Source organism: Salvia miltiorrhiza, chromosome 2 (genome assembly GCF_028751815.1).
Source record: "Salvia miltiorrhiza cultivar Shanhuang (shh) chromosome 2, IMPLAD_Smil_shh, whole genome shotgun sequence".
Taxonomy (NCBI): Eukaryota; Viridiplantae; Streptophyta; class Magnoliopsida; order Lamiales; family Lamiaceae; genus Salvia; species Salvia miltiorrhiza.
In genome coordinates, this window is record NC_080388.1 from 50,198,167 (window position 1) to 50,270,255 (window position 72,089).

General features: G+C 35.8%; 5 protein-coding genes and 1 long non-coding RNA gene across 11 annotated transcripts in view; 2 read left to right on the forward strand and 4 right to left on the reverse strand.

The window, feature by feature from the left end:
* Positions 1 to 1,150: 1,150 nt before the first annotated feature.
* LOC131011978 (uncharacterized) lies at positions 1,151 to 3,334 on the reverse strand. Its single transcript, XM_057939883.1, has 4 exons — positions 3,199 to 3,334; positions 1,714 to 1,817; positions 1,491 to 1,638; positions 1,151 to 1,396 (listed from the first exon to the last, which is right to left on the reverse strand). Exons 1-4 carry the CDS (start codon positions 3,215 to 3,217, stop codon positions 1,359 to 1,361), a joined length of 309 nt encoding a protein of 102 aa, XP_057795866.1. The 5' UTR covers positions 3,218 to 3,334; the 3' UTR covers positions 1,151 to 1,358.
* Positions 3,335 to 9,846: 6,512 nt separating this feature from the next.
* On the reverse strand, positions 9,847 to 11,854 carry LOC131011980 (uncharacterized). Of its 2 annotated transcripts, none has more exons than XR_009097156.1 (3): positions 10,903 to 11,854; positions 10,443 to 10,536; positions 9,847 to 10,295 (listed from the first exon to the last, which is right to left on the reverse strand). It is a non-coding gene; the product is annotated as an uncharacterized LOC131011980 (long non-coding RNA). The 2 variants fall into 2 exon arrangements; XR_009097155.1 differs by having other exon boundaries at positions 9,847 to 10,062; positions 10,165 to 10,295; positions 10,443 to 11,854.
* A 2,489-nt stretch (positions 11,855 to 14,343) lies between these two features.
* On the reverse strand, positions 14,344 to 18,458 carry LOC131011981 (DExH-box ATP-dependent RNA helicase DExH15 chloroplastic-like). 4 transcript variants are annotated; one of them, XM_057939886.1, is made up of 8 exons: positions 17,981 to 18,458; positions 17,344 to 17,452; positions 17,184 to 17,270; positions 16,602 to 16,720; positions 15,577 to 15,694; positions 15,019 to 15,116; positions 14,839 to 14,863; positions 14,344 to 14,558 (listed from the first exon to the last, which is right to left on the reverse strand). In XM_057939886.1, exons 2-7 carry the CDS (start codon positions 17,425 to 17,427, stop codon positions 14,860 to 14,862), a joined length of 510 nt encoding a protein of 169 aa, XP_057795869.1. In that variant the 5' UTR covers positions 17,428 to 17,452; positions 17,981 to 18,458; the 3' UTR covers positions 14,344 to 14,558; positions 14,839 to 14,859. The 4 variants fall into 4 exon arrangements, with proteins under 4 accessions (XP_057795869.1, XP_057795871.1, XP_057795867.1 ...); XM_057939888.1 differs by having other exon boundaries at positions 14,344 to 14,592; XM_057939884.1 differs by lacking the exon at positions 14,839 to 14,863.
* A 13,549-nt stretch (positions 18,459 to 32,007) lies between these two features.
* Positions 32,008 to 32,946, forward strand: LOC131011982 (probable glutathione S-transferase). Its single transcript, XM_057939889.1, has 2 exons — positions 32,008 to 32,341; positions 32,418 to 32,946. Exons 1-2 carry the CDS (start codon positions 32,033 to 32,035, stop codon positions 32,766 to 32,768), a joined length of 660 nt encoding a protein of 219 aa, XP_057795872.1. The 5' UTR covers positions 32,008 to 32,032; the 3' UTR covers positions 32,769 to 32,946.
* Positions 32,947 to 67,139: 34,193 nt separating this feature from the next.
* LOC131011983 (uncharacterized) lies at positions 67,140 to 69,458 on the forward strand. Of its 2 annotated transcripts, none has more exons than XM_057939890.1 (7): positions 67,140 to 67,339; positions 67,423 to 67,564; positions 68,038 to 68,139; positions 68,223 to 68,347; positions 68,464 to 68,738; positions 68,815 to 68,905; positions 68,991 to 69,458. In XM_057939890.1, the coding sequence occupies exons 1-7, from the start codon at positions 67,226 to 67,228 to the stop codon at positions 69,351 to 69,353; spliced, it is 1,212 nt and encodes a 403-aa protein (XP_057795873.1). In that variant the 5' UTR covers positions 67,140 to 67,225; the 3' UTR covers positions 69,354 to 69,458. The 2 variants fall into 2 exon arrangements, with proteins under 2 accessions (XP_057795873.1, XP_057795874.1); XM_057939891.1 differs by having other exon boundaries at positions 68,464 to 68,662; positions 68,820 to 68,905.
* Positions 69,421 to 72,089, reverse strand: part of LOC131011984 (protein GET1-like) — a 3,173-nt gene continuing 504 nt past the window's right edge. Inside the window, exons 3-7 of the mRNA XM_057939892.1 lie at positions 71,382 to 71,452; positions 70,465 to 70,532; positions 70,302 to 70,383; positions 70,120 to 70,169; positions 69,421 to 69,796 (exon numbers count right to left, since the gene is read on the reverse strand). Of these exons, the coding sequence (XP_057795875.1) occupies positions 69,725 to 69,796; positions 70,120 to 70,169; positions 70,302 to 70,383; positions 70,465 to 70,532; positions 71,382 to 71,452 (343 nt within the window). The 3' untranslated portion in view covers positions 69,421 to 69,724. The remainder of the gene's footprint in view (positions 69,797 to 70,119; positions 70,170 to 70,301; positions 70,384 to 70,464; positions 70,533 to 71,381; positions 71,453 to 72,089) is intronic.

Here is a 72,089-nt window from a genome sequence, read left to right on the forward strand (position 1 = left end):
GAAGTGGGATTCTTGTGCGTACGTAAGACCCTGTTTGGTAGGCCTGATAAGGCTAGATAGCAAATTTATCTGGCCTTATTAGGCCGTTTGGTATCCTACATTACTAAACTAAAAGGCCCATGATATAACCTCAGCCCGTGAAAAAAGAATTATTCACCATTAGTAACTGTATCTTGCTTTGAGCCCTAGATTGCTTTTCTCCTCCGAACAGTACCCTTAAACAATTTTGTCCTACCATTCTTAACCTTCCTTGCAGCCACCATTCTCCTTCGGACGACACTAGACACTTCATCGTGTTCAGAATTTGGATTTTTGTTTTGTTCAAGAGAGAAATAAACAAGAGAGATTATTGCCTAAAACAGGGTTGCAATAGAATTTGGGTTTTTCCTTTTTTCAAAAAAAAATTTACCTTCTCTGATTTTGAACTCAATCTCACTCTCTGATTTTAGTTTTTGTTGAGTTGTTGGAGATTTACTTGATTGTTTCTAAGATGATAATAAATTAACCAAATTTTTAAATAAGAGAGCGGCGCTGGAGGGAGGAAGGTCGCGCAATGCCGATAGGTGGGACCGTTGGAGACCGACGAAGTCAACGAAAGACGTGAAGACTGGAGGGGGAGGCGGCATTGAGCCATCGTGTTCTTGGGGGTAGGGGGCGACGAAGATTTTTAGGGGTGGGGAAGAAACATGATTTTTTGCTGGGGAAAGGCGGTGCAAAATCCATTTTTGAGGTTGAGATGGGGGTGGAGGGGAGTGGGTTGGGGCAGAAGACGATGGAAGATGGAATTCTCTTTTTATCTTTTGATTTAAATTTCTCAATTTCTTTTTATTTTTAAATTAATTTAAATTTCTCAATTAATTTAGTATAAGGTTAAAATAGTACTTTTATTATTTAATCTAGATTTTAATTAAAACTATCAAACAACTATCTAAATTTTAAACTAAACAACCAAACACTAAGATAATTTACTAATCTCACCCAATCCATATTATTTTATCTAGGTTTACACCTGTCACTCTTGATTTCAACTTTAACACCGAATGAGGCCTAAAGTGATATTATCATATTAACACAAAGTAATATATTAGCGGTATTAGTTGCTCAATCAGTCAAAAACTATTTGATATGTAATTCGTAGTAACATAGTTGATTGAAAACAAACAAGACACTCGGAAGATACTTTAATACACATAACAGATTAAAATATTAGTCTTCATATACTGGAAAACATCCAGGTTGAGATATAAAATCTCTTTTAACACAGCCAATTCAAAAAAGAAAAACCTATCTTACAATATGCAATTTTTCTGATCATGGAAGTGCACCCGGTCAACGGTTGTGGAGAATAAGCTGCTTCCTTAACCTCCACAACAGGAGCCACAAGCAGGAGCTGCACCTGAAGCAACATTTATATTTTAAGTCGATGACGAAAAGAACAGTAAAAGAGAACAGAACGGGAAAGATTAGTACATGATGAGGGAAAAACTTACTGTGATCGATTCCTCTAACGTTATCTAATCCACGGGGTGGCCCACGTGGACCACCACCGTATGGGCCACTTCCTGGACCTCCTGGACCACCACCATCCCATTTCTTGCTGGCACCGGAACCTTTCCGATAGGCTTCAGACTTCTCCATCTGCACAAGATAGGGAAGAATGAGGACATGATCTGCATTGAAACTTCCATAGTTTAGCCAGAAGAATAGGATTACCGAAAACATCGTGGCAAAAAAGGCCCGAATCAAATTGATTATGGCCCAGAAGAAGTCTGTGATTGTTTTCAGTCGCCATATTGATCTCTTATCTTTGATAACACCTGAAGAGCAGGACAGTCACTGACAAGCAAATAAATACATAGGATAGAATGAATGGACGTCATGTCCATCTACCTAACAATATCGATGCACGCATGCATCAAGTCTCGTATCATTGCAAAAGGCTTTTTTATAAAGTCATCAGGTGAAGATACACATAATAGTGCAAGAAACTAAGGGTCTTCTGGAAACTGGAAAACACGCGTATGAACTCACAAATAAAATTTGTGTTTGTTTAAGAACCTTGAGAACAATTCTTTCGATTTTACATATCACTATCCGAAGATGGATTGACATCCAAAAAATCTGTCTTTCACATTTCTAAAACAAAAAATTGATTCTTACTCACATAATATTGCTTCATACAATTATATTACAGATATGATTTGACATATTGAATCAAAGTTCTTGCCACAATTATCAAACAAGTACTACTTTTAACAATCAAATCATTTCTCCCAATTCTACAAAATCGCTAACCACATACTCTTAGAGGGATTTTTTGATGACCCCAAACAAATTGGCTTCAAGCGTAGAGATACATTTACTGTTCCATTGCAGAAATTACTCAATAGGGCACGGGTCTTGCAAATTACACCCAACGGAAAATTCTAAGGTGGCTCAGGGAGAAAATGACTTGCCTAAGAGCTATCAAATATGCTTAAATAACAATAGAAGTTCTGTTCTTCTATGTGATTATCCCCACCTCAAAGAATACAGGGACAAAAAATCGGTTTTTCACTCAGATATCCTACATTTGTATACAATAATAGCATTATCCATTTAACTCTATTAAAACAAATACTACTCCCCGACTCATATTGGAAATCCATGACAACTTGACTGTCTGTTTTATGAGTTGCACACAAAAAGAAACTTCAAAATATGAAACAAAACTTGTTATTCAAATCTAAAATTTCGCAATGTAAAATTATTTAACAATGAATAAAAAGAAAGGCCTTTCGTCATCTCTGAAGCGTAATAACCAGACTTTCAATGTCGGATAGATTATCGGATGAATTAAGTTCTCGACCTACACCCAAATAAAAATGCCGTAATGGAAGCTTTTCCCTAATTTCAACCTGTCAAGCAGCAACAGCAGGGATGTCTCGAATTATTGAGCGATCCATCAATTAAGACAGTAGTACATCGTCACAACAACGGAGATTTCTTATCACAAATTTATATAAGATCAACATAAACTACCACTGCAATCAATAATCAGTCATTCTGAATAAAGATTCGTGTAATATTTGCAAAAAATAGGATCGGAAATACGAAAATTGGAAATAAACATCAAATCAACTGAAGGATCGGAAGGGAAAATAACATAGATGAATTAATACCTAAACGAGTTATCAAAAGAAGTGGGGAAAAATGTACCTCTCTCAACGTATGCCATGGTGGGAACAAACGACTCTTCTCCGGAGTCTTCCTTGGTTTGTTCACAGGCTTGAAACAAATCGATATATAGAAGGGGTAGTAATCAGATGTGACCGATATCATGAGAACACCGCCAGAAGGCCGTTTGTTATTTCGACACGTAAGTCAACGATTGTTGAGTAGCTAGACCCAATCAGCGTTTGCCAAATCAAATTGTCTTTTCCTTTTTTCTTTTAAATAGAATTTTCGTTCGACGAACTTTCAGTAAGATAAAACCATATACTAGTATATTATCAAAAAAAAAAAAAAACATATGCTAGTACTACTCCCTTCATCCCGCGAATCTTGAGTCAATTTTTTTTGACACAAAAATTAAGAAAATACTCCTTTCGTTCTACTAAAAGTGGCATGTATTCCATTTTGGGCCGTCCCACTATAAGTGGCCTATTTCCACAAATGACAAAATTTAACCCTTTAAAAAGTGGGGACCCTATCACTTTTAACACATTACACCTTCTCCTTAATTTCTGTGACGAAAGGTTTTGAGCCACTTATAATGGAACGGAGGGAGTAGTATTTAGTGTGTTAAGTGTGGTAGGTGAAAAAGTGAAAATGTGAATAAAGGAGAATTTTTTTACCAAAAAAGTAAATGACTCAAGATTCGTGGGACGGCCGAAAGAAAAAAGTGACTCAAGATTCGTTGGACGAATGGAGTAGTTTTCTACAAATAAATGAGAAATTTACTTTGTAGGATTAGCCTTCATAAATAAAAATAATAAAATTAATTTTTATTTATTTTGATGGATTAAAACTTTGAAATATTTCAAGGACTTTAATTATTTTCATCATTCAAGTTAGTTTTGCTTAATTCTTATAAGATTAAAAGAATTGCTTGATTCTTATCATATTAAAAGAGTGGGATTAGAAAAGGTTGCGTTTATTTTGATGGATAAATTTATCATTGAAAAAAAAGGAATAACAAATATTTATGTCTTTAAAGAGAAGTTCACCATAAAATTTTCTTTCAAATGAAAATAAGGAAAGAAAAATGGTGAAATTTTCTTTTTTGTCAAATGTTGGAAAAGAAAGAAAAATATTTAAAGCATAAAATTTTGTTATCCTTCTTTTTCCAATGATAAATTTATCCATCAAAGTAAATGCACCCGAATAAACGTCTCTTTAGCTTTGAATGCTAGATTGTTACTTTCATTTATTTCTTCTTTGAGGGAGAATTTAAAGTACCCACATTCATAATATGTCTTATAAAACTACTCACCCATATAATATGTCTTATAAAACTACCCAAAACATAATTGATGTTGATAGGTTTGCATGATTTTTTGTAAAAGTTCTTACACTTTTCTTACACAAGTACAATTGTGTAAGAAAATGTGTAAGATAGGTAGTTAAAAATGCACAAAATTTGATAAATGTGCAATTATTGTAAAGCCACGTCACTTTGTAACCCTAATAAAAACCCTAAGTTTGAAAGAATGAGGGCACATTTTTTGTGCTATAAAATATTAATACGAAGGAAAAAAATTCAGATTTATGTATATTATGAACATAAAAAAAATTATAGAGGCAACGAACTAGCAAGCCTCCCATAAACCCTAACCGCCTGCAAAAGCTGCCCATGAAATTACCGCGAGGCTTTTGCAGGCGGCTAGGGTTTATGGGAGGCTTGTTGGTCCACTGCCTTCTGTTGGGAACTTAATGGAATATCCTAATCCTTATTTAGATGATACCAAAATCTATAGGCTTTAATTGTAATAGACTAGAACTGTTCGAACTCAAGTGTTAGAATTCTTTTCTATTTTAGTTGCTGTTCTGAAGACTGAAGAACGGAGGACTGAAGACTGAAGACTGAAGACTGAAGTTGCCAACTGAAGTATCAGTTGAAGAATTAGTCTTGAACTGATTACTTAATGCGTGCCACGTGGAATCAGCGGACTGATAATAAAGTCAAGTATCAGTTAAACATTATTCCTCAGACTGAACCTCTAATGTTCAAAGGAAGCCACGTACTCCAAAAGTACAGCCGCATTAAATGCAGAGATCTCAGGATCTTCCTATCTCTGTAGAGGTCATTCCTATTTGGTCTGCTCTTCAACATAGTCGTTCTCACCAAACAAGGAACCTCGAAGATTGAAGCCTCAGCCCAAGTTTAAATTACTCTCTAACGGAAGAAATCTTGAAGACCTTCTCCGCCAACGAATCTATTCAAGACCTCTCCAATAAATAGCGCTCGAGGATCACTTCAATCTTCACCGATTCAACAACACAAGCTGAAGCTCTGCCAAAATTGCGTCTCAGCTCAAAGCTCAAATTCCCAAAGCTTGAATTGAAGAAGAGAATACCAACGCCAAAAATCAGTTACTGCTGATTATATATATTCTCTTAGACCTTAGGCAAACCTCTGTTTACCCAGAGCCTAGGTCAAAACTAACTCTAAAGAACTTGTTCTTTGAAGTTTAGTTGGCAAGATTTCAAACTTCTCTTCGACCGATAGAATCGAGTGTTTGAGTTGAAAAAGAGTTCAGGAAGGTACTCTGACTCCGCGAGATCCTAGTGCCAGTTCGTGCTAGGAGTGAGAAATCCAACAAAGTGTGTTGGTACTGAAGATTGGATCTTCAGTTGATTCGGTTGTGTGCACCCGGCAAGCACACGGATTCGGTTTGCTGTGCACCCGTAAGCACAAGCATCGATTTGCAGTGCACCCGTAAGCACTTGCAGAGTGAAGTTGTTGGTCTGATCAACCGACCGTGGATGCAGGAAGTGTTTTCCGAACCACGTAAAAATCTCTGTGTTATTTACAGCTTTCAGTTTTACTTTCCTACTTGTGTTCTTACTTTGATAAACTGAATACCGATTAATTGCAAAGAGAAACTTAAGACTAACAACGTGCTCAACAAAGGCTATTGCGAAACAAAAGTATTTCCGCTGCGTATGTTATCAGTCTGACTGATCTATCATCTGATAGTCAGGAAGATTTATAAAATCTCTGTTTTTACCAAACCCGACTGAAGCCTTACGTGCATCAGTTAAGTCTTTGTGACTTAACTGATAACTCCTTACTGAAGAGTCTTTAAGTATCAGTCGTCAACCCTGTTTTGATCAAATCTCTTTTCAATAAACAGGTATGTGTGTTTGAGTTTAAAGTTTCGTTTGATCTCTGTATTGAGATCCATCTGATTTTAAAAATAGCCTATAGGTGTATTCTCACCCCCCCCCATACATCTATTCGAGACCCTCCGGACCTAACACCTTCAGAATTTTTTTTTGTTCACAATATACCTAAATTTGAATTTTTTAGCATTTGTATTAATGTTTTATAACACAAAAATATGGCCTCATTTTTTCAAACCTACAGTACATGAAAGTGACGTGAGTAAACGAAGGCAAAAAAAAAATCAGATTAATGTATATTGTGAACATAAAAAATTGTGAAGGCAACGGACCAACAAGCCTCCCATGCATAAACCCTAGCCGCCTGGAAAAGCCGCACGGAATTTTCACGCGCGGCTTCTGCAGACGGCTAGGGTTTTTCGAAGGCTTGTTCGTCCGTTGTCTTCATAATTTTTTTTATTCACAATATAAATAAATATGAATTTTTTTGCCTTCGTATTAATATTTTATCACACACAAACGTGCCCTTATTTCCTATTTTTTTTAATATATTTTGTGAAATTAAAAAGTACATATGAGAGAAGGAATTTGATAAAATTTGGTTTATTGTGGGGTGATAATACTCAATTTATTGAGATTATTTGATTGAACATAAAATAATAGAGCAATGCATAAAATAATAGAGTAACACATAAAATAATATTCCGTACGTCCACTAATTCAAGACCTAAGGGGCAAAACATGGATTTTAAGAAAAAATGTATATTTATTAGTTGAGTGGAGAAATGGACCCACAAAATGTATTGTTTATTGGTTGAGTGGAGAAAGAGACTCACAAAGTGTATTGATTATTAGTTGAATGAAGAAAAAGTGTATTATTTATTGGGATCCACTAATTAAAATATGAATAAAAATTTACTACAAATAGATAGGCCTTAAGTTGGTGGACGGAGCAAAAAGGAAAGAATGCCTTGAATTAGTGCACGGAGGGAGTAGCAAATGTTTGTTAAAAAATTTCTAAAGTCATATGTTGTGAAACAATTAAACATTATCTACCAACACAAAAGTCTTGCAATCACAAGCAAATAAATCACGGCTTTTGTCATTACACAAGCAAATAATTCACGGCTCACGGGTAGGGGAATCTCACGCCAAGGAATCTATGCATAGGTGGTTGAAAAAGAAAGTCAAAGGCTGAAAATAAAATCACACATCAAGGCCTTAATTTACTCGATTTTGTCATGGGGTAGTGGGTAGGGCCCATTGTTAAACATTTAGGTTAAAAACTAAGGCCAAATTCACGCCTTTATCAAATTCATTAGCCGCTCACACATTTGAGAGAGAATTCAAACACGGCTCACACATTTGAGAGAGAGGAGAATTGACGGTTTGAGAGGGAGAAAAAAAGGAATTCACGGTCACATATTTGAGAGAGGATTGACGGTTTTTCGAGAGAGAAAGGAAGGAATTCAAGGCTTCATGGCTTCTTCTTCAAACCAAATAAGATTCCACACCCTGATATCTTATGAATTTATAGTTTGATGGATTCATAGAGATATTAGTTTCGAATTATAGAGATATGTGATAGAATTTTCATTTGGATAAATGTTATAAATTTGGTGAACCGTGAATTTCATATAATATATGTTGTGGATGTAGGCATAATTTGGTGAATTTATTTGATATATGTTAAATTTTCGTATAGAATTAATTTAGTTGAAATTTATGTATAGAGTTGGTATTTGTGGATTTGTTATTTGGTGGATAATTTGTTTTTTGGTGTATTACGCATATATTGAGGATAATTAGTTGGATAATATGTTATTTGATGGATTTATTTCGAATAAATTGAGGATGCTATTAGTTTGGTGGAATTACTGTATTACACATAAAATAATAACTTTTTTTGGTTTCTAAGAATTATAAAATTGAGAAACTATTAATTATTACTAAAAAAAAATTAACCAACAAGCCTCTGAAATTTGTGTTTTTTGAGCACAAGCCCCCCCCCCCCTCCCCCTCTTGAATTTTATGTGCAATCAAATTATACATAAAGTAAGTATTATTATCCCCACTATAATACAAATTTTGGCAGATTCACTTTATCTCATTTTCACATCTATGTGTATTTTTTGTACTATAAAAAAAATGAAACTTAAAGTTTATAAAAATAACGATACATGTGTTATAAAATATCAACACGAAGGCAAAAAAAATCAAATGTAGGTATATTGTGAACAAAAAAAAATTATGAAGGCAAAGGGTACTAACAATCCTCCCATAAACCCTAGCCGCCTGCAAAGCCGCACATGAAGTCCGTTGGCTCTAGAATTGTTTTATGTTCACAATATACATAAATCTGAATATTTTTGCCTTCGTATTGATATTTTATAACACATAAACGTGGTCTCATTTTTTCAAAATTATCAAACCTACAGTACATGAAATTGATATGAGTAAACGAAGGCAAAAAAATTCAGATTTATGTATATTGTGAACATAAAAAATTCTAGAGGCAACGGACTAACAAGCCTCCCATAAACCCTAGCCTCCTGGAAAACGCGCGTGGTATTTTCATGCGCGGCTTTTGCAGACAGCTAGGGTTTATGGGAGGCGTGTGGGTCTGTTGCCTTCAGAATTTTTTTTATGCTCATAATATACATAAATATGGTTTTTTTTTTTTGCCTTCGTATTGATATTTTATAACACACAAATGTGGCCTCATTTTTTCAAAAATTTCAAACCTACAGTACATGAAAGTGACGTGAGTAAGCCTTTATTGCCATTTTCTCAGATTTTGAACAATTTTTAACTACCTTTCTTACACATTTTCTTACATCAATTGTGTTTTGGGTAGTTTTATAAGACATTATATGAGTGGGTAATTTTATAAAAAATATTATCAATGTGAGTAGATTCTCATATTTAGACTTCTTCTTTTGTGCAAGTACTTTCATCTATTTCTATATTTAGCATAATGTTTTCTCCTCTTCTTTAACCAAGCAAAATTCTTCTTCCCCCAATCAGTTGTCCATAATTATAATTGATAATATTATTTTCTGATTCAGTATAGTAAAACACAAAATTTTCTATACACCCGAGTGTACGGTACATTTGGGTCGTACTCGACTCTGATCTTGACCCGGATCTAACCAAACAGGACTATCATATCCGAATGTCAAGTGTTAGTGTTATTTACACGTAGTGTTAGTATCATTTCAATATAATGTTAGTGTCATTTTCGAAATAGTGTTATTTGTAAAACAAAATAGTGTTAGTGTCATTCAATGATCGTGTTAGTGTTAGTATCATTTCAAGAAAAAAATGAGTCATGATAGTCCAATTAGGTCAAGATCCGGGTCGAGTACAACCCGAATGTACAATACACCCAAGTGTACAGGAGACCACCTCATAGTAAAAAGTAGCAACAACAGCAAATAACCTCATAGTAAAAAGTAGCAGCAGCAACAAATAATAATTAAATCTTAATTTTGTAGACAAACGTACGTCATGATAAACAAATTAAATATACTCAATGTCGTGTTTCATTTCACTCGCACGTGTACAATTCCACACACGAAAAGTGTCATGAAACACGAGACAAAAATATACAGAGAATCCTCATCAGCTTGCAACACTGAAATCTGTAAGAAGTAAGAACCCCCAAACTTACCATCTTACCCAAGTTGGCCATCAACCATCCTCTTCAAAACTCTAGCTTGGAAGGTCTTTCCTCTACAAATAGGGCATTTCAGATAGGATGTAGATTCACAAATAAACATTAGGATTCATCAAAAGATGTTAGTTAGCATGCAGCTAGAACGAAGAAATGCCAACCTGCTGTAATCTCGGAATGGTGATCTGACCTCTGGGGCGGGTATCATCCCCAAAGTAAGATTGGACAGATGCTTTCCAAGATAAAACTCCGATGAAGAATTTATTCCGTAAATGCCATGTCCCCAGTATATCTGGATATTCCATATGTCAGTTATATCTAATGAAAGACAAGCAAATATAAACACAAACAAGTGGATATCATAGCTTCATTATCATAAAGTGAAACGAGCAAAATTCTCCAATGGAAATGCAAAACAAGATAAGAGTTGAGCTTTTACCTTACACAAGTAAGCACTCAAGATTCTTAATTTCGAAATTCTCCTCTCGAGTTCTACTGCTGCGCTCGTTCTTCAAAAGTGTATTTTTGACAAGCTAGATGTATGCAACAATCAACCTCAATAACAAAAATTATTTTCTGAAATATTTTGGAAATAAATTAGTGTATTCAACAACGGTAGTTATACAATCATTCATTAGGTATTATCAAAGAGGGATAATTGCGCCTAAGTATACCAACTTTCCTCAAATTTTAGGTTTGCAAATTTTTAGTTTTATGTGAAACATCAAAATTTGACGAAAGTTTGTATAGATAAGCGCAATTATCCCTTCGAAAAACAACCAAACAACAAACACTAGAAAGACAAGAAAAACCAACTTTTTTTTATTCAGAAAAAACACAAACACTTGGTGTGCAACTGCAGGCAGAACTGCATCACAAATTAATTTTCGAAAATAAACCTGCTGCGTTATCGTGCTGCCGCCACCACGAGCAGACAGTGAAAGAACAGCGCGAGCCACGCCGATCGCGTCAACGCCGAAATGGCTAAAGAAGCGGCGGTCTTCATAAGCAACGGCCGCATCGAACAGGAAATCGGGGGCGTCGATCAGCTAGGTCTCAGCTTGGGAAGAAAAGGCAATCAGCTGCCGCCAACGGTGAGAAAAATCTGGAAGAATGACAGCAGAAGTAAGGCGGAGAATCAAGAGTGCGACGGAAAAGGCGGAGAGAAACAAATACTGGGGAAATGTTGAGTTGCGGTTGAGGGAATAGTGGAGTTGGAAGGAGCTCAAATGGTGTTTGGTGTTTAGGGGTTTTTTACGGGTTAATGATGTGAACGATAGCAACGGAGTGCCGTTGCCGGAGATCTTTGGAAATGGTGGCGCTGCGGCAGCGGAGCAGATTGTCGGATCGGAAAAGTGATTTGGTTGGACATGGATCATGGATGCTACTATGGAGGCACTAATGCTTAGGGTTGGGTGTCGCTGTTTTGAGTGCATAGTGATAAAAAGTTGCATGAAAAGGGAAATAAAACTCATGCTGTAAACTTTCGTTGGTATGAATTATCTGAACTCTCGCCCTTACAATAAAAAGAAGGATTATATATATACTAGTCTATCGAAGATGCTAGAACCACTAAGCTAGAAACCCTAATGCAGTTGTCAAGATGTACAAGGTAAAACAAAAATCATATAGCTGCAAGAGACCATAATTACATAACAAACAAGTCAACTAAACATAGGACTATCGCGTGCTGTGTTTGGCTGATTCAAGACATAAGGGAGCATCTTCATTATCTTGTGTTTTCATCTTATGTGGCATCAAATGCTGAGTGTCATGCTGAGATGGACCAGGCTCAGTATGAGCAATACTTCTAACAGGCTCCCTCAATTCAAGCGCAGCTAAAGAACAAACTCTCAATGAATTCTTTAAGCGCGAGAAGAATTGTAAACTGAGAGGTTTGGTCACAATATCTGCATGCTGATCTTGGGAAGGCACATGCCTGAGATCAATCATACCAGCCGAAACTTTATCTCTCATAAAGCGAATATCAAGTTCAATATGCTTTGTTCTAGCATGCATAACCGGATTTGAGGCTAGAGCTATTATACTCATGTTATCCACCTAAATGATAGGAGGCTTCACACGGATATTCAATTCAGAAAGAAGAGATGTTACCCAAGAGATTTCAGATACAACATGAGCCAAACTCCTATATTCTGCCTCAGTACTTGATCTAGAAACCACAGATTGCTTCTTGGAACTCCAAGATATGAGACTATTTCCTAAATAAACACAATAACCTGTTGTGGATCTTCGGTCATCGAAATCAGCTGCCCAATCTGAATCATAGAAACCGGTGATAGTAGAAGATGATTTCTGCAAGTGTAGACCATGATCTTTTGATCCAGCAAGGTACCTCAAGATCCTTTTGACAGCTTTCCAATGAGAATCAAGAGGAGCAGACATATATTGGCTGACTTTGTTGACACTAAAGGATATCTCAGGTCTTGTAATGGTGGCATATTAAAGAGCTCCCACTGTACTTCGGTAAAGCTTTCCATCTACATTGCTGACTCCATCCCCCTTGGAAAGTTGACAAGAAGACACCATTGGAGTTGGACAACCTTTAGCATCTTGCATTTTCAGTTTATGAAGAAGATCCTTGATATATCCCCCTTGACTCAAGTGCAGACCATTAGTAGTTTTGGTAATTTCAATGCCAAGAAAGTGATGAACATCACCAAGGTCTTTGAGAGAAAAATGAGTGTTAAGTTGATGTATAACCTATTGAACATCTGAAGGGAGTGAACCGGTGATCAGTATATCATCAACATAAATGAGAAGATAGATAACAGAACCTCCTTTGATTCTGAAAAACAAAGAATTGTCAGCCTTAGATTGAGAAAAACCGAGCCTGAGAAGCACAGAGTTAATTTTGATAAACCATGAACGAGAAGCCTGGTTAAGGCCATAAAGAGCCTTCTTGAGTTTGTAAACAATAGGAGCAGAACTAGAATGAGGAGGCTCAAAGCTAGGGAGAGGCTTCATATAAATTTCTTCTTGCAAATCTCCATTGAGAAAAGCATTATCAACATCCAAATGAGTGACATTCCATCCAAAATTAACAGCCAAATAGAGGATAATTTTGATAGTGGCAGGTTTCACAACCAGGCTAAAGGTCTCATTGAAATCAAAGCCTGGTTCCTGAGAGAAACCTTGAGCAACAAGGCGAGCTTCGTAATGAGAAATGGACCTATCAGCATGGCGTTTGATCTTGAAAACCCATTTGCAGCCTATAGCATGTTTGCCCGGAGGAAGAGGGCAGAATATCCATGTACCTTTTTTAATTAAAGCATGTATCTCAAGGCCCATATCTTTCATCCAAACTTGAAGTTTCATAGCCTCAATGTGAGTTTTGGGCTCAAGATAGAGGTAATCAAAATCAGACTGAGGTTGAGACTGATATGCCTGCGGCTGTTTGGGCTTGGATATACCTGCCTTAGAACGAGTAATCATGTGGTGAGGAGCAATAGTTAATGGTGGTGGTGCATTATCATTAGTTTTGTTCATAGAGGGATTGGAGTGAACAGAACTAGAAGAGGATGAAGAGTGGACTGGAGAGTGGGAGATAGGAGAATGATGAGGTGAGTTGGGAGGAGAGGGGCCAGCAGATGATTGTTGAGGTGATTGTGGTGGAAGATTATCAGGGATAAGAGTAGGAGGATGGGAGATAGGTGCAGCAGAGGAAGCAGGAGAAGGATAGGGTGGACAAGATGAGGCAGTAGACTAGTAAGGGAAGTTATTCTCATCAAAAATTACATCTCGTCTAATAACACTACTACAAAAACGCTCATAGATAACGGATAAAATCCGTTATCTATGACCCCAAAAAACCGATAAGTATAGTGGTGATATCTATGATACAGTCATACATAACGGTAAAAAAACCGTTATGTATAGTCGTATAGATAACGGTATCTGCGCTCATACATAACGGTTAATATCCGTTATCTTTACAAGTGATACATAACGGTTCTTACCGTTATGTATTATTGTTTTTACCGTTATGTATAGTCGTATAGATAACGGTATTCTGCGCTCATACATAACGGTTAATATCCGTTATCTTTACAAGTGATACATAACGGTTCTTACCGTTATGTATTATTGTTTTTACCGTTATGTATTGATATATATATATATTTTTTTCCATCATAGTTAACAGTTTTTTGCACTTTTTATAACGGTTTTAACCGTTATCTTTGATAGAAATACATAACGGTTTTTCGCATTTTTTATAACAGTTTTTTACACTTTTTATAACTGTAATATATATTTTTTTTATTTTCCTATTATTTATCTAAAAAATTAAATTAATAATTTTAAAACAACAAATGGCATTGCCATCGATAACATATATTATATAACATCCGAAATATTCATACATTATCATCCAAATATAATGAAAACAACACAAATATTCTAGTTAGCTATATGATTAATTAAAAAATATTACAAATGCGCGCAACTTGCTAGACATTTGAAACGACGTTCTCTGCTTCAGCCTTCTCTTTTGTAGTAGTCCTCATAGCTCATCGACTCCCATCTACTTGATCTGCCAAGATGATAAACTCAATTACACTAATGAGCTGGAGAATTAAAAAAATCCGGCAACATGTGAGTTATATCAAATATTGATGCATAGTAATATAACAGAATGCAGAATCTAAATCAAATTTGATAGATATATAAATATGATGAATGATTTTCTCAAAAGCAAGACATTGGTTTGGATTCAATATTTTGGTAAAAGGTTTTACAGAAAACACATAAGTAATCTTCAAGATCTCAATATTCTATCTATATTGTTAAAATGAGAAGAAGAAGAAGATTACCCTCCACCAACACGAGCGAGTTCACCTGCAAAACATAGCCAACCCGAGCTTCTTAAATAAAAGAAATATGAAAGATATTAACAACCTAAATCTTTCTATAACTACATAGGTAGTGATTCTGTATTCTACATCAATACTCTTGGAAATAGAAATTAATAACAGAATTTTGATTTATTTTACCTAAACAAGGAAACTTGCGTGACATTGGAAGGCCACCACATGTCAACTGGATCAACCAAGTATTTTCTCAACATCCCAGCCCATCCATATCCCACCATCTGCAATTAGTCCCATCAAATCAAACACAACACACACATTAATTAATATGGAAAAGAAAAGAAAAGACCACACTCCAGATGCCTTACAAATTAAATGGCAATTTGGTTTCAAGATTTCATCACGTTGTTCAATGTCAATGCCTAGCTAGAATGACAACTAAAAATCATATGCTTCATGAAATCAGAGCTATGAATATAAAAAAATAGATACCAAATCAAAGTACCAAAATATCAAATTTCAAGCTATCTGCTAGTCCTATGAAAATACTTTATATTTCATTTAATAATAAAAGCTTCACATGATTAAGTTTAGCAAAGAAGATGAAACTAAGCATATTCCTTGTACCCAACTACAATAACAGAGTAAAATTCGAAACAAATTCAAGCAAATCTGTAATTCTAATTCCAAAAACATAAGAAAAAGACTACTGTAATTCTAATTCTGAAAGAGAGGGCTTACCGTGTGCGGTGTGCGTGAGTTGCCGACGAACAGACGAACGACGATCTGAAAAGGAACGGCACTTCCAATATCAGCCTTCTTCAGAGCAGGAGTATCGTTTAAGTAACTTGCAGCAACACTGAAACCAATATCTTGCATTACAGGACATAAAGAAGAGTAAATATACATCTTTCGGGTCATAGAACTGTAAAAGCCTACTATAATTCTAATTCTGAAAGAGAGGGTTTACAAGTTACAGCTATATATTGTCTATTTCATCAAAAAATGGAGCTAATAAAACAGTAAACACCATGTTCCTCTTTATCCATGTTTCCTGCATTGAGATGCATTTCAACTAATAAAGCTTGACCGAAATCGAGTAAAAAAGAAAGAAAAAGTAAACAAGTATTTCATTATTATACAAAGAAATCGAGTAAAAAAGAAAGAAAGAAAAAGAAAGCCTGTTCCTCAAAAAACTCATGCACGAGCAGTTTAGTAAGTATACTATGAAGCATCAGAAACCTCAATTCTAAAAAGTGTAGGCTTTCCACATAGACAAAGCTATTATAGTGCAGATAGGAAATTAAGGAATTAAGGAAGACCAATCATCTTAGTCTAGGAAAAGCTATTATAGTGCAGATAGGATAAACACTTCACATATCAAATTATTAAAAAGTTAACTACAAATGTCCAGATCCCTGCTTCATATGGTGGCAAGATAATTGTAAGCAATTGGATTTCTCGTACTATTATAAACTGCAGCTAATAAAGCAAATCTAACAAAACCTATACTAAAAATTATACCACAGTGACATACAATAGCAGTTTCTGGAAGATTTCAGCCACAAATCCCATAAAACTCAAGCATAAAGGACTATCTTCTTAACTCAAATTACGTAATAGTACAAAATTTGAACTGAACACTTGAGAAGCACCGCGCATACCAATCATCATTAAACTTGTATGGCAACAATCAAAAAATATCTAAAGTATTTAATTAATTAAGAAGTTCTTGGTTTCTAGCAATATCTACCACAAGAAGTCACCTGTTCATGCCAGTGCCTTTCTGATCAAGAAGTGGTAACAATGCTGTCTTTGTTGAGAAGTGCCAAGTCAACGGAACTGGACGCTTAGATGATGTTACCAACTCAGTTTTTCCATGAATCTTTCAAGCACAACAGAAGAACAAAGTATTATATATGAGAAAGCAAAGTGAATACTCTATAAAGAAATAGATGAAAGTGAGAAAAAGAATGGATGCCAATTTGTCCATTGAATAGTTCTCTAGAGGACCAATTGCAGATGAGTAATGACTAATGAAATAGAATGTTATAAAAAAATCAATCATTTGAAGGGACTCTTTCTTGCAGCAGGATTGTAGTTCATTTATCAATCTTGAAAGACACTGTATTACCTTCCACTAAAAATTCCCTCCGAGTACCATTTGTCCAGGATGAACTATGATGATGTACAATGATAGTTTATCACACCTTTCTAGATTTAAAGCAAACATCCTTACAGGATATTAAGAATTTTAACCTACAAATTCCATGCAATTCTAAAAAAGTACTTTTTCAAATACTACCTTGCACAACAACTGCATGACAGATCAAGAGTAGAAGCAGTACCTGACCAATCCAACCCGCCAACTCATCTGGGTTTGCGACAGTGGCAGAAAGATAGATTAATTGCACTTGTTTAGGGCAGTAAATTACCTATATAAGCAATAATTAACAGCATAAACAATTATGTAAATTTTGGCTTCCTGTATAATATAAAATTACTCACAATCTCCTCCCAAACTGTACCCCTGGATATATCGCTCAAATAATGCACTTCATCCAAAACAATCACATCCACATCGGAAAGCATACTTTCAGAAGAATCAGTTCCAACACTGAATCACAGATATATCCACAAGCATAAGAAACATAAAAGATGTCTCGGTTACATAGACGTACAAAAGATATGAAAATATTACCCTGGAAAAGACAACAGCCAATGTAATAACATTAAATGAAAGAGTAAAATGCAGAAATCATTCAAAAGTAAATTATGAACCAAACAAACTGACTCTCCAGCTAGATACACACTAGTAAGAACTTATTTTGACAACATACTTCATTATCATCTCGAATAACATCACAAAAATATCAAAAAACAAGTAAGATTAGCACATTTATGGGCATCCAAATCATTTCCTGCCCACAACAGGTAATAATCCATCTAAATTCTTACACAGATAGATTAGGGTTAATCGGCCACAAATACGAAGATCCAGCAGCTTAAAAAAGGGGCAATTGAACTGGCAGCAATAATTCAAGGGTTTCCCATCAAAATCAAGATTTCGAACCATTTCTTCAATAAATGATCTAACTACCAATTGATTCATTAATTCAGAAAGGAAGAGTTGATATCCACATACCCTTTTGAGTGAAGTCTTGTTGGAGAGCAGGGATGGAGCTCGAGTGAAGAAATGGAAGGGAAAGAGGAAAAATCGAATCTTTATATTAGTATGGAGGGAAGCGGTGAAGGCGGCGGGGATTCATAGCGGCTGCTCATCGGAGTCGAGAGGGAGACGGTGATAGAGGCTTGAGAGATGAGGGAAGATGACGGCGGTCCGGCTGACCGTTGCTGTCGACTGAAGAAGAAGAGGGTGGTTCAGGCGGTAATCTCGTCGGAAATTGAAAGGGAAGAAAGCTAGGGATTTTTGGGGATTTTTCATGATTTAGAGAGGGAACGAGAGGCAGGCAGATGCGAGGCCTACAAAGGGGATACCGTGGCAGTGGTGGCTGGCGGCGACAGTAGCCGCCGGGTTTGAAGGGAGTAAGGCGGTGGCAGAGAGAAGAAGAAGATAGAAGTACGGCGAGAGAGAGAGAGAGAGTGGTGGGTGAGACTTCAAACTTGGGAGAAGAAGGTGAATTATGTAATTAGGGTTTTTATTTTTTATAATATTATTAAAGTTAAAATTAAAAATAAATATAAAAAGTAATCATAACAGTATTTAAGCGCTCATACATAACGGTTAAAACAACCGTTATAAAAATATACTCATAGATAACGGTTATCTTAACGGTTCGATAACACCGTTATGTATACACCTAATAGATAACGCTTATTCATAACGAATTACTTCGTACCGTTATCTATGCTTATGAGTAACACTACATAGATAACGGATTTCTGTAAAAACCGTTGTCTTTTATAAAAATGCGCTCATACATAACGGTTTTTTAAAAAAACCGTTATGTATGCAGTGTTATGTATGTGTATTTTTGTAGTAGTGTAACTAACTTATCAGTCTTGAGAAGAACCTTATAACCTTTGTGTTGGGTACTATAACCTATAAAAGTACCAGGGGATGATCTGAATTGGAGTTTATGAGTGTTAGAAGGTCTAAGATAAGGATAGCAGAGACAACCAAAGACGTTTAAGAGAGAGTAATCGGGTTTCTTGTGGAAAAGTTGTTCATACGGAGTGGAAAATTGCAAAGCCTTGGCTGGTGTTCTGTTAATGATGAACACAGAGGAGATAAAAGCATCATCCCAAAACTTTGTTGGAAGGTTGGCTTGAGCTAGAAGAGACAAACCCATTTCAACAATATGTCTATGTTTTCTCTCTGCTAAACCATTTTGTTGAAGTGTGTATGGGCAAGAAATGCGATGCAATATCCCAGTGTTTTGGAGAAAGGAAGTTAAGCCTTGGTACTCACCACCCCAATCAGTTTGAATCATTTTAATGTTTCTGAAAAAAAAGATTTTCTACCATGGCCTTAAACTTTGGGAAGACATAACTAACATCAGATTTGTGTTTAAGGAGATAAATCCAAGTAAAAAGAGTACGGTGGTCAATAAAAGAAATATAGTAGCTAAAACCATTTCTTCAAGTGACAGGTGATGGACCCCAAATGTCACTATGAATGAGCGAAAGAGGTTCATTATGTTGAGATGCAGAGAGAGAATAAGGCAATCTGTGTATCTTGGAGACAAAACAAGGATGACAAACACTTGTGGATTTCATTGATTGAAAAGGAATATTACAACTAAGAAGAGCTTTCTTGACAATATCATAGGCACAGTGGCCTAATCGCTTGTGCCAAACGTCTAAACAAAAAACTGAACTAGAACTACTACTAGAAACAGATAAAACAGCAGGATAAATAGCAGATGAATGAGCAGAGAAGCTCTTAATTGAAGATGACTTAAATCTGGGAAGGACAGCAGGGGAAGTCTTTTGAAGTGAGAACTGATATAAACCATCATTAAGAATGCCCTTGAGAAAAGTGGTCTTGGTTTCCTGGTCCTTAACAACACAAAAAGAAGGGTGAAATTCAAAGAAAACATGATTGTCTTGAGCAAATTGAGAAACACTAAGAAGATTCTTAGTAATATTAGGAACATGCAAAAGATTTTTTAGGAGGAATTTTCTGGTATGAGGAGAAAGAGTGAGAGTAGAATCACCTATATGAACAATATTAACAAGTGAACCATTTCTCATTTGAAGTTGCGTACCTCCATGATATTCTGTAGCAGAATTGAAGGAGTTGTAATCATGAGAAACATGATTAGTGGCTCCAGAATCAGGATACCAGGTTGAGACACTTCCATTGTCAAAGTGTAGATCAGGTTGTGAAGGAGAAGTGGGAAGCTGAGCCATATTCAGACCAGGGTGTTGAGCAAAATGAGGCTGATAAGAACTTTGTGGAAAATGGTGTTGACCTGCAGAAGATGGCCTGTTGTTGTTGTTGTTGTTTCTAGGTTGAGCCAAAACAAAATTTTGCTCAAACCTGTGCCAACATCTGTCTGCTGTGTGACCAGGTATTCCATAGATTTGGCAGATAGGTTTGTTTCCTCCATATCTTCATTTTCTTCCACGGCCATACACCTCTAGCTTGATTGTTGTTTCCTTGATAACCTCTTCATCTTCCAGTCTGATTTGCAGAATTATTGTTGTTTTGAGTGCCACTGGAAACAATATTAGCTGAAGGCTGAGATCCTTCAGTATTCCCAACTTAAGACTTAGCAGATTCTATCCTTTGCTCAAAACTCAAAAGCAAGGAACTCACATCACCCAAGCTCCACACTTCGGGTTTAGATGTAATAGTAACCATAACAGAGTCATACTCTGAGCCTCTGAGCCAAGACCAGAAAGAGTATGCATAATCTGGTCATCTTCATTTACTTGGTATCATGCAGAACCAAGAAGATCACAACATGTTTTCACCTTGTTGAGATAGTCTCTCATGGAGAGAGAATCTTTCTTAAGAGTCTGCAGCTGCAACTTGTACTGCATCACTTTGGCTTTGAACTGATTTGAAATTTTTTTGAGAAGAGATTCCCAGATCTCCTTGCTTGTATTCAAACCAACTACTAGAATCATGCTACTTTCTGTAAGAGAGGACTGGATCCAAGCAGAGAGTAGTTGATCTTGACGCATCCAAGCATAATATTCAGGACGAGTGGAAGAAGGTGGATCTTCAGTGAGAAATTTCTCAAGGCCAAAACCTCTAACGTTTGCCATAATTTGCTGCTTCCATATAAGAAAATTTGTGTCATTTAGTTTGACAGAAAGTTGATTGCTTTGAGGGTTCATTGGGAGTTGAGCTTGAGTTTGAATGGTGGGTTTAGGGATGGCAATCTACCAGCGGGTAACGGATATCCGCGAAAACCCGAACCTATTAGGGTGGGTTTGGATACCATTTGATATCCATGGATAGTTTCGTGGTTGCAATTCACTATCCATTTAGTTCGTGGGTATGGGTTTAGATACTTACTATCCATACCCGCGAAACCCGTTTACCCGCGAAAAATACCCGCCAATTACCCGTCAATTATCCGTGAATTACCCGTCAAATATCCACAAAAAATTTCATAAAATATGGGCTTTGAATATATATTTTGAGATTATGGGTTAGCATATTATATCTTAAAATAGGCCCAAACAGAAACGGAACTAAGGCCCAAATTCTAATAGTCTAATTTAAATTTGAATTTTTTTGAGCAATTATAGAATTTTGTTGGATTTTATATTTTAGTTGATGAATTTGAATTTAAACATTGTTCTTTGAGGATTTCAACGTATGGATTTGAACTATGTTATTTGTGTTGATTTATTTTTCTATTAAATTTGTTGTAAATTTATATTTAAATTGTGTTTCGTGAGTATCCGTCGGATAGTAGGTGGCGGGTATCCGGCGAATAGCGGGTGACGGATACCCGCCGGATAGCGGGTTCGTGGATACCCGACGGGTAGCGGGTTTGGATACTATTTGATATCCATGGATAGTTTCGTGGTTAAAAACCACTATCCATTTAGTTCGTGGGTATGGGTATGGATAGTCACTATCCGTACCCGTCGTGCCATCCCTAGGTGGGTTCTGCCATGATACAAACAAAACAAGGAAAAGGGATAAGAGAGGTAGGTGGTGAGTATCACGAGATAGGTCCTCAAAGGGCCCGCTCTGATACCATGATAAAAAGTTGCATGAAAAAGGAAATAAGACTCAATGCTGTAAACTTTCATTGATATGAATTATCTGAACTCTCGCCCTTACAATAAGAAGAAGGATTATATATATAGTAGTCTATCAAAGATGCTAGAACCACTAAGCTAGAAACCCTAATGCAGCTGTCAAGATGTACAAGGTAAAACAAAAGCATAAAGCTGCAAGAGACCATAATTACATAACAAACAAGTCAACTAAACATAGGACTATCACATGTTGTGTTTGGTGATTCAAGAGATAAGGGAGCATCTTCATTATCTTGTGTTTTCATCTTATGTGGCATCAAATGCTGAGTGTCATGCTGAGATGGGTTCAGTATATCCTACACAGAGTGCTTTCAAAGCACTATCCATAAGATGTTGACAAGTGGTCACTCTTTTAACACAATTTCATTAAAATATCAATCTAATCCTTTGAAAAACTTTATAACACAAACAACCCCTTACAAGTTTCAGAAAAACCCAATATCATTTTCTATAATCATAAAATCATACAAATTATAAATTATGGCCCAACATGCTTCCGTACAACTTCGAAATAAATCTTAAATTTAACCAACATTATACCTTTGTCGACTGGTCTTCTTCAGGAGTTGGTCTTGTTGCGTTTTACGGCTCGTCTGCCCACCCGGCACGCACCAACCACGCACTCGCAAGAGATGGTTGCAACCCTTCCCCTTCACTAAGTGCCGACTAAATACTTTGTTGGAAAAATAAAGAAAATATCTTTACTAAACCGGAATAGTTGGACAAAACTAAGCGTTTATAGAGGAATTATATAATAATTAATTTATTTCATAATATATTCCCCAAGGGAGGAGACTAACTTGTTTTAGCTACTCATAGTAGCTAATACTTGTGTACATAAAAAAAAACCTAAAATAAAACTTTGAAAATTAAAAAAATACAAAGACAATTTTTTGAGAGAGAGGAAGTGGTGTGTGAAAATGTGTTGTGATTTTCGGATGCCTTCATCTCTCCAGCACTTGGGTTTATATAGAGGTTTGAATCCCTCTATTATTGCTCGGTTGTTGGCCTCAGATTCTCTCTTCGTGGCCAGCTATCTTGAATGTGACCTCCACCTTCCTTTGTCGGCCATGATTGCCGACACTAGTAAGTGTCATCACATGGTGCTGGGCCCTTCTTTGTGATAATGCTGGTAGGGGCCAGCTGTTTTTCCCTTCCACTCACGTTTGTCCTGGAGCGTTTGGTGAGTGGTCCTCCTGTCATTCCACCCACTTTTGTCGTTTCTTTTGTGGGTGCGATCCTCGCTGTGAATCACATGATTCACTTTGCTTTGTCGGCCACCTTACTTTTTTGGTGCCCGAGGGGTTCTTCCTTTTGGAGTCTGATGCTCGTCATGTTCATCAGACCGGAACCTCCTTCTGTCAGGTTTCGGGAAGAAACCTTTGCCGAATTCTGGCTCCTTCTGCGACGAACATTGATCGCAGATTTTCTCGATCCAATGGCCCAGATGAGCCATATTGCAGAATTTGCGACGAGTCTCCTTGCTCCCCGCTATCCTGTTTCCCCATAACGTTTGCCTTTTATTCTCGAAAGATTTTTCGGCAAACTGGGTTGTTGTTCCTGTCATCGTGTTAACTAGGAACGTTCCCAGATCTGAACTTTGAAAGAACTTAAATCTGGACTTCATTTTGTCCATCTCTGTGAGACAGACCCATAGACCCCATGCTCGTCTTGTGGAGATTTGATCCTCCTTGAATGTTGAGACGATTGCGGCCTGAAAATCGGGAACTTTGATCCGGTTCAAGGCTCCCGTATCTGGTCTCCGAAGCTTGATGAAGTGGAAAGCTTCATGGCCTCCTTTTCCAACAGGTTCTGGTGCTGCGCTGAAGAAGTACAGTTCCAGAACATCTCCCCTTTTTAGGGACTCGTTGTTCTCTCATGCCTCAAACACCGTTCTTTGGATCCATTTGGGTAGACCCTTGATTTCGTTGAAGGCTGGAGAGGTGGTATAAACTGAGGCCAACGCCCCAAACTCATACCATTCCTTGACGTCGTTTGGATTGGCTCCTGGAGTCGTCCAAACCCTAGGGTATTTCCCTGCAACATCAACCCGGCAATTTCCCGGATTAATGCCCTTTCTCGTGAGAAGTTTCTCCCACCTGTCTTGATACATCTGCCAAGAAGGAGAAATATCAATAAAATTAGTATCAACCTTAACTTGGCCTGTCATGGGCCTAAGATTGATCTCTTCCTCTTTTACCCCAGAGGTGGAGGGTTGACATGTTGATTCAGGGTGTGACCCCTTAACAACATCTTTTCCTTTGGGCTCCGGTTGTAAAACCATCGCCTTAGGACTTGTGCTAGGGGTACTTGAATCCCCTGCTACAGGTAATCCGCCCTGTACGGAAAGCATTGCTTTAATCCGATTATCTCGGATAACGCACAAGAGCGGCTTGTTGATTACTTCATGAAGATTGAACATCTTCATGAAGCAAGCATCGATTTGGTTGGATACTTGGGCTTCGTCAGCCGCTTGTATCTTTCCCGCTTGTTTAGTGTGTAGAACACACTTTTGCCATTCTTGTTGTAGCAGCTCTAGACTTTCAAAGAGCTGCCCCTGTATTGCCTCGATGGCCTCCACTTCAGGGAGCTCCATCCCTTGTAAGGAAATCTGCAAGAACATTCTGATCAGATTTCAAGATGACAATATCATAATCATAATATTGGCATTCTGCTTGCCATCTAAGCAATCTAGCCTTTTCAGGTTTAGATTCAATCTTTTTTGTTAAGAAAGCTTTAACGTTAGTGTTATCTACTTTCAAAACGAATTTTTTAGCAAGTAAGAAAAGCGGCCATTTTTTAAACGCCTTTCGCACTGCAAAGAATTCCTTCTCGTTGATGTGCCATCGCACAGCTTCGTCGTCGGAGAAAAGACCGCTACAGTATCCGCAAGGTTCTTCTCCATAAGGGGTGATTTTTGTAAGCACAGCTGCCCACCAGAAATCACTCGCATCGGTGTAGAGGACCAAGTCATCCTTGTCTTGTGGTATTGAAAGTTTCGGGAGATTTTTACAAATCTCTTTCAACTTCTTCATACCCTCCCGATGTTCCTCCTTCCATATGAATGGAACATCTTTCTTCAGTAGTGGACTGAAGACTTTTCTCTGTTCTGCAAGGTTTTTGATAAACATCCCTGCAAAATTGACAACTCCGAGAAAACTTTGGAGCTGCTTCTTCTCCTTGAGATCTTCTGGAAAATTCTGGACTTTTTCTATAATATGGTCTTGTAGAATTATTCCAGATTCATCGATCTCAATTCCCAGAAACTCCATCTTCTGGGTGGCTATGACTGCCTTCTTTTCAGACAGCACTAGTCCTTCTTGTTGACAAACATCCGCAAAGATCTCCAGATGCCTGACATGTTCATGAATGTTCTTTGATGCAATAAGAATGTCATCAATATAAACAAACATAAACGAAGAATAATCTTTGAAGAGATTATCCATTTTCCTTTGGAATATCTGAGGCGCGTTGGCTAGCCCCATTGGCATGACATTCCAGACATAATGTCCTTGTGGAGTTGAGAAGGCTGTAAACTTCTTACTCCCTTCCTCCATGCGAATCTGGTAGAAGCCTGATTTGCAATCGAACTTTGAGAATACCCTTGCACTTCTGATGCAGTTGATGAGGTGTTCTCTGCTTGGGATGAAGTATCCGTCAAACTCAAGAATGTCATTAATTCCTTTATAATTAATTACCAATCTTGGTTTTCCTCGCTTGATCTCCCCATGATTTCTCACCAGAAATCCAGGACTGCTGTAAGGCGACTGCCCTGGTTCGATCAGCTTCAAATCAATGTGTTCCTTGATTATGCTCCTCATATCCTGTTGATCTTGAGTGTTCATCAGGATAGGTCTGAACCTTACAAACTCATGCTCCTTTCCAGTTTTAACTTTCAGGGTAGCCTTGAGCTGGTTCTTGTCCCACCATGCCAAAGGATTCTCATGGTAACACTTCTGAATCCTCCTTTTGACGTCGGCAATGGACACATGTTCTTCTTCCCTGATATCTTTGTGTGATATCAGGGATACTTTGAGGATTTGAGTTTCTTCCTCGGAGAGATTTGGGAATCCCTCAGTTCTGCATTTGAGCAAAACTTCTCCGAATCTCCTTTGATCCTTCATTTGGGGTCTCCGGAGTCTGCCATCATCACCACGCTTGCTGCGGAATTTGATTGGCATTGAGCGATGAAAAGCTCCATTGAGCCTTTGCACAATGATTTTGTGATCACAATTGGTTGTGAACACTAGCCTCCTGGCTTCATTGTCCTATATGTACCTCTTGAAGCTTTGCAGAAAATTATTTCCGAATAATATATCTGCTCCGGTATCATGGAAATAAATTGGTGGAGTCTTGACCTTGTACCAAGGTGTCTGACCTGCTCCGCCGATCAATATTTCCGTTTGTTTTACTCCCTTTGATAGAAGCAAAATCTTCTTGGAGAAATCCCTTCCTGCAATTCGAGGTAGATCTTCTTCCACTTCTGCTGGAAAGACTCCTCGTTTTGCTGTACAGATTCCTGCTCCTGAATCCACATAAGCAGCAAAATATTCTGCTTTGAATTTCTCATATAACATCCCTACAGAGATGTATATTGAGAATGGGCTGGTCATTGGATCATCACTCTTTGGCGTCCAATGGTGATCTCCATTCCTCCTGATTTCCATGACCATGGTTTGTATTTGTCAAGGAAATCTCGTCCTAGGATCAGGACATCTGCTTCTTGTCCGGCTTGGCCTTCGGTTTGGATTTCAAAACCTCCAACCTCAAGAGTTCCGATGTATCGGTTATCTCCTGGATTTGCCAAATAATACAACGAGCTACAAGGAAACTTGTTTTCCCTGCTTGTTGTATCAAATCTTGTGGAAACTTGTCTCCATCCTTCGGGACATTTGAGCTTGATTCTCATGTCCGGAGCTGGTGTTTCCTGGATCGCCCTTCTCTCATACGAAGGAGAGAAACTCCTTGTTATAGGCCCTGAAGTTAGCCTATTTCCTTGGAATGATAGCCTTGGTGCTCCTAGTCTGAGACTTTGGGTATGGCTAAGCACCGGCTTGTCTCCAATATTGATGTCGATTTCTCTGATCTGAGGAATCTCCACTCGGTTTGGATTGACTGCCTTGGCAACCTCCTTGAATATTTCTGGAATTTCAATAAATTCTTTTCCCAGAAATAACTCCGTGTGATGGGAATTTGATAAGGCATACGAGACTTGATAAGTCAGTGAGTATGGCCTATTTCCTCCTGTCATAAACTCCTTCTTTTTGTAGTCCTGATAGAGGGTCAGGGCTTGGCTGAAGGATGAGTCCTGCAGATTATAAGCGATCTGTGGGTAGAACTCGGTTATAATCCTCTTGACATAGAGATTGCCCGAGAATGCTCCAAGGACTGAAGCTCTAGCATCTCTGATCCTTTTGTCGCAAAGTGCGACGTCAATTGGTTGGTCTGTCCCTGGGGAGAGGGACGATTTGATTACCAACTGAACTGTTCCAATATGAATCCATTTTATCGTGCTTGCGACTTCTGGCTTCATTTTCTTAAGATCCTGCATAATATCTTCGGCAGGAACCAGCTGGATCTCCACCTGATTACTTGTAATCTCCATTGGAAGCGCCATTTCTCGGTTTGTGACACCAAAATAGACATGATGCTTCCTCTTGGATGGAATCAAGCTATTTAAAACTCGATTCAATCTTCCATTGGAAAACCCTTGGTATGTCTGTACCTCTCCAGTTTCCCTATTGAGTTTCTTCACGAGCTTCTTCACCACTTCTTCCTGTGGAATCAGAAAATGGCTAGTGAATCCATTGTGATCCTCCTTCTGGATGTGGTGGACCTCGTGTTCTTCTTTAGTCTGACTCGTCTCCGGTTGATCCATCGGTCATCTCCGAATCTTCAGAACTAAAGACCTCTTCTTGCTCATATATACTCTCATCAGAGGATATATCTTCGAACTGATATACGGGTATCAATTCCTGGTGGTAGATAGCATCTTCGATATCCGGTGTGGATTCGAATCTTCTTATCTTCCTTTTCTCGTTGTCTGGGCAATTGGTTGAAATATGCCCTTTTGCACCGCACGACCAGCAGTTGCAATCCTTGAAACTTTCATTTGCTTTGGCCTGAGTACGCCTGAAAGTTTTTCTCGCCGGGATTCTCTTTTGATTTGAGAATCGGTTTCTTGATGGTCCGCTCCGCTGGCCTGATTTGTAGGAGCGCGCCTTCTGTCTGGTCCACATAGTTCTTGGCTTCCAAGAACTTCTTCTGGACTTTCTTTCATAGGGTTGGTACATATGTCTCTTTCGGCTCCTCTTTTGATACAGCAACTCAGCACCAATCTCCGTTGGAAGATCAATGTTGTTGCACATCAATGGGGATTTCTTGTTGAGTCTCCTCAAGCTTTTGAGATTCCTCTGGTCCGCTGCCTTCTGGCACCATTCGGACAGCTTCTTGTGAACATAAGACATCCTTCTTGAAGCACTATCAAGTGGATATCCTCCTGGTGATACATACTCATTGATGAGCATCTCCCTCCATGGACTCGAAAACTTTGGGAAAAAGAGATCCATGGCTTTCTGATCATCAACTTCCCCCATATGGACATATAGGGTGTATAGACGCAGAAATTCATCGAGAGCTTTTGGCTCTAGCACCATCAATCTTAGATTGTAAAGTGCCTGTTGATATTTCTTGCGCTTCTCTTCTGCGGATCCTTCGAAAAACCCCATTCCCAAGAAATGGAGTTTTATCTGTCTAGTAGTTTCCTTGATGATATCATACATTGAGGTGCTACTAAACATTTCTTCCCTTGCTGGAACCTCAATTTTGTCCCAGTATTGTTTTGCCATGCCTGCCAAACTGGCTTCGAAGACTCTGGCAATTTCTTTTTTGTCGTAATCTATTGTGGCAATCACGACTTTTAATGATGAAGCCCATTCGTCGATGAGACCCTCCCATTCTTTCAAACTGGCTTCGTCGAGGTTGAGAATCAATCCATATGGATGGACTGGTTCCAGTGTGACCTTTCCTACAGGAGTATCCTGCATCTGAGGCCTCCGTCGTCTGGTTCGTTGGAACTGGCTCGCATCGTCTTGAGCTGTCCCCTTTTTTGACGGTTCTCCTTCTTGAGGCTCAGTTTTGGGAACCTCATCTCCTTGGTTCATCTTTAGATCAACCATATTGAGGTTAGCAAAAGATTCTGCTAACTCTTGTAGATCCTCTAATCCGATTCTGTCAAGGCTATTCATGATATTTGCCTTTCATGATTCGGATTATGTCCTCCGGCTGCAACTCCTTGGGTGTTGCATCAAATAGAGATAGATGCGTTGGGTCTTTGGACCATTGATTCCGAATTTTTCCGGAACATGGTTTTCGCCTTTCGATCTCCTCCATTCTCTTCTGGATATCACGCAAGAGGGTTAGTATTTCCTCTTGTTTGAGTGATATTCTGCTAATCTCCATCGGTAGATCATACAGCTTGATGCCATAATATTCCACCGTCTTTTGGATCTCCCGCAAGTTGACGTTGTCGGAAGAGCTTGGCTCGATCTTTTGGTAGTTTGGATAAACTACTCCCGCCTTGTCTTTTTGTTCCATCAATCGTGCGACTGATGGGCCTCGTCCCTGTTTCGTTCAATCGCCGTTCTGGCCGCGGCGAATCTCATGAGATTCTCATGATAGAATTGGATACTCGCGATAATATCGCGAATAAGCTCGATATCTCCTCCTCGTCGTAGGTTGGTAACAAGGACTCGATTGTTCCAGTTGAGATTGCCTATAAGGCGACTGGTTTCTATCTCCAGATTTTGGAGAGAGTTCCTGTAGTGTACACATCTCGGACACTCGTCCGGATCCATAAACTTTTAATGGAGTCTCCTCCCACATGGGTTAATCAAAAAATACATTAAAAATTATATAATTCCTCTATAAAAACCCGCTCTGATACCATTTTGAGAAGCGCGGGATCAATTTGGATTTGCTTAATAGTACGTGGCGTTGTCTCACAGTCCAGACCCAGATTACTGAATAACCTATCGGGCACGAGGAAAGTTTCCAGCCGATATACCATTTAAGCAAAGTGATAAAATGATTTTAGAAAATTTTTTAGAGTGGAAATTAGGATTTTCTGTGCCTTATGCAAAATTAAGGAGTTAAAAAGTGAATAAAGAATTTTGAGTGGATCAAAGATTGATTTTGTAAGAAATTGGGAAAAAAGGTGTCCATTTGTCATCATCCTAATGATAGTACCTAGGAGGCACTCAGCCTAGGATAGTCAAAACCGCTGAGATGGGTCAGGCTCAGTATGAGCAATACTTCTAAGGGCATCCACTATGGTGCTACCCATAGTGGATGCCACATGTGTGCCACCTCATCTACTACCTCCTTTTTCAACTACCTCATATTTTCTCCACTATAGCACTACCTCACTTTTAACTATTCATGGACCCCACTATCATTATTAATTTACCAAACCTCAATATATTTGTGTATTTAATTTTGTATTATATTTTGTTTTAATAAAATTAATATAATTATATGAATAAATTAATTTATTTAAATAGTATAATTTAATTTTAAAATTAATATAATTATACGGATGCCCTTGGGATGAAAATTGAAATGGAGGGCCGGATTGACTCATGGGATTGTTAGGATATATTTGAGGATTAGGCATATTTGGCCATGAGAAATTTGCAAAATTGGAACGAACGTTTGAATTTTGAGAAGGATTGTCAGAATTTTGAGAAGGGAAACTTGAATTTTGAGAAGCAAAATTTGATCCATAGGGATCAAACCAATTTGGAAATCCACTCATGATCTTGAAATTTTTTGAGAAGCAAGAAAATAGAGAGTTGTGTAGGAAAGATATGAAAATATGGTGTTATTTATAGGAAAAAATATTGCTGTTACAAATTTAACCGTTATTTATTTCAACGTTATAATTTATTCATCTGACTGTTGTTTATTTGCCCGTTGATTTTTGTAGCTTTATGTAGCAGATTTTTCAAAAAAAATTATTAAAAAGATAGCACCCCTTCAAAAGTTATAATATTACTCCCTCCGTCCCCAAAATAAGTTCCTCTTTGGGGACGGCACGAGTTTTAAGAAAAAATGGTAAAGTGTATTGATAGTGGAGAAAAATATGTTATAATTAGTATTGGAAGTGGTGAAAAGGTGAAAAAGTGTTATAATTAGTATTGGGAGTGGTGAAATAGTGAAAAGTAAGAATAAATAAAGTATTATTAGTGGTGGGGTAGTTGCCAAAAATGGAAAGAAAGAAAGAGGAACTTATTTGGGGGACGTCCCAAAAAGGAAAAAGAGGAACTTATTTCAGGGACGGAGAGAGTATAATTTTTTTTTGCATCTAATATTTATTTAATATTAGAGCAGTAATAAAAAGACAACAAAATTAAAAGAAAACATGATGCACAATTGGAAATTTGGAATTTGGAAACACGATAAAAAAAAGGAAACGAAAGTTGGTGTTGGGCCCAGCTGCATTTCAGCCGCATATGTTGACCAGCCGCACAGTGGGCGCGTGCATTGCACGCGCTCCAACTGTGCGCGCTCAGCTGCAGCGTGTCTCCACTCGCGCGTCGCCCAATGCCTTGTGGTCCCCACCTGCTCAGCCAAGCACCGGCTTCTTCTGCAGGTACCCATTTCTTCATTGGTACCCCAATTTTTGGCTCCACTATGGTTCTACTCGGTTCTTACTTTGCCACATGGACAAGGAACCTCCCCATAGTGGAGGCCCTAACACATAGTAGTGATAAACTCTACTCATAGTGCAATTATAACCTAACAAATCACATCATTATTTCTCCATATTCAATATAGATAAGACAAGAAAGAAGCATAGCTCAAGATTAAAAACTATGTACGAAACCACTATATAACAAGAGCCAGGGAGAGAGAGAGAGAGAGAGAGAGAGAGAGAGAGAGAGAAATGGGAGAAGTGAAGGTGATAGGAGGATGGTTCAGTCCATTTGTGAAGAGAGTGGAAATGGCCCTCAAAATGAAAGGCGTTGAATATGAATATATTGAAGTAGATGTGGTAAACAAATCGCCTCTTCTTCTACAACACAATCCAATTCACAAAAAAGTGCCTGTGCTTCTACACGACGGAAAATCCATCGTTGAATCCGCTGTGATTCTTGAATATATCGATGAAGTTTGGGAAGGTCCAAACATTCTGCCCAAAGATCCTTATGAAAGAGCTATGGCTCGTTTCTGGGCTAACTTCATCGATGAAAAGGTTCCATTTTTTTAATTAATCACATGCCTGATAACAGATAATTAATTCCATATTGATAAATATCAAAATTTTGCAGTGTGCTCCTGCAACGAGGAAAGCTCTATGGAGCAGAGGAGAGGAGCGAGAAAAGGCCGTAGAGGAAGCAACTCAAGGCTTAAAGATTCTGGAAAGTGAAGTAAAGGGAAAGAAATTCTTCGGAGGCGACCAAATTGGGTATGTAGATATAATTGGTTGTTTCCTAGCCTATTGGTTTCCAATTGTTGATCAAGTGGTGGGGCTGCATCTCTTCACACAAGACAAATTTCCTAGTTTGTGCAAATGGGCAGATGAATTATGTGACAACGAATTTATTAAGGAATGTCTCCCAGATAAGGAAAGATTGGTTGATAGAGTTCGTGGCCACTCTCAGGCTCCTAGATCCCTATAGACTTCTAATAATGCTACACACCTTTGTATGGATTTTTACACAATAAACGGATGTAAAACTAAATTAGATGATGATTTGGGTTGTTTTCAATTTGAACCAAATGTTGTGTGGAAATATATTTATCGGCCTATTGGGTTTCCTATTACAATTAATGCAGACATGGTCACAACTATATGCATGCTTTTGGATTTTTCTTTTCTGTCGAACAGAGTGAATTATGTATTCCCACCGTCCATCAAAGATATGTTACTTTATTTTCGCGAATTTTAATAAAATGTGAGTAAAGTTGATAGTGGAATAAGGGTCACACTTTAAATGTGAGTGGAGTTGTGTAGACCCTACTACTAAAAATAAATGTGGCATATTTTTTATGGACAAACGAAAAATAAAATTGTGGCATATCTTTTGTGGACGGGAGGAGTATGTTTTTTGGCGGATCAAGCTATGTATGTTTTTGGATTTTTCCTTTTACTTTTTGTTTTACTTTTATGTTTGGAACGTGTTGCAGAGACTAATTATAAATCTGATCTTAGATATTAATTCCAAGAAATTTGTTATTATAAGTCCGATGTTAAATATTGTAGTGCAAAAAATATCTATGTGTTATATACTAGAGAGGAGCGAGATGTTATAAACTTGAGAGAAGCGAGAGAATAGATTAGAGAATACAAATGAAGTTCACAATACACCCATATTTATAGGTGTTAAACCAAGTGTGAACGTTCACACACGTCCGGTATGAACGTTCACACATGTCCGGTGTGAACGTCCGGTGTGAACGGAGGACAGTCAACTCCGGCGGCTTGAAGATGTCAAGTGTTATTCTCCCTCTAGGTTTCTTGGTCAACACACATAAGATATATCTAGAAGATATATTTACAACACTTCCCCTTGATTGACCAATCCCTAAAATAAAAGATGTTGCCTCATTAAAACCTTGCTAGGAAAACCCAATGGGACAAAACCTAGTCGAAGGAAAAAGAGTACAACTACTTCCCCTGAACTTGAAATCATTGAATATCTTTGAGTCGACGCATGCCGATCTCGTGTACCAACTTTCTGAATGTCGATGCTGGTAATGCCTTGGTGAATAAGTCCGCCAGATTTTCACTTGAGCGAATTTGTTGCACGTCGATATCGCCACCCTTTTGAAGGTCGTGTGTGTAGAAGAATTTGGGAGAAATATGTTTCGTCCTATTTCCTTTGATGTATCCTTCCTTGAGTTGCGCGATGCAAGCATCATTATCTTCATATAAAACAATTGGTTTGGCCTTTGATAAAGCTAACCCGCATGACTCTTGGATATGACTCGTCACATTTCTCAACCATACATATTCTCGACTTGTTTCGTGGATTGCAATGATTTCAGAATGATTTGAGGATGTTGCAGTCAATGTTTGTTTCACAGACTTCCATGATATAGCAGTTCCACCATATGTGAAAATATATCCAGTTTGTGACTTAGCTTCATGTGGATCGGATAAAAATCCTGCATCCGAATACCCCACTAGAGTATTATCAGAATTTTCTTGATAATATAATCCAAGGTCAATGGTACCTTTTAGATAACGTAGAATGTGCTTAACACCATTCCAATGTCTCAAAGTGGGTGCAGAGCTAAATCTTGCTAGAAGATTAACAGAAAAAGCTATATCTGGTCTAGTATTATTAGCCAGATAAGTCAATGCTCCAATTGCACTTAGATATGGTACTTCAGGACCAAGTATCATTTCACCCTCTTCAATTGGTCGAAATGGATCTTTCTTAGTATCAAGAGATCTAACGACCATTGGTGATGCTAATGGATGTGCATTATCCATATAGAAGCGTTTTAACACTTTTTCTGTATATGTGGATTGATGGATAAACGTTCCTCCACGGATACGTTCCATTTGCAAACCAAGACAAAACTTTGTCTTTCCCAAATCTTTCATCTCAAATTCTTTCTTCAAATATTCAGCAGTTTTATTTAGCTCTTCAGGAGTCCCAATTAAATTTAAATCATTAACATAAACTGCTATGATTGCAAATCCACTTTCGGTTTTCTTAATGAAAACACAAGGGCATATTTCATCATTCTTGTATCCTTCTTTCAAAAGATACTCGCTCAGTCTATTGTACCACATACGACCAGACTGTTTCAACCCATACAACGATTTTTGCAGTTTAATTGAATACATGCTTTTGGGTTTTGACTGAAATCCTTCAGGCATTTTAAATCCTTCAGGAATTTTCATATATATGTCAGTATCTAATGACCCATATAGATAAGCAGTCACTACATCCATAAGGCGCATATCAAGCCTTTGTGACACAGCCAGACTAATCAAAAATCTAAAAGTAATAGTGTCCATTACTGGAGAGTATGTTTCCTTATAATCAATTCCTGGTTTTTGTGAGAAACCTTGTGCTACGAGTCTTGCTCTATATCTCGTAACTTCATTTTTCTCGTTTCTCTTTCTAACAAAAATCCATCTATATCCAACAGGGATTTTAGATTCCGGAGTTAAGGCTATAGGCCCAAATACTTTCCGGTTATCACAGGAATTTAATTCCCTTTCTATAGCTTCTTTCCACTTTGGCCAATCAAGTCTCTGTTTGCATTGTGCAACAGATTTTGGTTCAGGATCCTCATTTAAAACTTGAAGAGCTATATGAAAGGCAAATATATCATCAACGATGATATTTTCTCTCTCTAGTATCTGATTTGAATGTAAATAATTTATTGAGATCTCATGATTTTCAGATACTTGTAATTCTTCAGGAATTACATCACTTTCATTTGATTGATTAGTCGTTTTCGTCATTGTTTGGTTTCCATCTTGCCCCTTTCTTCTTCTAGGCATAGAATCTTTGGAACCAACTGGTCGACCACGTTTTTGACGAATTTTGGACTCATTTGCTGCCAAAGCTATTTGTCCTTCAGGGACATCAATTTTAGCTGGAGTATTTGCAGCATGTATGTGAGATTGTGTCACTTTTCTTGTATCTACAAAAGCATTAGGAATTTGATTTGCAATATTTTGCAAATGAATGATTTTTTTTCAATTTCTTGTTCACATTGATTTGTTCTAGAATCAAAATGTGATAAGTTTTTCTCATTCCAAGAGATTTCCTTGTACTTTTCTGGATGTAGATTTATTCCTCCTAATGTTGGAAATGTCATTTCATCAAAATGACAATCTGCAAAACGTGCAGTAAATAAATCACATGTTAAAGGTTCTAGATACCTTATAATCGATGGTGAATCAAATCCAATATATATCCCAAGTCTTCGTTGGGGACCCATTTTTGTTCGTTGTGGGGGTTGCAATTGGGACTTGAACCGCGCAACCAAAAGTTCGTAAGTGAGAAACATCGGGTTCTCGGCCAAAGATAATTTACATTAGGGAGTATTCATGATTAGCTGATGGCCTTAGTCGAACTAATGTTGCAGCATGTAATATGGCATGACCCCAAGCAGTAGTTGGGAGTTTTGATTTCATAAGTAATGGTCTAGCAATAATTTGAAGACGTTTAATAAATGATTCCGCTAAACCATTTTGAGTATGGACATGAGCTACTGGATGTTCAATCTCAATTCCAATAGCCATACAATAGTTATCAAATGCCTGAGATGTAAACTCACCAGCATTATCAAGACGAATTCTTTTAATTGAATTGTCTGGGAATTGAGCTCTTAATTTTATGATTTGAGCAAGTAGTCTAGCAAATGCTGCATTTCTAGTAGAAAGCAAGCATACATGTGACCATCTAGAAGAAGCATCAATCAATACCATAAAGTATCGAAAAGGTCCACAAGGTGGATGTATAGGTCCACAAATGTCTCCCTGAATTCTTTCTAGGAAAGATGGAGATTCAGTATTAACCTTCGTATATGAAGGTCTAATAACTAACTTGCCTTGCGCACAAGCATCACATGGGAATTCCTTTGTAGAAAGAATCTTTTGATTCTTTATGTTGTGCCCATATGAATTATTGATTATTCGGCGCATCATAGTCGCTCCAGGATGTCCAAACCTATCATGCCAAAGCTTAAAGCTTTTTGTATCATTGAACTTTATGTTCATGATATGGTTTGTCTCAATTGCTTTTATGAATGTGTAATACATTCCAGAAGGTAGTGTTGCTAATTTTTCTTTTGTCAGCTTATAGCCTGAAACAAAAGAATTTATGTAAAGATATTCATTGCTACCTTCTGCAATTGTCTCTATGTGGTATCCATTATTGCGGATATCCTTGAAACTTAGTAAGTTCCTTTTAGACTTACTAGAGTACAGGGCATTTTCAATATCTAATTTAGTATCGTTTGGCAAAATGATACAAGCTCTTCCGGAGCCTTCAATGATGTTTGATGCACCTGATATTGTGTTGACATTATCCTCATCTAATGTCAACTCAAGGAAATACTTCTTCTTTTGAAGAATAATATGTGTATTTATTTTCCAAGACAAATATCACAAGATTTCATATGATATTAATGTATATATATTCATGCCTTGTTAAAAACCTCTCCGCAAAAACCCTATGGGAAAAATTCGGTAGAGGAAAAGAGTACAAGATATATATATTTACTCATATATTACACTAGTTGTCTCGTTAAAAACCTTAACTAAGAAAACCTCGTAGGAAAAAACTTAGTAAGGAAAAAAGAGTACAACCATTCGACCTTTAGGGCCGTTTGACATTCAAGGTCTAATTTTCAAGAGCATGTAATATGGATTGCTCTTGAAGAGTATGTAATATTCTTCATGGAATATTGATTGTGCTACATCGGGAGCAACAATATGAATCAAATAGATAAAGATTCAAGGATATGTTATCCAAATATTTAATTTACTTGCTCTTAGAGCATATAATATTCTTCAGGAATATTACTTGTGCTACTTTAATAGCATCAATTTAAGATTTTGAATGTAATATTCTTCAGGAATACTACTTGTGCTATTTGAATAGCATCAATGAGTTTTTCAAGATTATTTAAAAAAATACGTTGTATATATATAATATACAAAGTATATATCCACTATGAATTAAAAAAAATTCCCAATACATGATAATATCAATAGTGATTCAAGTAGTAGAACATCGAAGTTTACTGATTATATAAAATAATATGAAACAAGAATTGCCACGTAGTAGTAAATCATATTCAAGATTTTGTAGAATAAGATCCAATCAAATATTGCACTCTTAACAAACAAAATAAATTAAAATCCAATTATATATGTTTGTCATCTCACCGAAAGGGTGCACAAAAATATTGAGATTAAATCTATTGGCATCTTATCTTTTTAACATAATCGGGCGAATCTATTATGTCTCCAATTATCAAAATAGTCTTCTATTTTGCGTCAACTTTTCATATTTTTCTTTATTATTTTTCTAAAATCTACTATTTCACATTGACTTTTTATACCACATCAAATACAAGTTTACATAAAATGACATATTCCCTCTAAGTACAGATCAAAAATTTACTTTATATCCTCCAAATTCCAATCAAAATTCACTTTTGTTTGGTGGAATGATTAAGATCAATATCATTCGAAATGCATCACTAATTTAATATGATCAAACAAATGCTATTTTAATAGCATCAAAATATAACTTTTAGGATTATTTGTATTTCTTCAAGAATAACGAAAATTATATCATTTGTAATAAACAAATATAACATATTTGCATCAAACCACAAATATAAGGGGAATTTGCACAAATTTCAATAACAATCTCTGTTATGCAAAGCATATATGTTACCATGATTCCGTTTTCTGGTTATTTCCAAGCCAATTTATTGATATAAACATATTAAACAGTATAATATTCTAATACTTCAAAATTTCTTTCGTCTGGATTTAGATGATTACTAAAATTATACGGATTGAAATTCAGATGAAAAGAAAATTAGTCGTACCTCATTGGAAAGACACAATTCTTTCCTAGGGCATACCTCCAATCCTTTTACGATCGAAGGAAGATGAGAGGACTAGAACTATCGTGCTGATAACGTGTTATATACTAGAGAGGAGCGAGATGTTATAAACTTGAGAGAAGTGAGAGAATAGATTAGAGAATACAAATGAAGTTCACAATACACTCATATTTATAGGTGTTAAACCAAGTGTGAACGTCCGGTGTGAACGTTCACACACGTCCGGTGTGAACGTTCACACATGTCCGGTGTGAACGTCCGGTGTGAACGGAGGACAGTCAACTCCGGCGGCTTGAAGATGTCAAGTGTTATTCTCCCTCTAGGTTTCTTGGTCAACACACATAAGATATATCTAGAAGATATATTTACAACACTATGATGGGACCTATTGTTTTTCTTTTTATGGAACGTACTGTAGATTTTTTTTCCTTAATTCTTGACTTAAATTTCCCTCTTAATGCCAGCTTGAATGACGTACATTTTTTTTTTTTTGAATTAGAATTCCTTTTCCTTTTTTTCCTTAATTCTTGACTTAATTTCCCTCTTAATGCCAGCTTGAATGACAGTACATTTTTTTTTAATTAAAATTACAAGGGATATCTAAATATAATCAAATAAGCAACTCGCACGATCGGAATCACTACTCACACAAAAGTGAAAAAATAATTGCACACGATCGGAATCACTACTCACACAAAAGTGAGAACACTACTACACAAAAGTGAGAAAACTACATCGTTCGTAGGCAATATTAAATCCAAGACCTCTCATAAATGAGAGCGTTTAAATGCTTCAATTTTGTCACATGAGCTAGCTCTCATTGGCTGTACTTTTTCTTAAATCGTACTCCCTCCGTCCCATAAATAATGGCCTGTTTTCCTTTTTGGGCTGTCCCATATATAATGGCATGTTTCCTATTTTAGAAATAATAAGGATATAATTAGCTACACTAATTAATTCAAGAAAAGGGATACATTGTTAATTAAAGCCAAATCACTCCTAAACCCTAAACCAAAAAAAGCATGTCAACACACTCTCTCTCTCTCCATCATCCCGCCGCCCACCATCGCCTCTCTCCCTCTCCCTCTCCATCCTCTCGTCGCCTCCATCCTCCCGCCGGCCACATATCGCTCCTGCGCTTGCACCTTCGCCGCCCTCGTGTCGCCTCCGGCCTCAGCCCTCCCGCCGGTTCGCTCACCTCCAGCCTCCCCTTTCTCCACTGGTGTGCCGCCTCCGCGCTCCCACCTTCGCCGCCCCCGTGTCGCCTTCGATCTCCTTTTTCCACCCTCCGGCGAAGGCGCGACGAAAGCAAGAGATGACTGCTTGCCGGACTCGTAGTAGTAGCAGCAGCGAAGGCGAAGGCGCGGCGGCGCGTCTCAACTCTTCCGCGTCATAGAAGCGGTGCCGCCTCTTTCTCTCTACTCTTCTCCAGATTTGAAGCTTTTGTAGGGAATTTTCCTTTTAGTTTTGCAGCGTTGAGATGTCTTTTCCAGAATTTGATTTTGGAAATGAAGCTTTCCGATAATTTTTCATGTGAAGATAGGGATCAAGTTTGAATTTTGTTGAAGCTTTGTTATGTAAAACTCTTCTTGTGGACAGACGAGGGAGGAGGTTTCAGATTTGTAAAATTCTTTTGTGGTTAATTTTGGTTTGTGGATGGATCCTTTGTTGTTTGAAATATTGGTAATTGGATTTGTGGTGGAGGAGTTGTTTGAAATGTCTGTGACAGAGGGTTTGTGGTGGAGGGAGATGACGATGTGAAGGGGAGGCGGCGGCGGCGCCGGCCTCGTCGGTGATGAGTGCGCCGGCGGCAGCAACAGTATGAAGGATGTTCTTTTATTTACAATATTTAAAACTAGTTAACCATAACATTAAAGATGTGGGTCATACAACTTATCTCCTAATATAACTCTCCTCAATATCCGTGCCGAAAAGAAACGAGTCATTAATTCTGGGACGGAGGGAGTACTATGCATGACCAAAAATGGTTATGTCTCGACGTACGTATAAAAAATTCTTGAATAATTTTAGAATTGGAATTCTGTGATTACAAAGATCCATCCAAGATCTCTCGTTCAAATGAAGAAAACAACATTAGTGAGGTCGGCCGCTCTACACTTTACAAGGCTCCTAAGACTATTCATAGTCGTGACACTAATTCAACTCAACCTTACTTCACGTTTTAATAAAATATCAATTTCTCTTTCATCCACTACACAACCCACAACCTAACATAATTTTTACTCCCAATGGTGACACCAACCAACCTTCATATTTTTTCTTTTTTACTTTATTTTTAAATTATCTTAATATCTAAAATAAAATATAAATTAAAATTAAATATTTATTTATTATATTTAATAAATAAAATAAATATTTTAAAAAAAATTGTAATTATCAAAATAGAAACAAATCTGTGAGGAAAATTTCAACGAAATATGAAAAGAAGAAAGAGAGAGTTTTTGTTTGGATGTGAAAATGTAGTGAAATTGGGCTCTATTTATAGAGTTAAAAATAAGAAAAATTTTAATATATTTTTTATATAAAAAAAACATTATAAAATTTTATTCATCAAAATATTTAATCCACCAATTATAATGTGACATATAGCATGAGAAAGAGAAAAAGTGGAGATGGTGACTTGGGGCGGTACCCGGGTCATGGCTTTACCATGACTTTGTAATTTCTTTTATTTCCACTTTCTTTTGTCTTATGCGCATGACACTCCCCCAAAGTCACGGGTGAGAGTAGTCTAAGCCAAAAAAGGGACCAAGAATATGCTAATGGTGAAGCAGTTAGGGTGTTTTTAAAACAGTTTATAAGCTCTTTAAAACAGTTTATAAGCTTTTTAGGAGCTTATAAGTTCTTTCAAAATGTTTGGCAAAATAAGCTCCTAAAGAGCTTATAAGCTGTAAAAATAAGCTCTAAGAGCTTATAAGCTCCCCAAAAAATAAGTTCATCTACCCCAACTTATTTTCTCATTTTCTTATAAGCAACACACATTTTACAAAATTAACTCGACTATAATTTTTTATTTTCATCATATATCATTCTAATTTCATTTTTCTTCGATTTTCTCTCTAAAAATATTTTTCTTTCACTATCTAAAAATTCTCTCTATAGCTTATAAGTTCAATTATCCAAACACTTTGACAACTTATAAGATCTTGAGATATTACATCTTATAAGCTCTTGAAACGTCTTATAAGCTCTTGCTCCTGGAGCTTATAAACTCTTTAAAATAAGCTTAGCCAACTCGGAGTTAAGCTCAACATATATGAAAGAGACTTGAAATCGGGCTAAATATCGAGGGTGAAGTAAGAATACATTCGTAGTAAACCATAAAGAGAGTACTTCATACATAAGTATAATTTGAATTTATAGGAGCGTATATGATGCTTTTCAAAAGATGGCTAAATATTAATAGTAATCTTGGAGAGTTGGAGTAATATTAATATGTGGAAATTTTTTATATATTAACTATATATCAGTTTTCTTATAAACAAATATTAATGGAAAAAATGATCCTCGTGATTGTCTAGGGAAATTTTCCTTGAATTTGTGAATTTTTCTTTCCCTTTCTTTTTTTAAGTTATCGAATTGGTCTTCCTAGTTTTTTAATATAGAAATCTTGGATTTGAGCTTTGACAGTATTTGAGCATTTTTCCAGGTAATTTTAATTGGTATGATGCTTTTCATAAGTTGTCACTAGTATAAAAAATATTAAAAAAATTATATACACTAAATATTAATTTATAAGCTAATTATCAATACAAAAATTAATATCGAAAGAAAAATTGTACTAAACATTATATTTAAAATATTACATTATAAGTTGACTAACTAATAATGATTTAATCAATTCGAGTATTAGCACAATAGTATTCATTTATTTGTAATAATGGGTGATCCGGCTATGAATTTGAATCCCTTCATATCTCAATTAAAAAAAAATCAAGCACATATGAATAAACAACTCACTACAACAAAATTCTCCTAATCGGACTCTCGCAAGTGTCCTATATTATATAATAGGACTTTCATTTGTATAGGACTTTTTCTAGGAGAGCTCAATTTGCGCTAGTCACAATATGTATAATGGGACATTCGCCGTAATAGGATGCTCACGAAAGTCCTATCAGAGGATGCTTGAAAATCCATTTTTGTGACACTTAGGAGTGTCCTAAAATTAGTGTCCTACTACATTATATACTATATTGTTCTAAAAATTCTAGTTTGACCTAGATTTATGTAACATTTTAAAATTACAAATTGCTACTAATAATACGTATATAAGACAAAGATTAATTGTAACCATAAAAATATTGCTAAATTCGTGTATATTTTCCAACTGGACTCGTTACAAAACAACAAAATTTAAGAATTTATGAAATACATCTGCTCCACCACTCTTGTATGTCACCACGGCTATAAGACCATGTCAAATCTTAATAAAACTCAGAAGATTTTTGATGAAATAGCCATAACATAAGTTTCTTTCATTGATTTTGTCGTGGCAAAGGCTAAAAAAAGAGACAACAACGGGATCAATCTTCTTCAATCATCATCGTCGTTGGTCACATGAAATGAAAAGAACATCAGAATTATGAGTTCAACAACTCTTCTGCCACCACCATCATTAATTCCAACAAAATGCATAAGTATAAGTACAATACAAAAAAAAAGAATAAATATAATTACCAAGAGTTGAGGCCATGCAACGCATGCTCTAATTGCATCTCCAATTGTGGACAAGTTTGAATATGGCCGAATCAAATCTTCTTCCCATTCTATAGGAATTAAAATTTGAACTTTATACGAATTTAATCAAGTCGTTTTCCTCCAATGCCGTGATTGGGATCTACACTTTAAACCCAATATTTAGCTACAATTTTTCTAGAATTGAACAAACTCTTCAAGAGCACCGCACCCCCAACCTATTCAATTAAACAATAATTGATGAGCTCAATATAAAAATTATGACAGAAAAGATTAAAAACTGTTGTATAAACCTGAAATGTATGTCCCAGATTGATTAAATTCGAAGATTGACTAGGTGACACAGGTCGTCGTGCTGTAGAAACATTACTAGCATTTTGTTGCATCTTTTGTTGTAAACTTGCAATCATATTTGTGGCAGCAGTCACTTTTTTCTCCATTCTTGCCAGTGCTATTTGATTTTCCAATACCATCCGATAGCAAGTACTATGACTTGGAACATTACTCTGAAGGGCTAACACCTAACCCAGCTATGCGTACTCTACCACGTGGATCTTTGCTCATAACTTTAAAAAAATGTATCACTTTGTCCAATTGGATCTCCGGAATAAGGTGGTAATTTTGATTGGATCTCTTTCATTTTTGCCTGTCAAGTTAACTTATTAACACGTATAAGGAAACTTGTAATAAAAAAACTTTATATTATAGACATTCTTTTGTAATCTTACAAGTGCAGTTCCAACTTCATCACATGATGGATTGCCACTGAGATCAGTAAAACATGCATCGAACATCTCTACACGTGATGGAGATCGACCCAATTGTTCTCTCTACTAAAATAAGTTCACAAATTGGTAAGTGCATATGTTAGTAATGTATCTCATTGTAAATAAAAAGTATTATCAAATTCTTACCGACTCTTCCTCGACTTCAACAAAACTCAACTTCCAGTAGTCTGTTTTATAACAGAACACTGTCTATAATCTTTCTTCCTATCACTTGTTTCCTGAAAATAGATGTTAGTGAAATAAAATGTGAATAAACTATTTAATGTGTCAATTTCAAATACCTTTACATCTTCTTTGGTCCAATATGCTAATAAATTATTTCATTGATCTTCGTTTACCTAAATATGTCTATTATGGGCTTGGTCCTCAATTTGCAATGTAGGTATAAAAGATCCACCTTTGATCCTTGACCTCCAATGCCGTCTTTTCTTGCCTATAGATAACAAGATCCAATGTTCTGCCTCTTTTGGAACTTCCAATCTCTCCTGTTTGAATAATTAAGCATCAACATATAATCAAGTTAAATAAGAAAAGATGTAGTAATTCAGTACATTCACCATCCTTATCAATTCATTCTTTCTTGTTTGGGGCACTTTGTGCCAGCCCTCAACGTCAAGTGGAGTGAATTTACTGTTTATTGCTAATGTACCCAAAAATCATGTAAATATCTTTTTATTAGGGCCAATAGGTTGACCTCTCTTGTTGAAATTAACAAGTATGCACCCTTCATTTGGATTTCTAGCCCAAAGGTCAGTAAGTAAGTTGGACCCCGACTTTTCTTTGACAAACCTACCAATAATACGTAATGAAAATGGCTTAGTAAGTTTTTAACACATCATAAATGTTACTCCCTCTGTCCCACTGCAAATGACCTAATTTCTATTTTGGGTGTCCCAGTTTAAATGACTCAACCCAAATTTAGAAATAAAATTAGGCATTTAATACTACTTTTTGAGTTGTCCTGTCACCACTTTACACCTTTATCTAGGGCTGCCACTGGTTCAGGAACCGCCGGTTCCGGACCTGAATCGACGGTTCAGGTTCGAAAATTTCATGAACCTGAACCGACCAGCCTAAAATTTGAAGGGCTGGTTTTCGGACCCTGAACCGCTGGTTCCGGGCTGGGCCAAAAACCAGCAATTTCCAGGCTTTTTCTCTTTTTTTTTTAAAAAAAATTGTATTACTTTTTATGAAATTAAATGATTTGTGATGAAATTTCAAAATTTTTTACTTTACAAGTGTTGAAATTTTTTGAAATTACTCAGCTTAAATAATATTTTTATTTTAATCAAATGTAGCTTCTCTATTTTATAGTGTACTACACATTGTAGAGAATCCTACATTTTTCAATGTGGGATAATTTCAACTTAATGTAGCTTCACTATTTATAATGTACTACACATTGTAAAGTATCCTACATTTTTCAATGTGGGATAATTTCAACTTAATGTAAGTTCACTATTTATAGTGTACTACATGGTAGAGAATGTTACATTTTTCAATGTGGGATAATTTCAACTTAATGTAAGTTCACTATTTATAGTGTACTACACATTGTAAAGAATCATATACTCCCTCCGTCCCAAACGAAATGTCCAATTTTTTTCGGCACGGAGATTAAGAAATGTGTATAAAGTAGATAAAGTGGGTTGGTGGAAATTATTTAAATATTAAGTATAGAGAGAGAGTGTATTGCCAAAAAAGGAAACAAGACATTTCGTTTGGGACAGCTCAAAAAGGAAAACATGACATTTCGTTTGGGACGGAGGGACTATTTTTCAATGTGGGATCACTCAACTTAAATAATATAATAACTTATAAATATATGTTGTGTTTTTCAACACTTGTAAGTTATTAAAATTTTAACAGTTGTATGTTATTATATTATTTAAGATTTTTAAGTTGAGTAATTTCAAAATTATTAAAGTTATATATATATATATATATATATATATATATATACGCAAAATTTAAAAAATACAACATATATTTATAAGTTATTATATATATAAGTTATATATTTATAAGTTTTTTTTTTTTTGACATTTGGGAGAGGGAGAGCGGTGAGGTTTGATCCCTAGACCTTATAAGTTATAAGTTATATATTTATAAGTTATAAGTTATACATTTATAAGTTATATATTTATAAGTTAAGTTGAGTCATGAGTGATCTCACATTGAAAAATGTAGGATTCTTTACAATGTGTAGTACACTATAAATAGTGAAGCTACATTAAGTTGAAATTATCTCACATTGAAAAATGTAAGATTCTCTACCATGTGTAATACACTATAAATAGTGAAGCTACATTAAGTTGAAATTATCCCATATTGTAAAACGTAACATTCTCTACCATGTGTACTACTTTATAGTGAAACTACATTAAGTTCAAATGATCCCATATTGAAAAATGTAAGATTATCTACCATGTGTAGTACAATATAAATAGTGAAGCTACATTTAGTTGAAATTATTCAACATTGAAAAATGTAGGATATGAATTTGAATTTTAAAAAAAATTAAAAATTCGACCGGAACCGTCGGTTCAGGGTCGAGATTTCCATGACCTAAACTGGCCCTTCCAGTTTGGCGGTTCGGCCCGGAACCAGCCTTCAAGTCAACGGTGCAGGCCGAAACTGTTGACTTCCGGGCTGGTTTCGGGCCGAACTGCGGGGCCTGGTTAACCCATGGCAGCCCTACCTTTATCACACATTTCTTAATTTTTGTGCTCAATTATTTTAAGTCATTTGAAACGGGATGGAGAGAGTAAATTATAAATGTATTAAATACCTTGTTGACTAGTTTCTGGCGTACAATTGATCTTTGAGTCCTAGAAGTCGTTTATACAAACAAGACATTAATTGTAAAAAGATGGAAAAAATATTAACTTCAGGCAGTTAAACAAACACTTCAAGAACATTGAAAATGAAGAAAATAAGTTAAACATGAACCTTTTTCCTTAGAAGCTACTTGACTAATTTGCGGTTGCGATTCTTTTACAATTCTTTGTTGTGTACTAGTAGCTTCTTGATTAATTTGATGTCCATAGTTCTTTATCTCGTCATCTTGTATTCCATGATTTGACTTTGTACGTATAGTTGATCTTCGAGTCCTTGGAGCCATCACTACAAAACAAGTTTATAAAACATTGCATAGATATTTGAAATTATATAATGAGTAAATTATATAATGTATAGTTTCATAAGGCATCCAAAATTACATACAGGAGATGAAACATTAGATAGACATAAAAAAATTAATATAAAATAATACTTTAGATAGAATAGAAGCTGTCTCAACACTTAGTCTAACGCTAAAGTCTTAACAATCAAGCCTCAACAATAAATCCTTTAGTGTCTTCACGAGTCAAATTCAAATCTTCATTCCCTTGATCTGCATCTAAAACATTACAAACTTCACTTTGCATGTGGATATAGAATGCATCAATTGGATCCATATCATAGACATCCCTAGCCTTTGATAGTATAGCAACATGTCATCCTATATCATCATCATCTTCCACATAAAATGCTTGCTTTACTTGAGATGGCAAAATGAATGGCTCATTGTGAGGTTTCAAATTAGAAAAGTTGACCACTGTGAAATCATCTTCATCTTGTTGTACCCTCTTTCCTTGAGAAACCCAATTACAATCAAATAAAACAACTTTTCTATCACAAGTGTAATCTAATTAATTCAATAATATTCTTCAATAATCCATAATATGCAACCTCTCCCATAATAGGATTTTGGTCTTTAATACTTGAAAACTTAGATGTTGTTGCATTGACCACAGCTTCACTATTTTGTGTTTTTCTTGATTCCACTTCTTTTGTGTGAAATCTAAAACCATTCACTAAAATCCGATTGTGATGAGTTCGTAGCAATTTTAGATCACAAGAAAAGGGATCTTCATCATTTAACAATTGAACATGTTAAATCAAGAAAACAATTATTGAATGATAATTATAAATATAATAAAAAGTTAGCAACTCATTTATTAATTACTCTTTTAGCAAACCATGACACAAATTGGTCAACATGGATTCGTTCAATTTCATATTTTGTAAAATGAGGATGTTCTTTCTTCGCCACCTCATAGTGTTATCTGAATATGAATGATTAAAATTCATTAATATTGCATCTATTATAAGGATTAAATATTATTGAAAATAAAATACTTAATGAATTGCTTTACTGGATAACAATAAAAAAACACATATATTCATGAGTTTTTTATAGTATGTCATCAACTAATAATGCACCATGCCCTTTCCCTAAATGACGACCTCAAATTGAAAATACTTCTAATTTCGATGTTCTTACACGAATACCATCATCATTTCTGGTCATACGATTAAACCTTGTTTCAACTCCTTCAACAAAATATAGTGAGTGAAAAGCCAAACACTCTTAGGCAATGTATCATTCAGCAATGAATCCTTATGGTCTACTTCTATTTCATACTCCCCCCGTCCACAGAATTTATGCCACAATTTTGTTTTTCGTCTGTCCACAAAAAATATGTCACATCCATTTTTAGTAGTAGGGTCCACACCATTTCACTCACATTTAAAATGAGACCCTTACTCCACTATCACTTCACTCACATTTTATTAAAATTCGTGTCAAAAGTAATGTGGCATAAATTTTATGGATGGAGGAAGTACATAAGATTTTAATGTGGACAAATACCTAGGGGTGAGCAAACCCGAACCGGACCCGTCGAACCCGCCCGGACCGACGGGTTCGGTCCGGACCGGACCGACCCATTGTATATGTTCGGTCCGGGTCGGGTCTAATTCTTAGGACCGATTTTTTTTCGGGTCGGTCCGGGTCGAGACCCGATCGAACCCGCCGAACTCGGACCGACCCATATCATTAAAAATTAATTATTTATTTTATATATTTAATATTTATAATAATATTAATAATATTAAATTTCAAATATTTCTAAAACTTAAAGGAGGAATGATTTTGATTTATGTTTTTTGTCGTGATTGTGGATTGCGAATGGTGAAACTATGATATTGATATGTGTTTGTATCGTATTTATTATGTTTTATGTATGAAAATTAAGTGCGAAAAAAGGAAAAAAAAATAATTTCGGCCTCGGCGGGTCGGACCCGGACCGAACCGGACCCGTTGCTTGGGTTTGGTCCGGGTCCGGGTCGGCCCGCACACATTTTTTGGTCCGGGTCGGTCCTTCCTTTTAAAATTTTCGGTCCAACAAACCCGACGGGTCGGTCCGGGTCCGACCCGCTGCACACCCCTACAAATACCTTAAAAGATTGAATATATGTAAATGAAACTCTTATGCAGACGTAGTTTTCTAGTTTAGAGAAATAAATAGATAATAAAAAGTTGCACAATTGATACCTTGAATAGGAAACATCCAACGAGCTGAGAAACGTATGCCTAGTTCGAACACACGACCTCTGCCTCTTATTTTCCACCCTAAACCAAGTGTGCTAGGTACCTTAATTATTGTAAATGTATTCATTTCCTATCTATAGGCGGAAGATTTCATTTTTTTTTTAATTTAAGTGGGTTCCCGGTCAGCGCCATGCGGGTCAAAATTTGGGTTGGGTGCAAACTGGTTGCACCCAAGTTTTTGTGATATACTCCCTCCGTCTCTAAAAATTGTAACCCAAGGGAAATGACACGGGTTTTAAGAAAAAAAATATAGTGGTTGTGTTTGAGTGGAGATTGGGTCCCACACTTTTTTGTAAATAGTGAGAGAGAGTTTATGGGATCATTTCTAAGGAAAGATCACAATTTTCAAGGACGTACCGATATAACAATAAGGTCACAATTTTCGGGGATGGAGGGAGTATAAAATAGGAGTTTTTTTCCCTCCATTTTTTCCCTCTTTTTTTCTCTCTTTTCTCCCACCATTTTTTTCACTATTTTTTTAAATATATTTTAATTTTTTTCTAAACATCATCAAATTTGATTTATGAAAAAAATATTCAATATGCATTTTAAATTGAATTTAAAATATAGTATAAAAATCATAAAAATGAATTTAAAACGATTAAGTTATGAAAAAAAATTAAATTTTTTATTTTATCTCTTTATTAAAATTTTACAATTTTTTTAATATTTGTGTATGGAAATATTTATTTATTTATTATGACATGTAAAACTCTATAATAATAATGCGTAATACTAATTTTCATTATCGAATAGTTTTTAAATTTATTTAAGGGAGAAGTAGCAAATACCCCCTATCATACAAACCCCTAACACATTTACCTCCATATCTCTTAATTGTGGGCCGTTACCTCATAAAGAGTGCAAAAACCCCCTTTGTTCCTGACGGACACTTAACACCGTTATATATTTTTTAATTTTTTTTTAATTTCTTGTTTCACTATAATGTTTGTTAAGTAAAATACATTGCTACAAATATTTCTATGCAAATATCCAACCTTTATTAATGATTAACAACTATCATTAAATATAAATTCGCATTTTTTGGGAACAATCGACAAGTATGCAAAGATTAAAATATGTAAAATTTGGTGTTCATAAGCTTTCACGTATTTTTCTCTATTATACCACTTGGATATCATGGTCAATGGATCCTGCTTCTTGGAGGAATAAATAAAAGCAATTGCATGAGCATATTTTAATATTTGGGTATTCGTCGATTGTTCCAAAAAATGCGAATTTATATTTAATGATAGTTGTTAATTATTAATTAGGGTTGAGGTTTGCGTAGAAATATTTGTAGGAGTGTATTTTGCTTAACAAATATTATAGTGAAATAAGAAATAAGAAAAAAAATATTTAACGATGTTTAGTGTCCGTCAGGAACATGGGGGATTTTGCACTCTTTATGAGATATTGAGGGCTAAGAGCACTCCCAACAGAAATCCCAAAATTATGCTCCTATATTCCTCCCTAAAGCTTCCCTATTTAATTTTAGGATCTCGATTTTATAAATGCATACACCAGATCTCCTATTTTCTACATAAAAATAATAATTATGTGTGGGCCCTACTAATTATAAGCTTAAAATAAATTCTTAATATATTAAAACCTAGTAAGGGGGTGAGTATTTTTCATAGACATATTATGGGGGTGGGTACTTGTTAGGTCCGGGGGGTCTCGAATAGGTGTATGGGGGGGGGGGGAATACACCTATAGGCTATTTTTTGTCTATCTACCAACCTCAATCAGAGGGATCTCAGTCAGAGATAGAAAAGAAACTTTACAAGCAAACCAGACACCTGTTTAACCGAAATTAGTTTTAACCAACAGGGTTGACGACTGATACTGAAAGCTCTTCAGTAAAGAGTTATCAGTTAAGTCACAAGAACTTAACTGATCCACGTAAGGGCTTCAGTCGTGTTTGCAAAGAAAGAGATGATATCACTCTTCCTTACTATCAGAGGATAGTTCAGTCAGATTGATATCACACGCAGCGGAAATTAAACTTAGTTTCGAATAGCCTCGGTGGAGCAGATAGTTGGATTAAGGTTTCTCTAGCAGTTAGTCAGTGTTCAGTTTTATCAATAGAAATAGCACAGTTAAGAATGTAAAACTGAAAGCTGTAAATAACACAGAGACTTTTACGTGGTTCGGAAAAACTCTTTCCTACATCCACGGCTGGTTGATCAGACCAACAATCCACTCCGCAAGTGCTTGCCTGGTGCACTGCAAACCGTGAACTGAAGATAAACTCTCTTCAGCACCTACACACCTCGCGTAGGGTTTCTCTACCTACACACCTCGTATAGGATTTCAGCACATACACAACTCGCGTAGGATTTCCCTGCTAAGCACACCTCGTGCTCAGACTTCTCTTTCAGAGTTCAGAGTACCTTCCTGAATCTCCGAATCACTCAAACACTCTTATGGGGGAGAGGTTTAAACGAGTGCCAACTATACTTACAAAGAACAAGTTCTTTGAAGCAAGTTTGACCTTTGGCTTCTGAGTACACAGAATATATGCCTAGGGTCTAAGAGAATGTATGTAATCAGCAGTGACTGATTTTGGCTTTGGAATTCTCTTCTTCGATTCAAGCTTTGAGCGGTTAAGCTTTGGGCTGAGTAGCTATTTCGGCAGAGCTTCAGCTTATGTTGTTGAATCGGTGAAGATTGAAGTGATCCTCGAGCGCTATTTGTAGGAGAACTCTTGAATAGATCCGTTGGCGTAAATCGTCCTCAAGATTTCTTCCGTTGGAGAGCAATTCGAATTTGGGCTGAGGCTTCAATCTTCGAGGTTCCTTGGCTGTGTGGAAACGGCTCTCTTTGAACGACAGGAGATGTGACATCTCTGAAAAGTAACCACCAGATAGGAATGACCTCTGCAGAGATAAGATATTGAGATATCTCTGCATTTAATGCGGCTGTACTTGAGCGTACGTGGCTTCCTCTGAACGTTGGAAGATCAGTCCTAGGAGGAATGTTCAACTGATACTTGACTTTAGTATCAGTCTATGGCGCGCATTAAATAATCAGTCTTCAACTGATTCTTCAACTGATACTTCAGTTGGTAACTCCAGTCTTCAGTCTTCAGTCTTCATTCTTCAGTCTTCAGTCTTCAGTCTTTGACACCGCAACTAAACTAGAAACGAACTCTAACACTTGAGTTCAAAACGATTCTAGTCTATTACATTTAAGTTCTATGAATTTTGGTATCATCAAAACAAGGGTTAGGATATTCCACAAGGTTCCCAACAGTACTTTTAATTCCACCCCAAATAAATTTAGGGTAGGTGTAAATTTAAGATTGAATTTAGGTAGGTGTAAATTTTTTTGTGGGCCCCATCCAATTTATGGGATCTGCTGGATGCATTTTTTATCTCATTTTCAATTGTTTTAGCCTAAATTTAGAGTTAGTGATGCATTTAGGTGATCTGCTGGAAGTGCTCACCGCCCACAATTAAGAGATAGGGAGGTAAATGTGTTAGAGGGTTGTATGATAGGGGACTATTTGCTACTTCTCCTTTTATTTAATAATTGTAATTATCATTACATTTTATACAAAATTGAAATTTTGTATTTTAAAATTCACAATTTTATTGAGTAATTGATATGGATTATTTTATTTTATTTTTAAAATATATTTTATATTTATTTATATTTTAATTTTATTTAATATTTATATTTATTTATTTAAATATATCATTTAATTCTTGTATTGATCATGCATCGCATAATGGCCTCACTAGTTGCAACGTAAACTGAAGTTTTTTCTTTTAAAGAACATGAACTAAAGTTTGGTGAGAGAAGAGTCTAAGATAAAAATTGTCTAGTTACGAAACGCATGATCTCCAAAGCAGGCAAAAATCAGCTCTCCTGTGAGAAAAGCTTTCATGCATTTTACGCAAAGAAATGCGATGTGTGGCTCAACCACCTCCATCAATATAGAGTTTACACATTTTATACTACTATATATGAGTCAGGGGATTTTTTAGGACATTAACTTAGATTGATTTGAAAATTAGGACAATAACTTTCGGACTTGTAAAAATGGGACACTAATTATTTTTTTAGAGTAAAATAGGATACTAATTAATAAGCGTCGTAAAAATAGGACATTTCTCAGCCAATAATTGGCTAAAAAATGTCCTGCGGATGCAACACTTATTAATTAGTGTCCTATTTTTACAAGTTCGAAAGTTATTGTCCTAATTTCCAAATCAATCTAAGTTATTGTCCTAAAAAACCCTCAAACTCCTACTATATATTATTAAAACTGTAAAATTAATAACTGAATATATGATATGATACGAATAATAGAACATATAAAGTTAAAATGGAGGCTCCCATCCCATCCCAATCTTATATATAATAAAGAAACAATGTAGTTAAATGGTCATAATGAAGATTGAAAATCAATTTATGGCCCCTAATCTTAAAACATCAAAATATGGCCATTAATTAGGTGGTATGCCTAATTTGTCCTTTTTACTCGGTCGCTGGGGTGATTGCGCGGCTGCTAAAAGCTTATGGGTGAATTGCGCGCGCTAACGGGGAAAAGCCAGCGCCCGCTGCGCGTATCCCATCCCAAGCTTATGGGTAAATTTTAAAGGGGTTTGATAGATTAACATGTATTAATAATTTAATATAATAATAAAAATATTCAAAACTTTAGGTCATATAAAATTATTTAAAAATAAGTTAAAACTATTTACCCTACTCAACACAACATGGCTTCAGTTATTAGAGAAGAGTTTTGATGATAAATTTGATACAAATTATTTAATAAATTTTAAATAAAATATTAATTTATTTTTTCAAAAATCATATTTATAATATAAAGTAATCTCCCATGGAAATTCAAGGAATTAAATGAAAATAATTAATTAGCGCACGTGGAACAAATATTAACCACGTACCATATATGTATTCTTGATGGAGAGTGTGTTAAGACAATCGAAATATACCAATAAGAAAACGCCCACATTAATTAATTTTACCAACAAAACCGAAATCCCCACATTAATTAATTTTGCAGTGCAGCCTCTATAAAGTCCCTCATTTCATTCTCCTCACCTCGTAGTAGCATCAATCAATATATAGAGCTAGAGAGAGAAAATGAAGGTGACATTAATAGGTGCAGCCCTAGTCCTCTCTCTCCTCGTCTGCACAACGTTGGCGGACAACCCAAGCAGCAGTGGGGAGCTGTCACCATTTTGCAAGGAGAAGTGTGATGTCCGATGCTCAAAGGCAGGAAGAGAAGACAGATGTTTGGAGTATTGTGGCATTTGTTGTGATAAGTGTAAGTGTGTGCCATCTGGGACTTTTGGAAACAGGGATGAATGCCCTTGTTATAGAGACTTGAAGAATTCTAAGGGCCAACCTAAATGCCCTTGAATTTCCTCACCTCATCAATAATTTTTTTTTTTAAATCTTTTGTGGGAGATGTCTTGAGGCTCATGGTTTTTGAGTTAAACACATACATGCATCTAGATAGTTTATGTGTCTCTTGTTCATGTCCCTCCTTCCAGGGGCGGATCCAAAATTTGAGGTTAGAGGGGGCTGAATTTATTGATATATGACTTCTCAAGACATTTACACGGAAGCAAATTTTTTTTATCATTCCGTACACTTCATTTTCATGCATTTTTTTAACAATCACTTAATATAATAGATAATTGTTTGCAATTCAATTAATTTAACATCAAGTAGATTGAAAGTATACAAAAACATACTTTTATGCATTCTTTTAAAAAAATATATTTCATTTTCTAAACAAATAAACTAACTTTCATTGTTAATAATTAGTAATTTTACTTCTAACTTTAGAATGGACTCAAACTCAATATTAAAAATTAAATAAGAAAAAAAATAGAATAAAAATAACATAAATGTAATAAATCAATGTACAATATTAAATAATTAAGATGGATAGTTGGATATACTATAAATAATGTATTATATTTTTTCTTTTATTTCTTATTTATATACACATATACATATATATGAATATATAAAATAAAATATATATCTATATTTAAAATTAAATTTAAAAAACTCAAAAATTGGGAGGGCCCCCCAGTGCCTCCTTCCGTTGTTGTAGAGATACCGATCCAACTTGAAATCAATTGGTGGGATTGATCGAAAAGTAAAGAGATGAGGCGTTGTAATTATGATGAATTAAATGACATACAAAAATTACGAACTCGAATTAAAAAAATGGTAAATATCACTTGAAATTCTTATATATATATATATATATATATATATATATATATATAGGGTGTGGTTCTAGAGAGAACTACATTATTTATGAGAACGTAAGAATCATCAAATTTAATGCATGCATCCACTAAAAATTAATGCATTTGCTGTTAAAATTAATGCACTCAAAAAAATAAAAAAAATTGCTCCCTTCAGAATTCGAACTCAGGATCTGCATTCATCCAACAAGATGATGCATCCACCGTAGATCTTGATGATCGAATGGCTAAAAATGATTGTCCGTTCTTTTTTTATTCAGTGGTTCTTTCTTGAACCTCTCCATATATATATATATATATATATATATATATATAGGGGTGGACTACCGTGAGAGCACATCTTAAAATAAGAAATAAGAGCAATTTTTAATGTATGAATTTTATGTAGAACACGTATGAATTCGCTGTATAAAGGTATGAATTGTGAAAAATAAATTTTTGCTACCTTTGGGATTCGAACTCAGGACCATAAATCCATCCAACAGGATTACGAATCAACCGTAGATCTTGATGATCTAAGGGCTGAAAATGATTCTTATTTTATATCTTAAGAAATTCTCTTATTGTAAAAATGATCTACGGGCCGGGCGGGCTGGCCCAGTAGGCTGGGCCATTTTCGGCCCATTTTGACAGCTCTAACGGTTGGTCCCTTTAACCAAATTTTGAAGTTGGAAACGAAGTCTTTGAGATCCAGGCAAGAGACATTGATTCTTTGTATATTATCAATCCAGCGAATCATGGCGTTTTTTCGCTCATTAGTTGGATCGATTGTCAGCAACCGATTTTGCCATCTTTGGTTTCCCTGACTAAGCTTTTTAGGTAAAGACGCATTATCGTCTTTTTATCAGCAATTACTATATCCACGATTTTGTCTTCGATATCAGTGGGTAGTTCCGGCACAATAGCTTCTTTCATTTCTTCTATCTCATTGGGTATTTCCGGCACAATAGGTTCTTCCATTTCTTGAGCAGGAGCAGCTAACGGCGCAAGAACTTGAAATTGGGGTAGTTCCGGCACAATAGCTTCTTCCATTTCTTCGATCTCATTGGGTATTTCTGGCACAATAGGTTCTTCCATTTCTTGAGCGGGAGCAGCTAGCGGTACAAGAACTTGAAACTGAATAAACACAATGGAAACATGATAATCAAAAACCCTAATTTCTGCAATAAACTCTTAGATATTATACCTTTCAACGGAGATGGGAAGATTATTCTTGAGCAGGAGCAGCTAGCGGCGCAAGAACTTGAAACTGAATACACACAACATAACTTAAAATGGAAACAAGATGATCGAAAACCCTAATTTCTGCAATAAACTCTTAGATATTATACCTTTCAACGGAGATGGGAAGATTATTCTTGAGCGGGAGCAACTAGCAGCGCAAGAACTTGAAACTGAATGCGGAGATGGAGAAGCGGTGAATTGTTCAAGTATAATTCCTAAACTTTTTTTGATTTGGAGGAGGGAGAGGGAAATAGTTCAGGTATATATAGCCGCCAAAACTTAAATGATGAGCGCCTAACAAATCTACATATTTTTATATTACAAATAACACTTTTACTAATTGAAAATAACACATTTTTTCTTAATAAAAGACTACCTACATTAATAAATGGTACGATATATTTATATTATAAATGACATTATAACATTTTAAATGACCCTATAAATTTAAAATTGATACTATAAGTTAGGGATGTCAATCGGGCCAGCTCTATCGGGTTAATCGGGTGCAGGCTAATTGGGCTGGGAATTTTGTTGGGTTATAAATTTTAAACCCTAACCCTAAACGTTCAGGTTTCGGGTTAGCCCATCGGGCTAGTCGACTTAAATGCGTAAAAATAATATAATCATTTGTATTTTGTTATTTTTAATGATCTAATGTATAATATATAAAATATACTCCCTCCGTCCCTGAAATAAGTTCCACTTTTTCCTTTTTGGGACGTCCCCCAAATAAGTTCATCTTTCTTTCTTTCCATTTTTGGACAACTACCCCACCACTAATAATACTTTATTTATTCTTACTTTTCACTTTTTCACAACTCCCAATACTAATTATAACACTTTTTCACCTTTTCACCACTCTCAATACTAATTATAACATATTTTTCTCCACTATCAATACAATTTACTACTTTTCCTTAAAACTCGTGCCGTCCCCAAAGAGGAACTTATTTTGGGGACGGAAGGAGTATATAGAAATCAAAGATATAAATTATATAGCAAGCATGAAATGCAAAAATATAAGATATTGAAAGAAAAAAAATATCAAAATTACATAACATATAAAATAAGTTGATAACAATAAAATGTTCAACTTTGTTAACGAAAAAAATAATAAAATATCTAACAATAGTTTGAATTCATAGAATCAAAGCATCTAAAAATACAGAAAAATGAAATGATGAGACTTTATAATATTTTATCATTTTTTTAATTTTTATATCTAAATATTTAATACTTCATTCGTCCATGAAAGAACTTTCTAGGAGGGAGTGACACGGGTTTTAAGAAAAAAAGTTGTTGAGTGTATTGAGAGTAGAGAAAAAGTTGTTGAGTATATTGAGAGTGGTGAAAATGTGTTATACTCCCTCCGTCCATGAAAAAACTTCCTAGGAGGGAGTGACACGGGTTTTAAGAAAAAATATTGTTGAGTGTATTGATAGTGGATAAAAGGTAGTTGAGTGTATTGTGAGTGGTGAAAATGTGTTTTAATTAATATTGAGAGTTGTGAAAAGTGAAAAGTAAGAGGATTATAAGTGGTGGGGTATAGTCCAAAAATAGGTAGGAAGTTCTTTTGTGGACGTCCCAAAAAGGAAAGATATGAAGTTCTTTCGTGGGCGGAGGGAGTATTTAATATTGGGAGTTGTGAAAAAGTGAAAAGTAAGTAATTATAAGTGGTGGGGTATGGTCCAAAAGCAGGTATGAATTTTTTTTGTGGACGTCTCAAAAAGAAAAGATAGGAAATTTTTTCGTGGACAGAGGGAGTATTAAGCATTCGGGTTTCGGGTTAGTCGGGCCGACCCTATCGGGTACCGAACTATTCGGTTACGGACTAATCGGATTGTAACTTTTATCGGGTTGAAAATATTCAACACTAACCCTCTCGAATGACGGGTTAATCGGGCCAACCCAACGAATTTTCGGACTTGATTGACATCTCTACGCGTGTGTGTGTGTGTGTGGGGGGGGGGGGGGGTTGTTAATATTAATTCTTAACGAGAGGTGTGCTTCCTTAAAGTGAGATCTGAAAAAAAAATGAATTTGTGCATATTGAAAATTTAAAATTTTGAATTTTTGAAACAAAATTATATTTACAGTAAATAAATGTATAAAATTTCTAAATTATAGCATTAGAAATTATTGTCTTTGATAGTTAGATTATAGAAAACTGAGCCACCATCTAGTCTTCCTTCTTTCAGATATTTGTGTTCTTAATAATATAGGATTTGTTTCCTTAAAAAAAAAGTCGGATCCAATATCAACTTCAATTATTATGTGTATGTTATACAATGTGTTATTTATACAACTTTTCTGTTGTGTGTTATATAAATATATATATAGGATCGTATTCAATGGATACCACTAAATATTCAAATAACACAGACTAAATCTCAGGTATTGATTTTATCTAATCTAACGGTCACAATTTATTTATGTCATGTTCAATAGGATTTTTTTGTTGAACATATACAGGGTCGAATCCCACAATCCTAAAAAAATCAGCATTTATTCACGCCATGTTCAACGGATTTGATGATGAATAAACCAATTCTAAATAATAATAAAGAATATGGTTAACTGCATCAAAATACCTAACCTTATTCCAAAATCTATTTTTTTGACAAACTTTTTAATTGTAGCAAAAATTTCAACAAGCTTTCAATTGATAGCAATGTCCGTTCAGAATAATTTTCTGGCCAAATTAAATCTGAGTTGGCAGTCGGAATGCTAATGTGGCATCAGAAATGCCAAATCACACCCTTCTCCCCCTCCCACGTCACCCTCTCTCTCTCTCTCTCTCTTCCCCCTCTCCCCGTCGGCTCTCTCTCTCTTCCCCCAGAAAACATCAGTCCTCTTGCCCCATGCGCAGAACCCTCCCCCTCCTGCACCCCGGCGCCGCCGCATCTTCTCCGACTGATGAACCCTTCCCCTCCTCCTCCAACGTGGGCGATTTTGGCGGACTTCCTGGGATAGCCGCGACGGGGTTGAAGGGTATTTGGGGCGCGGGGGGCGCCCCCTATTTCGGCTCATCCGGGCGGCGGTAGCATTCTCCCACGCCACCCCTCTGCTGCCATGATGTATTTGAGTGGTGGGGGAGGCGGCGACGGAAAAAAACCCTACTCGCTGCGAACCACCCCTGAAATCTCGATTTTCCTTGAAATCTTCGTCGAGAAAAAGGTCGATGATGATAATAGACCACACCTGAAATCCTCGATATTCCTTTATTTAGGAGCGTTTTTTGAAGTTTTTCTTCATTCTTCAATTTCTGATTTGGGGGCGGCGGGGTTGTTAGGTATCTGGGGCGGTGGAGGGAGGAAGTCCGGCGAGTTATTGGGAATTTGGGGGCGGTGGCCATTGCTGTGGAGGGTTCGTCGGTCGAAGAAGACGCGGTGGCGCCGAGGTGGAGGAGGGGGAGGGTGCAGGGGAAAGAGGACCGATGTTTTCTGGGGGGGAGAAAGAGAGAGCCGACGGGGAGAGGGGGAAGAGAGAGAGAGAGAGAGAGAGAGAGAGAGAGAGAGAGAGAGAGAGAGGGGGGTGACGTGGGAGGGAGATGAGGGTGTGATTTGGCATTTCTGATGCCACGAGGGCATTTCGGCTGCCAACTCAGATTTAATTTGGCCAGAAAATTACTCCAAACGGACATTGCTATCAATTGAAAGCTTGTTGAAATATTTGATACAGTTAAAAAGTTTGTCAAAAAAATCAGATTTTGGAATAAGGTCATGTATTTTGATGCAATTAACCCTAAAGAATATACCAAAAATTTAGTTGTTTTTAATTATTATTTAATCATAGATAATTTGATATTATTTAGTTTATGATTAAATATAAATGCATGTAAGATCACAAACTTTTATCACAATCCATGTAATCCATAATTTTGAAAATTCTATTTTTAATGAAGGTGAACAGAAAAAATTTATGAGCCAAAATAAAAACACGAGTTGTTAAATTACTTGTATACATTTTATTTTGGAAAATGAATGACACATATCTCATGTTAAACCCTTTATTTTTTCACATTCCAATTGAAAAAAAAAATGTATACGTTGATAGTAACTTTATTTTAAAATTTGAGCATAAACAAAATGACCTCATAAATATGATTTAAATATGTATTCGAAAACTATATTAAACTATAGTTATACTATATGTAAATAAATAGTTTTGTACATCTTAGAATATTATATGATCCATAATGATACTCATTATCATCTATACTTGCTTTTGATATTTCATAATTTATAAATTTATACACATTATCAATTAATCAATTAATTGCTATTTCAATAATTGAAAATTCGAATGTTTTCAGATTGATATTTTTATTGAGATTATATTGTGAATAATTTATTTTTTATTGAGATCATTTATGTTTATATTTACTTATATATATATATATATATATATATATATTATGTTTAATATTTTTATTTATTTATTTAAATTATTGTTCAATTTCGATGATGGTCGTACATCGCACGAGCGGGCACATGCTAGTTATTATTAGGGCTGGGAATCGGGTCGGGTTCGGGTACCCTACCCGAAAAAATCGGGTACCCGAACCCGAAAATCCCCTAAACCCTATACCCGACCCCGACCCCGAAATTGAAATCGGGTACCCTAATACCCGACTCGGGTACCCGAGTCGGGTATTCGGGTACCCGAAATTACCCGGTCAAAGCAGCAAATTCAGATGAAGAAAATGACCAAATTCAGATGAAGAAAATTACCCGGCCCTTTCCTTTCGGCTTTCCCTAATCAGCAAATTCAGATGAAGAAAATGACCAAATTCAAAGCAGCAAATTCAACATTGACCAAATTCAAAGCAGCAAATTCAACATTGACATAGGAAATCTGTATTTAAAAAAAAAAAAAAAGAAGATTAGAAGAAGAAGAAGAAGAAGAAGTCGGAGCTCCACTGGCGACAAGCTCGGCTGCTGCTCCACTGGCGACAAGCGCGGCAGCTCCACAAGCGGCGCGGCGGCGGGACGGGAGGGCTGGGACTGGGAGCGAGCTCCCCACTGGCGGCAGGCTCTGGTCTGGGCGACGGCGGGTGGGCGAGGGGCGCCGCTTGGTCGCCGACTCTGGTCTGGGCGACGGCGGGTGGGCTAGGGGCGGGTGGGCTGGGCTAGGGGCGCGCTGGAGTGGGGGCGGTCGCCGGTTGGGCTGGAGTGGGGGCAGTCGCCGGATGGACTTAGGGCTAGGGATTGGATTGGGATTTGCCGATTTGGGAGTTCTCTCAAGAAACAAACCGTGAAACCGGGTATTTAAAATCTAGAAATAATTTAAAATCTAATTAATTAAAAAAATCGGGTATTTCGGGTATACCCGATACCCGATCGGGTATACCCGATACCCGATTTTTTCACACCCTAAATACCCGACCCCGACCCCGATCCCGAATTTTTCGGGTATAGGGTACACGATACCTGATTTTTTCGGGTCGGGTATCGGGTACCCGATTACCCGAACCCGAAATTCCCAACCCTAGTTATTATACCTATAAAAAGGAGTCCCGGTTGAAATGAGTAATAAAAAAGGGTAAAGTCTACCCTAAGCACATACGCAGTTGCGCATATGGGTAAGATTGGAACACGTGTCTTCTATCTAATTCCACTCGGTTCTTGATTTTTTTGATTCGGTCCGGCTTCTTCTCTTCTAATACTACCGAGTTTATTTCTTTTTTTTTATGTTGTTTTACTTTTTGGTATTTTATTGTACTTTATTGTATTTTTTAAAATTTAGACACATACACCTATAGTTACTGTAGCTTAATGCTTGATCCTAGGACACGTTTCGGACATTAAATGGTTTGATCTATTTGAAGATTTGTTCTTAGCCGTCGGATGTGATTATATTTTTTAAAATGTTGAGATGAGCTTCAGTATTTCAGTGTTTGACATTTTCGAACTTTCCGTTGCATAACTCGTTTGTTTGTGTCGTTGGCATGGAGGCGAATTCATCTAAACATACTGGTAATTTTTTATGGTTGTTTGTGATTATAATAATTTACTGATTTTTTTTAAATGTCTTTTTCAACCAATTAGACTAAGTTATTACTATTTCTTAAATTTTATCACGACCTACTATTTATTATTATTATTATTATTATTATTATTATTATTATTATTATTATTATATTGAATTGTATCTACTAATTTATACTAGTTCATGATAAAGATTAACACATTTTTAAAGAAAGACGGAGAAAGCTAAATAGATTGCACAAATTGACGTAGAGAAACTGAAGAAACCTTTGCATAAAAATAATCAAATATTCAAAAAGATGTAAAAACAAAGAATAAAATGGGGGAAAAACGGATCTGAAAGTGAAAAAAATAACTGAAAACATGTTATTCTTTAAATGTTAATAACATATTTATTTCAATATTATTTCTTATATATTTTATATGAAATTAAAGGTATTTAATGAACTTTTATTTAAGATACATATTATATATATATACATATATATATATATATATTAGAATAAAATATTATGGTAATGAAAAAAGTATGTTTTAGATTTCAAAGTAAACGTAATTAAATAAAAAACTGTTACTAATGCTTTAATATTAAAAACTGTTAATATGTGCCTTAATCATTCTTGAATTTCATGAATATCAAATTGTAAGTATAAATTTTAAACTTATATTTATAATGTTAGTAAATGATTCACTAGTTATTTCATTTTACTGTGTAGTAAACTGTGTAAGATATCGTGTCCCCTACCGTGTATGTCTCGTATAATTGTGTGATTCGTTTGAGCAATTGACATGGATGAATACCCTAAAACAATTATAAATATACATCATTAAAGTTGATGATTATGATAAACAATTACAAGTATGAATTGTGCATCAATTATTAATAATTAGACTATTACCTATATATATCTCCATTAATATATTGAAGATATTTATTGAAGCAAGATTAACTCTTTCAAATACTTACAACTTCAAATAAATGTTAATTACTGATTTGTTAGAACATGAAATATAAGTAAGTGGTAAATTACAACTTCCAAAATATTGATTAACATGATCTAAGGTGCGTGTTGAATATTTTATCGAAAATTCTTTTTAATAAAGAACTCTAAAGGTTGGTGTTCTTAGTTACACAGTTGACTACACGGTTATGTCATTCTACTGTGTAGTAAACTGTGTAAGATATTGTGTCCCCTACCGTGTATGTCTCGTATATCTGTTTGATTCGTTTGAGCAATTGACGTGGATGGATAACCTAAAACAATTATAAGTATACATCATTAACAAGTGAATTATTTACTTACAATTACATCTCAAATTTAAGTTTAAAACTTATACTTATAATTTGATATTCATTTACTTACATCTCAAATATAAGTTTAAAACTTATATTTATAATTTGATATTTTTGAAGTGACAAGTGAATCATTTACTAACATTATGAATATAAGTTTTAAATTTATACTTATAATTTGATATTCATGAAATAACAAGTGAAACTTTTACTTACATCTCAAATATAAGTTTAAAACTTATACTTATAAGTTTAGTTTAGAATTATAATATGAGAATCATAATTTACCATAAGAACAATGAACACTATTAGTGATACCATTAATATTTTTCACCATTTTTTTATTAGGATATTATCTAAAAATATTTTCCATTATCATTCTTTATTAATATATTTTCTTAATTGAATTTCCACTGATCATACTTGAATTTGAGAATCCTCAATTGAATTACTCGCTAATCTTACTTCAATTAGTTCATGATTCATTTAATGGTGATGATCATTCTTAATTTAAAGTATGATTCTCATATTACAGTTCTAAGTTCTAAACTTAGATTTGAGATGAATTATTTCAATTAGTTCATGATTCACTAATAGTGGTGATCATTCTCATGTTAAAAGTATGATTCTTATGTTATGATTCTAAATTCTAAACTTAGATTTGAGATGATAAATTATTAATGATATAAAAAATTCTCACTTGATTTATTAGAAATCGTTAATAAATCAAGAACCAATTAGTGAATTCTTAGTTTGATTATTAGAATTCTCACTTGAGATTCTAGAAATCATTAGTGAATGAAGAACCATTTAGTGGATTCTTAGTTTGATTCTTAGAATTCTCACTTGATTTACTAGAAATCATTAGTGAATCAAGAACCAATTAGAGAATTCTTTGTTTGATTCTTAGAATTCTCACTTGAGATTCTAGAAATCATTAGTGAATCAATAACCATTTAGTGGATTCTTAGAATTCTCACTTGATTTACTAGAAATCATTAGTGAATCAAAAACCAATTAGAGAATCCTTACTTTGATTCTTAGAATTCTCACTTGAGATTTTAGAAATCATTAGTGAATGAAGAACCATTTAATGGATTCTTAGTTTGATTCTTAGAATTCTCACTTGATTTACTAGAAATCATTAGTGAATCAAGAACCATTTAGTGGATTCTTAGTTTGATTATTAGAATTCTCACTTGATTTACTAGAAATCGTTAGTAAATCAAGAACCAATTAGTGATTTCTTAGTTTGATTCTTAGAATTCTCACTTGAGATTCTAGAAATCATTAGTGAATGAAGAACAATTTAGTGGATTCCTAGTTTGATTCTTAGAATTGTCACTTGATTTACTAGAAATCATTAGTGAATGAAGAATCATTTAGTGGATTCTTAGTTTGATTCTTAAAATTCTCACTTGATTTACTAGAAATCGTTAGTGAATCAAGAACCAGTTAGTGAATTCTTAGTTTGATTATTAGAATTCTCACTTGAGATTCTAGAAATTCCCAATCGATTGGATTATTTGATAATACCGTCGTAATATTTGATAATATTGTCGAAATACATTATTATACCATCGGGAAAATTGAGAATACTGTCGAAAAAATATAGAATACCCGGCGGTATTCTCAATTTACCTGGCGGTATTCTCAGTTTACCCGACAGTATTCTCTATTTACCCGGCGGTATTCTCAATTGACTTGGAGGTATTGACAATTTACTCGACGGTATTCTCAATTTACCCGGATAATTGAGAATACCTCCGGGTAAATTGAGAATACCGCCGAGTATTCTATATTTTTCCGACGGTATTCTCAATTTTCCTGATGGTATAATCATGTATTTCGACGATATTATCAAATATTACGACGGTATTATCAAATAATCCAATCGATTGAGAATTTCTAGAATCTCAAGTGAGAATTCTAATAATCAAACTAAGAATTCACTAATTGGTTCTTCATTCACTAACGATTTATAGTAAATCAAGTGAGAATTCTAAGATTCAAACTAATAATCCACTAAATGGTTCTTGATTCACTAATGATTTCTAGTAAATCAAGTGAGAATTATAAGAATCAAACTAAGAATCCACTAAATGGTTCTTCATTCACTACGTGTAGCTTATCTCTTCCTTATACCTCAAAGCAAACACACCCTACGTGTATAATTTTCACTAATATTTTTTTATTAATATATTATCCAAAAATATTGTCCATTAATTAAAGTGAAATGTAGAATAATAGTGAAAATATTACCCGAAAATATTGTCCATTAATATATCATACCATTCATATTTTTCACTTTTATATTTTATTACTATTTTTATTAATATTTTTATTAATATATTATCTTAATATATCATACCATTGTTTAGCTAGAAATATGGTCAGCTCGCGTTTCAGTGTGGATTCAAAACCCATAAGGAACCAAAAAGTAAAACAACATAAAAAAAGAAGAAGAAAATAAATACTTTTAAAAAGGAATAAAATACTAAGCATAATTTAAAAAGAATAAAGTACCAAAAAGTAAAACAACATAAAAAAGAAGAAAAGAAATACTTTTCGTTCAATTCGGTATTATTAAAAGGGAAGAAACCGGACCGAAGCAAAAAGGTAGAGAACCGGGTGGAATTATAAAGAAGACACGTGTTCCAATCTTAGCGGTATGCGCACCTGCGTATGTGCTTAGGGTAGACTTTACCATAAAAAAGTAGACGCGGCAAAACCCTTAGGGATTAACTTACTATTTTTGTCAATCAAACCTTATTTACCAAAGTAAACGTCCCCTAAACTGGAAAATGGCGGCGGCGATCGGATGGTACGGACCGCTGATTGATATCTGCAAAGCATCTTCTTATATTGGGGATTTTGTACAGCTCGTAGCCTTGGTTCACAAATTCACCCCTATACAGGTCCCTTTCAGAAATATGGATATTTTGTACGCTTTCAGTTGCTTCTAATTTATGCATGTGTTGATGGATTTCACTGCGTGCAGTATAAAATTTCTGGCAGTAGAGGAGAGGTGGTCAGGGTGGATGTTCTGGTGGGGGATGAAACGAGGTCGTATTTTCCGGTGACCGTTTGGCAGAAGCAGATGAGGTCCCAAATTGCAGTTGGGCATGTTTTTCTGCTGCAAAGTATGCTGCTTAATTATGATTGTTAGTTTGGTTTTATTGTTTCGTGATTATATATTTATCAGTCATTGTTGAAAATTGGATGATTGTATATCTCGTCACTGCAAATGAAGGGATGCACAAGTATCATGTTGTGTCAATGATCATTGTCGAAAATGGGATGATTGTAGCATAGAATTAAACCATGGATCATTGCTCTGATACAACAGTTGGGGAAATTTGTGATTTTATTTTTGCTAAATGTTGTTGCTTTAGTGATATTCTTTGTTCCTCTTCTCAAGAATCAAGGCCTTTCTTCTAGCAGAAACGAGGCTGTATCGGAGCCAGATTTTATTGCTCGGCTGTAGTAAATTAGCCTTTTACTCGTTCCAGATTATGATGGAAGCTCAGTATCTTTGTTTTGTGGCCGTGCCTTTGAGATTCTCAAATATCTTATTGTTAAAAGCATTTTAAAGGATTTTCTTGTTTCTTTGCAGATCTCAAAATCACAAGATATGGAGATACTGTTGAAGCTATGGCTGTACATTGTTCATCTTTGAAATGTTTACTTGAGCCAGATGACTTTGTTGCACCCAAAGGTACCCTCTCTCTAGATTCAGTGTGCTGCTGGTTATAAGATGTTCCGTAGATGAAAAGTTTGGTCTTGGCACATTATGTGTAGGTTTGGATAAGTTGATAGGAGAGAGTCGCTTGGGGATCACTGTCAAGGACAAGCTCCAGAAAGTTGGTGGCTGGCTGCAGCGAGCTAATCTTGCTCACTGTGGCAGTATATTGAATTACAATGAAGTGAGTTCACAACCTTTTTACCAGTCAGATTGGATAAAGATGTTCCTACTACTCTTTTCTTGTCACTTTGATTTTGTATTAATGCTCCTTTTGCAAACGATGTCACGTAATGTCAGTGCAGGATGCAAGTGAAAGTAAACTGGAAATTGCATCAAGAGATTTGTACCCAGGATTGCTCCTCTCTGTCAGATTTATGCCAGTGTGAGGACTCTTGCAAGGCAAGTTTTCACGCATCTGTTGGCGAAATATTTTTGCCAAATCTTCGAGAGCCTGAAGCCGAGAGGATGTTTATTAGTAGGCGGCTACATTCGCTAGGTGAGAATAGTTTGGTTGACGATCTCATAACTACTGGCTGTCAGCTATGTGGTACCCCAGTGAATGGCAGACTTGGGTATGGAGAAGCATTTGATCAGTCTTCCGTTTTCGCTCCTTAGTTCCAGCACAACTGATAAGCTTCGTTTTGGCAGGCCAGATGTAGGGCAAAACACCATTCCCTTATATTGCCAAAGAAGCTCAGACCGTCTCCATATAATAGGGACCATATATAGACCTTTCTTGGTACATTTTCTACTTAATACTTGCTGTTTATAGATTTTCAGTTTGTAAACTTGGATTCATCACATTGGTCTTTCTCATTCTTCAGTTATACGTGTGGGATGACTCCAAATACCTTCCGATTTCTGTGACCAACAAAGCGGCTCAACTTCTGTTCGGTAACATCCCTGCTGAGAAAGTTCTTTCCTCCTATAAACTTCATCGGCCTCCTCCAAGCGATACTGGATCCAAGAAGGATCATAGGAAAGAGCTCAGTAATAAAAACCCAAATTTCTACACGATTTGGTTGATTTTGTTGCGCATGGTGTTTCAACATGGAAAGAACAGCCCTTTCAAATTTGAAGTCACAGTTGATACCAATAAGGACTGGGAAAATGGGAGGCTTGAGATGGTATCAGTCTCGCTTCCTGCTTTTACAGGAAAGCCCTCCGTACAAAATCAAGCCCGCTAGCTCGAGCCTTGTATACGAACTATTCTGTAGTGTATTACACAATATTGCTGCTGTGAACAAATCATTATACTGCTAAACTGTAATACATTCAACAATTTTGATCCATTTTGGACGAGTACATGGCAAATAAGTTGTATAAGACTGCTTTTATCCAAAAAAAAAAAAGTTATATATGCTGCACAACACTAACATGTATGCACCAATACTGGGGCAGAACTTCAAGTGATCACTTGTAGGAAACATATGATCTAAAGAAGGGAAAATCTAAAGAAGGGAAAAAGAACAAAGAAAAAAAGGAAAAGTAAAATGGTAGGCTAATCTACGTAGTCTCCTGTTGCTGTTGATCTCAAAACTTCCCTGCAAAGAAAATCTTACTCGAATACCTTCCTGCACATAAATTTGCTCACTCTTTCAGATACTATCAACCATGGTATGACTCCAATCTGCAAATGCATAAAATGAAACGTCAGAAGCCTCATTCTTATATTGCTGCTTGCAGGAAGCAGTGAAAATATATTCTAGTCGGCTTCTCCTAATGGCGTAGCCTTGAACAATGGCAAGAGATAGCCAATTACTATCACTTTTTCGAAAAGCAAGATCAACTTCACTTCTTTTCATCTCACTAAACTTACAAAGACCTTTGGCAATCTGTAGAACCAAAACCTAGGTGGCTTTTCTTAAAATCAGCTAAGAATTTTTAGTGCACTTTGAAATGTCATTATAACTTCTAAATTGGTGTAGGCCGTAAGAAGGGGAGGTTCCATACCACAACACTGTCCTTCAAAGAAGTTCCTGCTCTCCAAGAGAGCAACCTTCCTGCAAAAGCAAGCCGATTATATGAAACCCCCGATTGACAATTTGGAGTATAAGGCATGAATCTTGCAGCAATTATTAGATATTCATTTACTCAGACAGCAAAGCCAAGACGAGATGGGGGAGAAGCACTACCAAAAGGGTGCACGAGTTGATCAGATATTGTGGCCACAGGTATCTTCCAGAACCATAAAATCAGAACAAAATACGTAAATACCTGCACAGTAAATCATCCCAACAATGTCAGCACTTTGAAAGTATAATCCCCCAAGCAACATTCAAGTGTTAAATGAATGACCTTTGATATCATCAAGTGCTTTCCGTATGAACTAACTGACTTCATATCCTTCTCTTGCATCTCTAGATCTGGATTGGATGGTACATCAAAAACTTAGAGACATGCAATACACCAGTGCAATGTTATGAGCATTAAAGGAGTCAAAAGATTAAAAAAAAAAAATGAAAACAGAGGCAAGCTGAGAGTACATGTAAATATGGTCAGCACTAAAAATATAGATAAGAATGAAATAAATATAAGCATATGACCATAAACATATGGACCATGGAGAGTCAAGACAGCTGCATGTAGGCCAGAAATGGTGTTTGACATCTCAGGATTACTTAAGAACAAGATAATCTGAAACAGTTTATAGACTTGGCACACTGCGACAGCAGAATGACAAAATGAATGCTCAGAGTTTCTTGTAAAACAGTATATCAGGTATACATCATGAAAAGATGACAAAAGCTGATAACATGATTCAGATCGCCTACTCTCCTCAAGTTAAAAATGTCAAAAAGAAGGCCGTGAAGAGGAAGAATATGTTGACTTTTTTCCAATTACGAACTAGCAAGGATCAAATGATCTATGCCAACTCTCCTCAAGTTCAGTGAAATATCAGATCATTATAGTGCTTTCATCGATTATGAAACAAAAACTAACAGCGGCTGAAGTCAAAATTATGGAATTATCAGAAGCAAATGATTCAGTGATTGATTTGAGTAATTTTGAGAATGCAAAGGATCCCCAATTGATAAGCAAGCTTCTTATGGCAGGCATGTTATAACACGCATTTCTCAATTAATAAAATGTAAGATTTATAATTCACATGGCATGTAATTATAGAAAGACTACATATGAGTTAAGCTCTGATGCTGAACTTTACAGAAAATCATTTCCTAGGAAAGAGAACTGGAAACGAAATTATATCCTACACTTTGCAAGTTCCTTCTCCTTCACAGCAGCCGTTCTTTTCAGTTTTACAGCTTGAGCAAATGTTGAAGGCCTGAAAACAATGATGGCAGAATGAGTATCAATGCCCAATAACAAGAGAGGCTACAAATGAAAGCACCCCTACTTCTTTATGCAATTTATGAATTGCTGGAGGCTCAACTGGTAAATTATTTTCACCAGTTCTGCAAATGATAAGTAATTATTGTTTGCTTCTGAAGTCTGATTGTGTGATATAACATAAACACTTTACTGTCGCCATGTTGGACTGGCTTCCTAGACATAGTTTAAATGCATGACATCGTAACCATATGATGCTTTCCAAAATAAATAAGCAATATTATTGTCCGAATCCAATTAGAACTCTCTTTACAGCCAACCTATGGAATACTAATACATTATATTCCTATCTTCATTTCATGTCATTCAAAGTAGTTTGATCCCATGAAGAGAAAGAGCACTTTTGCAATAATGTAATGATCATCCATATTATCAATCCAAATAATATATGGCTTCTTTGAAAAATAAACGAATTTCAAAAAGGTAAAAGACTTGTTTCGGTACCAATTGATAAACTTGCATTAATCAAAGAAGCTGAAATCATACAAGATAAACCTACATATACATTTACCATAAGTCAATGCACCCTACAGTCGGAACTTTTTTTTTATTGATCAAAATCACAACTAACC

Bases quoted from the DNA above. Each gene is read 5' to 3' on its own strand.
- LOC131011978 (XM_057939883.1), bottom strand. The intron at 1,639-1,713 runs GTAATCCTATTC...TATCTTGTGCAG, and splicing joins TTTTTGCCACGATGTTTTCG to ATGGAGAAGTCTGAAGCCTA. The intron at 1,397-1,490 runs GTAAGTTTTTCC...ATGTTGCTTCAG, and splicing joins CGTTAGAGGAATCGATCACA to GTGCAGCTCCTGCTTGTGGC.
- LOC131011981 (XM_057939884.1), bottom strand. From the start codon at position 17,427: ATGCTTTCCGATGTGGATGTGATTGTTTTGGATGAAGTGCATTATTTG. The intron at 17,271-17,343 runs GTGAGTAATTTT...TTGCTTATATAG, and splicing joins GTACAGTTTGGGAGGAGATT to GTAATTTACTGCCCTAAACA. The intron at 14,559-15,018 runs GTAAAATAAATC...TCATCTTGGCAG, and splicing joins ACGCAAGTTTCCTTGTTTAG to ATCAAGTAGATGGGAGTCGA.
- LOC131011983 (XM_057939890.1), top strand. From the start codon at position 67,226: ATGGCGGCGGCGATCGGATGGTACGGACCGCTGATTGATATCTGCAAA. The intron at 67,340-67,422 runs GTCCCTTTCAGA...CACTGCGTGCAG, and splicing joins ACAAATTCACCCCTATACAG to TATAAAATTTCTGGCAGTAG. The intron at 68,348-68,463 runs GTGAGTTCACAA...ACGTAATGTCAG, and splicing joins GTATATTGAATTACAATGAA to TGCAGGATGCAAGTGAAAGT.
- LOC131011982 (XM_057939889.1), top strand. From the start codon at position 32,033: ATGGGAGAAGTGAAGGTGATAGGAGGATGGTTCAGTCCATTTGTGAAG. The intron at 32,342-32,417 runs GTTCCATTTTTT...AAAATTTTGCAG, and splicing joins CTAACTTCATCGATGAAAAG to TGTGCTCCTGCAACGAGGAA.